This window comes from Orcinus orca, chromosome 3 (assembly GCF_937001465.1).
Source record: "Orcinus orca chromosome 3, mOrcOrc1.1, whole genome shotgun sequence".
Lineage (NCBI taxonomy): Eukaryota > Metazoa > Chordata > Mammalia > Artiodactyla > Delphinidae > Orcinus > Orcinus orca.
Window position 1 is genome coordinate 72,091,993 of NC_064561.1, and position 70,874 is coordinate 72,162,866.

The following is a 70,874-nucleotide window of genomic DNA, read 5'->3' on the forward strand; positions in this document are numbered from 1 at the left end:
CACCTTTTGTTTGGCTTCTCCAGCCAAGCATAATTATTTTGAAGTTCATCCATGTTGATGCAGGTACCAATAATATTTCGTTCCCTTTTATTGCTGAGTAGTATTCTACTGTACGGATATAACAGATTGTTTATCCATTAAACTCTTTGTGAATATTTGAGTTGTTTCCTGTTCTGGGCTATTTCAAATGAAAGTTCCAGGAATATTCCTGTATAAGATTTTGTTTCTATATATGCTTTCTTTTCTCTTGAGTAAATACCTAGTAGTGGAAGGCCTGGATCATATGATTTGTATATGTTTAGCTTTTTTAAGAAACTGCCTCTTTTCCTGCCGGAGTGGCCATACCATTTCACATCCCCATCAGCAGTGCATGAGTGTTCCATTTCCTTCCCATCTTTGTCAACACTTGGAATAGTCAGGCTTTTTCATTCTAGCCATTCTAACAAATGTGTAGTGATAGCTTACTGTGGTTTTGTTTTTGTTTGTTTTTCTTTGCGGTACACGGGCCTCTCACCGCTGTGGCCTCTCCCGTTGCGGAGCACAGGCTCCGGACGCACAGGCTCAGCGGCCATGGCTCACGGGCCCAGCCGCTCCGCGGCATGTGGGATCTTCCCGGACCGGGGAACGAACCCGTGTCCCCTGCATCGGCAGGCGGACTCTCAACCACTGCGCCACCAGGGAAGCCCTTACTGTGGTTTTAATTGCATTTCCCTAAAGGTTAATGATGTTGAGGTTATTTTACCATGTGTTTGTTTGCCATCCACATATCTTCTTTGGTGAGCTGTCCAAATCTTTGGCCTATTTAAAATAAAATGACCTTGTTTTCTTATTACTGAGTTTTAAGGGTTCTTTTATAGTCTGTACACAAGCCCTTTATCGGGTACATGATTAGCAAAGATTTTACTTTCAGTCCATGGTTTTCTTATTCTCTTAACAGCATCTTTCAAAGAGCAGTTTTAAATCTTCATGAAGTTCAATTGATGAGTTTTTTCTTTTATGAAGTATGCTTTTTGCTCTCACATCTAAGAAAACTTTGCCAAACTCAAGGTCAAAAATATTTCCTCCTAAAAGTTTTATGGTTTTTAGATTTTACTATGATCCATCATTAGTTAGCTTTTAAAAATAATTCCATTTTGTATATGGTGAGAGGAATGGCTCAAACTTTTTTTGGGGGGGGGCATATGGATAACCAGTTATTTCAGCTTCATTCATTGAGAAGACTACCACCTTCTCCACTGAACTTTGCAACTTCGTGGAGAATCAGTTGTCTTTATATGCATGGGTCTATTTTTGGAGTCTCTGTCCTGTTCCATTGACCTATTTGTCCATCTTGATGCCCATATCATGCTGTTTTAACTATTGCCATCTTAAAGTCAGGTAGTGTTAGTGCTTTAGTTTTATTCTTCCTTTTTAAAGTTGTTTTGGCTACTCTAGGTCCTGTAATTTTTATATGAATTTTAAAAATCAGATTATCAACAAAAAATCCAGCTGGGATTTTGACTGGGAGAGTATTGACTCTATAGAACAATTTGGAGGGAATTGACAGCAACATTGAATCTTTTGAGCCATGAACAAGGTATGTTTCTCCGTTTAGTTAGGTTTTCTTTAATTTGTCTCAGCACCGTTTTACAGTTTTCTGTCTATGGGTCTTGCACATGTTATATTCATCCCGAAGTATTTCATAAATTTTGTTGCTACTGTAAACGGTATTTTCGAAAATTTCAATTTCAGTCGTTTATTGCTGTAGATGAAAATACAATTGATTTTTGTATGCTGATCTTGTATCCTGTAACCTTGCTAAAATCCCTTATTAGTTCTAGTAGCTTTTTGTATATTCCATTGGATTTTCTACATAGACAATTGTGTCATTGGCCAATAAGAGCAGGTTCACTTCTTTCTGAATTGGATAACTTATTTCTCTTGACTTATTGCATTGAGTAGAACCTTCAGTGTAATATTAAATAAAAATGATAAGACTGGACATTCCCGTTTGGTTCTTCATCTTAGAGGGGGGAAACCATTCAGTCTTTGACATTTAGGTATGATATTGGATATAGGTCTTTTATAGATCCCCATTATCAGGCTGAGGAAGTTCCCTGCTGTTCCTAGGTTACTGAGTATTTTTTAAAAATCAGGAATGGATATTGGATTTTTGAATGCCTTTTCTGTATCCACTGCTATGATTTCATGTGTGTTTATGTATCTGTGTGTGTGCATGTGTATGTGTGTGTATACATATTTTTTTAGTTTGTTAATATAGTGAACTATATGCTAGTTAACCAACTATATGAAGGTTAAGCAAACCTTCCATTTCTGGGATAAACCTTATTTAGTCATGATATTTTATCCCTTTTACAGATTGTTTGATTCTGCTAAGATTTTGTTTAGAATTTTTACATCTATCTATGTTCATGGGGTATGCCGGTCTGTTGTTTTCTAATAATGAGTTTTTCTGGTGTAGTATTAGAGTGATGCTAGCAACATAAAAATAAATTGGCTTCTCTTTGGGTGGGGTCTGTTCTTGGGAGGATATCCTGAGAAAAAGGCCCACATAGACCCTGGAAGACCATCAGGGCCCTTCTGGCAGGTGATTTTGGTATTCCAGTCACCTACAGTATGATCTAGAAGAGTCCTGGGGATGCATTTTCCCTTGGTTCTTCAACAATTCTTTCTTGCCTCGTGGAGAGCTTTGCAGACAAGGCTCTTTAAAGCACCAGGCATAGGGCAGGGGCCACTTTTGCCCAGGTCTAAGGCACACCACCTCCAAGAAGTCTTCTGGAATCCTGACTCGCCATCATCTGGAACCTTTGCCCACTTTGAATCTCACCCCCCTCCCACTGTCCTCTGTGAATCACGCAGGTAAAGACACTCTCTGAGGAGTGTTCAACTTCTCCTTGCTACCACCTCCTCCCCAACAGCCTTGAGACACGCACAAGGCTCTCATCTGAAAGCCCAACAATAAAACAAAGCTCTCCTCACTCCTGAAGGCCCTCACCACCCTTGCTTCCTCTCTCCTTTCACAGCCCAACTTCCAGAAAGAACTTAACACCCTCACTCTGTCCACATAGCCTATTCACCTCTCAATAAACACGACTCTGACTCTCATCCTCGTCACTCCTGCCAAGGTCACCAACGAACTCCTTGTTGCCAGTCACGTGGGAGCCCTTCTCTGCTTGACCCTTCAGGGCCTTTGGTGCTGTTAGCTACCTCTCCATCTTGATTCCTCTTCTGTTGATTTCTCTAACAGCCTGGTCTTCCTCCTGCCTCTCTGGCTTTTGCTTCTTCCACAGACTCCTACATACTGGTGCTCCCCTGAGATCTAGTCTCTCTTCTCAGACTGATCACCTAGTTCCAGATGACTTATCCCATCCCCCTCAGGAGCTACATACATTTGCTCAGGTTGTACACTGCTCAGCTCCAGAGAGCCCCATTCACATTGTGGTCATTCTGAAAGGCAATGCCCAGATTTGAAGTATGCACAACATGGCCATGTGGCTTCCCTGCTTGTCCACGGTCCAAACATAGCACTTGACATCCTACAGAACAATGGTCTATCACATCTCTTGGCTGTGAGGCTTTTGAAGGCTGAATTCACCTCTTAATCATGTCTGAGGGGCCTGGCACACTGTAGATGATTTTAAGGGTGTGTCCACCACCCAATCCCAGCCAGTGTAGATCTCTCCACTGACAAGGGCCACCATGCCATAAGTGTGGGGCTGTACTTCCTTTAGACAATGTGTCCTTTTGGACTAGAGGAAAAGATTGTTTGCTAACCCTCCTCTCACCAGACACTCCCATTCTTCGAGCTGATACCAGCTGTGAATCTTACTCTACCTCTCTGAGTGTCAGTTTGCTCATCCAGAAAGTATGGTCTACCTTGTAGTCTAAGGCAAGGATTATTGAGGCAAAGATGTCAAAACCACCCCTGCCTTTTGGCGCCTTCACTCTACCACACAGCACCCAGGATGATAGCCCTGGCTAAAACTTACCCCAGGAAAATGGTTTCTTATTGATCATAAAGGGCATCTAAAAGAGACACGGAGCCAAAACCCTGGGAAGCGTGTTCTGCCTTAGCCCCTGTTAGCTCTCAATGTCAATTCCATTCCTGCTTGTTAGTATTATTTAGTTATTCATTCATCCACTCATTCAACAAATGTTGAGTGCTTGCTACTGCCAGGTGCTGTTGGCAGGCATTGGGAGATGGGGATCACATGTTAGACAGATATGGTCCCTGCCCTCATAACACTGCACTCTGCCACACTTGGAAACGTCTGGGTTTATTTAGGCGTGAACTTGCTAGTACAGGAAATACACAGGCTGATTAGACAAAGAGTAAGGGGTGGGGAACGGGGATGCGGAGAGTAGAGAGATGGCTCTTAGGCAGCGTGTCTACAGGAGGGCCCTCTGAAGAGGTGGCATATGAGCTGAGTATCAGAGACGAGCTTGTAGGGTGGGGAGATCTCTGAGAAAGAATGAAGGAGGTAGAAAGGGCATGCTTGAGGAACTAGAGGAGGCAATGTGGTTTTGCAACAAAACAAGGGAAGAGGAGAGTGGCACGAGGTACTATGAGACAGGCACAAAGGCACCAGAGCAGCCAGCAAAATGAAGTCTGGGTGGGATTCTAAGAATGAGAGGAGGTCTATCAGGGTTCTGAGCGGGAATGAGTATCATCTGCTTTAGGGTTTTCTTACTGTCCAGGGACATTTGCCCACCAGGGGGAGCGCCTGGAAAGCAGCCGCTGAGTCCTCCCCTTTCTGCTGGCCAGTTCTCATTCCTCAGCCTGGCTCAAGGCACCACAGCCAGGGCTGGCTCAGATCAGGGGCTGGGAATGGATAGAAGTGAACGTTGGCAATTGCTTTGGTAAATGCTTCCCGAGCCTACCGCGTGCCTGGCCTGAATGAAGCCCATTATGACAGTGTATCTTCCCAGGCCTCCATCCGGTAAATACTATTAGTAGGCCATTTTTGGATGGCAACACGGCAATTACAATTTTAAATGTGTATGTTAGCCCAGCAATTCCACTTCTGGGAATTTATCCTCAAGATGTATTTGTCTCTGTTCGTGAGGAGGCTTGGGCAAACATGTTCACTGGAACAGTATTTGTAAACTGGTGCAGAAAACAAAAACAACTTCAATGTCCAGTCCTACAAGGAGAATGGCAAAATAAATCATAGTTCATGTTCTCTTGGGGAACTATTATAAATAATGAGATCTCCCCAGATGCTGTTGTGGGAACATCTCCCAGACACACAGTGAAGTTTCCCACAAAGCTGGTGCAGTACAGTCCTATCATATAAAGCAAAACAGAGTCGTAACTCAAACAAAGCTATGTGTTTTTATTTACTACTATATGTAAGTTTACAGAAAGAGGACTAGAAGGAGGCACAACAAACTTTCTAAAAATAGCTGTCACCTCTGGGGAGGGGTTTGTATTGGTAGCCGGGAATATGTCAAGTATAGCTTTTATTGCCTGTAATGGTTTTAATTTTTCATGTGGTTTTTGTTTCATACAGCATGAATATAAAAAAACAGTGCAGGGACTTCCCTGGTGGCACAGTGGTTAAAAATCCGCCTGCCAATGCAGGGGACACGGGTTCGAGCCCTGGTCCGGGAAGATCCCTCATGCTGCGGAGCAACTAAGCCCCTGAGCCACAACTACTGAGCCTGTGTGCCACAACTACTGAAGCCCATGCGCCTAGACCCCGTGCTCTGCCACAAGAGAAGCCACTGCATTAAGAAGCCCGCACACCACAACAAAGACCCAATGCAGCCAAAAATAAATAAATTTATAAAAAAACTAAAACAAAAGCAAAAAAACAAAACAAAACAGTGCAAAGTGTGAGTTTGAAGTCACATAGCTAGGAAGTAGGGGAAGCTGGGGTTCAACTCAGGTTGGTGGCAGCACGGTTTCTTACATAATGGGTTTCTACTGTCCTCACTCACTCATTCACTCACCACATGTTTACTGAGTGTCTACTGTGGACCTGGCACTCTGCTAGGTACAGGGAAACAGTAAAGAGCAAAATGATAGATCTGTCTAGTGGAGCTTACTAATTATTTGAAATATTTTAAAAGACAGATTCTACAGATAACTCTTCCCCTTTCCTGAGAGTCCAAACTTTGGTTGTGTTCCTGAATAAGTCTGTCACTTTTTGCAACTTCTAATGTTTCAGTTATTTAGCTCTGAGTCTCAGTTTATTCATGTGCAAAATGGGCCATCATTAACACCCTCACCGAGTTTTTCTGGCCATTAAATGAGGAAAATGCTTAAGCCAGAGCCTGGTACCTGGTGTGTGCTCAATAAACTGAGACATTGTTATCCTTGAGGTCTCAGCCCCTGTGTTAGCAATTTATGGTAAGGTCTCCATCTAGCTTCCGAATCCTCCAAAAGAAAAGAAGTGGAGACAAAGGGGTGGGGTGGGGGAAAGGAAAAACAAGTCACGCTACTTTATCCTAGACATGGATTTTCTCCTGAGCTATGGGCCTTTAAACTCTTGGGCCTGTGGGCCCCATCTCGGCTTTCTCCTGGACTTCGAAACCCTGATTAATTCACTCACCTTCCCACGCAAAAAGCACTTGCTGACTACAAATTCTGTGTCCCCAGGGCCCAGCTCAATGCCTGACACGGAGCTAAAACAACCTGGCCTCAGCCCTTGGCAAGCTCAGAGACTGCTCATGGGTCCTCCCGCCACGGATTCCCGGCCCTTTCCGTGGTGCCAATAGAAGGGCGGGTGTGCGGGGCTGAGAGGCCTCCCTACGCCTGGGACAAGCTCTCAGGCACGGAGCTGGGGGCAGGGAAGGACAGGGTGACGCAAACCACTCGGGGGCGTGGCGCAGATGCAGCCCAGCCCCTCCTCGTCACTCCTTAAGCCTTTAGAGGTTAGGATCACTACTAGCTATTCGGGTTGGCTTTAGCTGAAGCGGTTACTCAGTTCCGTTGGACTTTCTGATTCCTATATTGGGGTTTGAGACCCGCGGGTGCTGTCTCACCCTTTTGTCTACTGAATTAAACATCCTTTGATGGCTGGATGGAGTGCATGGAATGGGTCACTCTTGGGTTCCAAGTCAGTTTGGTCCTAGATGACCGACTGACCAACATCTACCGCAAGGTCGGATAGGTGCCGGCAAAAAAAAAAAAAAGAAGAAATGCACGCGACTAGAGGTTTACAGTCAAGGTCAGAGCCCCCGACCTTGAGGCCGCGGTGTGGATTACGGATATCCTACATATACAAGTACAAACAAAACGCCTCTGCAACTTCAATACAATCACTGCCATTTACCTTATCCTTGCCGACTTTTTTTTCTGTGTGTGCTTCGGTCAGTGGACCACATAGTGAGATCTCCCGTTCCTTACACCTCAGCTGGCCCTCCCTTGCAACGCCGTTGTACTCCCATGGAACGATGCCCGTGGAACGATCGGCTGCGCATCTCCCTCCCAATTAAAAGATCTCTGCCCTTATCTTTCCTCCACCTGGTTTCCATCGTGATCTCCAGACATTGTACCTGACTTGGTTTAATGTGCGGTTAAGCCGCACTCAGGACCTTCGACCTTCGTAGTATCTGCCCCATCTAGCACTTTGTAGGCCAGATTGAGCACACAAACGCGCACAAGTATTTTTGAGATGAAACGCCTGGAAGTGGAGTTGCTTTCTTCAGGGCTTTAGACACGTGCTACCTTCTGGAAAGGCCGGTTGGTATGAGGGTCCTTGGTTCTTGGGGAAGGAAATCCCAGCGACCCCGGGGAGGAGGAGACAGCGCGCTGGGGGAAGGGGGCCAGGGGCACGGAGAGGGTCTCCTGGAGGCGCTCTCAAGCTACATTTCCGACTCTCCTCTCGGCTCTGAAGGATGGGGACCGCGCACCAGCCGACCTTGCCTTCCACCCGCCTTGGCGCGCCTTGGATCACGCCACCATGTATCCCGCTTTCAAGTCTTCTCAGGGGCCGCTGCCCCCACCCCCTCGCCTCACACTGCTCAGCCCGCAGGCTTGGTTCAGGCCTGGGGCTCCCAGCACCTCCCTTCAGCCTGTGGGCGACCCAGGCAGAGAGAATTCCTGGAACCGCGTGCCCTCGGGCGATGGGTGACCAAGCCTCGTGTGGTCCCCTGATGCCCCTCAAGCTGGTGGGTACGAAGAAAGCTGAGGCTCGTGCACCCCTTCTTCTCCCCACCAGATCGGCAGCAGGATCCTGAAAGAGGACTGGGAACAGCGGACAGCCCGAAAGCAAACACCCCTCATCTGGGGGAAAATAGTCCTGGCGCAGAAAGAGGAGCTTCCCTCTCTTCTCCCATTCACCCACCCACCAACCACAGGACCTTGAACCATGCAAGGGGGAGAAACTGAGTGAGAGGGGAACTGGTGGCGCTAGGTCCAGCTTGGAAGCTGAGCTATTAGCTGTGACGGGGGAGGGGGGAGGGATTAAACTGGACCTTATTCAATCCTTATTTTCTAATTTTACCTGAAGAACACAAATTACTTAACTAAAACAAAACAAACCAGGAAACCCTTACTGCCGTGCTTCAGAGGACTCACCCCCAACCGTCATCACGAGAGGATCTTGTTAAAACCTCACATTCCTGGGCTGCTCCTTAGGCAGCCGAATCAGGATCATTCAGTGGTGCTCTGGAGTCTGCATTTTTAAAGAACTCTAGGAGAATTATTTCATACCTCCTCCCCAACTGATGGCCCCGTCTTATACTTCATAAAATAAGTTCACGTACACCCAGGAGAATTTCCTCACTTTCCTGCCACCAGAGCCATGTCTCCGTTTCCTAGCATAGTTCTTGGCATGCAACAGGCATCCGATATATATCAATTGGAAGAATGAACGTTCAGAAGGATAATCCCACCCCCTCTTCTCAGGGAGGTGTTAACTTTCCCTATTTCCTCAGGCCAGGGAAATCCCTTTGCTTTCCAAAAGTTGATGTTTAGGCTCCAAAAAACTGATGCATTCGATTGAGAAAACAAACAAGCTCTGTATTGATCTCCCTGGCAGGTGTTGGTGAACCACTACATAGACATCTTGAGAGAGGGCTGAGCCAGATCTCATTAAAATCATAAAGTCAGTGGCTTCCTTTTAAGAATGTTGCTTTTGCATATTTGCATGATGATACCAACACGGCTGGAAACTGAGGGATTCATGCTGGGTTCCAGATGAGGCTGGCAGGACCTTTGTCTGCTTCCTGCTCAACCTAACCTGACCCCCTGGGGAAACAAACCTTTGCCTTTGGAGCCCCAAGCAGAGAAGACAGAGAACCAGACACCACTTCTCTGCCGGCCCTGAGCTGCTGCCCCAGCAGATGTGGCCATTTATCTAACAGTGGTTCTCAAACTCTGCCCTGCATCAAAATCACCTGGGAGGCTTGTTCAAATTGCTGGCTCCATCCCGAGTTTCGAATCCAATAGGTCTGAGGTGGGCACCCCCAGATTTTCATTTCTGACCAGTTCACAGGTGTTGCTGTTGTGACCACACTTCCCAGGACTACGAGTTTAGGAACTTTCGTCTATGGCAGTTCTTCCAAATCTGATGGGACATTTGCCACTCAAAGTGTAACCCCCAGTCAAGTAGCATTAGTGTCACCTGGAAACTTATTTGAAATGCAGAATCTGAGCTTCCATCTTAGAACAATTAAATCAGAGTCCTCATTTTAACAAGTCCGAGAAGAACCGACCTGGGGTGTGTGTTAAATATGCTAATTCCTGGTCTTCTCCAGGACCAGCTGAAACAGAATCTCACAGGGTAGGGTGTGGAAATCTGCATCCGTAACAAGGTCCCTAGGGGGTTCTTAGGCAGGGCAGTGGTAGAGAACCTTCGCTCTGCACATTAAAATCACCAGGGGAGGTCTTGAAACTACTGAGGCCCTGATTCCCTTAAAACTAACTAAAATCAGAATCTCTGACAATGAGGTCTAGCCTTTGGGATTTTAAAAAGTCCCTCAGGATTCTAACAGGCAGCAGAATTGAGAACCACTGGTCTTGGGTCCCTGCTGGATGTATGGGTTCCCCTTGGCTACCCAAAGTAGTGGTTAGAAGAGCTTTGAGTCAGCGTTGGGTCGGAATCCAAGAGAATGTGTCCTAGCGTTCAAATTATTATGGTTGGCATGCGGGGGTGGGGGGGGGGGCGCGGGTTGGAGGAGCTCCAGGGCCCTTTGTGATCCAATTTCCCTCTTACTAGCCGGCTCTGCAGCCACCTGTGGCTACTATAGGCTAGAAACTTGCAGGCTGTTAAGAATGTTAAAATGCAAAGGTGGGCACTTGTTCCGAGAAGCCCCCGTGAACACGCACAGGCCCAGCTGATGGGCATCATAATTTGACAGTCAAGTGTAGTTCCACTGTGTGTGGGTGCCCTTGGGGTGACAGCGAACCCACCAGGGGGGGTGCCCTAGAACATGTGAGGAGGGGGTGTGGCCAACCCAAGGTAGTTCTACACCCCCAGCTCTCAGCAGGTCTCTTGTGGGTCTGGGACAGTTTTAGAGGCAGGGGATCACCCCACTTCCAGAGGAAGGGCCGTGACCTGCCCGGTGGGGCTTCACAGAGCCTGGTCCTGAAGCCCAGCCCCAGAGACCCCCATCTTGGTCCAGGACACAGGCTTTTCACGGAGCGAGGGCAATTCAGAGGCCCCCGCAGATGCTGAAACGAAACTCAGGCTTATCACCAAACATGATTTTTCTAATGTTGAAAATACAGTTAGAAAGTTGATCAAAGCGTTTTTCGTTTTAATCGTTTACCCGTTTAAATGCCTATGTTAGTTTCCATTGCCCTGTAACAAGTTACTGCAAACTTAGTGGCTTAAAACAACACCAACTATTTCACGGTTCTATGAGAATTCCGGGTGGGCATGCCTGGATTCTCTGCTCAGGGTCCCCTGGGCTGAACTGACAGTGTCAGTGGTCTCTTACCTGGAGGCTCTGGAGAAGAATTGGGTTCTATGCTCATTTAGGTAGTGGCTGTTGAGGGTCTGAGGGCCCCATTTCCCTGCTGGCTGTCCGTGAGGCTGCTCCCTGCTCCTAGAGTGGCCTGTGTGCCTTCTCACTTGGTCCCCTCCATCCTCAAAGCAGTAACTCCGCACGGAGTACTCCTCACGCTGCAAACTTCTGACTGCCTCTTCTGCCACCAGCTGGAGAAAGTCTGCTTTTAAATAAGGGGCATGTGATTACATTGGACCCACCTGGATAATCTCCCTTTGGCCATCAAGGAAGTGAGGAGGTCAAGTAGGCCGTCTTATAATTTGGCCTACCACAATGCCTGTTTTATCTTGAAACTTATTAGTAATTTATTTGGACACGATAAAGGAGGATTACAGTATGTGATATATCCTCACATTTTCCTCAAAGACAAAATCTGGAAGAATCTGTGGCAATAACTTAACAAAGACTATCACTGGTTGTTAGAGTTATAAGTCATCTTTACTTTTTCTTTCTGCTTCTCTATATTTTCTGAACCTTTTGCAAGGAGGAAGTGTTAATTTTACAAAAGGGAAAAAGTTATCTTCAAAAGCAAAGACATCTGACTCTATTAGATGTTAAAAGATACTAAATTAACACCAATTTAAGTGGTGTGATACAGGTACAAGCACAGATATGTGGATCAAAGGAACAGAAAAATGTGGTCGAGACATAAGCTGATACCAATAATCAAATGTATCTCCAAGAAGGCAAAACAAAATGTTGGGGAAGGAAGGAACTGCTGGCTTCCTGGGGATGAGATAAAAATTTGGAGGTGAAATTCCCAGTCTTAGACTAAATCAAATTCAAATTGGATTGAAAAGTTAACACGAAAATGATAGACATATTAGGAAATAAAACTAAATGTACAACTAAGACCTAAAGCTAAACATAAGGTTAGAAAGATGAAAAAGGGCTTTTGTTTTTAATCATCCACTGGTGTAAATTCCATCATCTCCAAACATGGTTGATAAATACCTTCAAAGATCTATTTTCTGTAGGGGGTATTCCTCGTAGATGAACGTCTCAAGTATGTAAACTGTAAACCGCAAATAAAGGTGTTTCCACATTACTCAGGTGCCCAGGGGTTCCCACCAGTGTGGATTCTCCCATGTTGCAAACTGTTTAGGTTCTGAGTAAAGGTCTTCCCACACTCCTGGCACCCGCAGGGTTTCTCACCGGTGTGTGTTTGCAGGTTTGCCCAGGTGGGCTGCTCTGTGAAGGCTCTCTGAAGGCCTTTCCACATCACACCGGGTTACGACTCCTCTCCTCTCTTGCTGTCAAGCTGCCACTGTCCCATTGAGGGACAGCCACGATGCCCTGTTGTAGGCTCATAAACGGGTTGCGCTTTGATGGCCTACTGTATCTAATTCTGTATCTATTGACGACCTACTGTGTATCTAAGCTAGGTGCTTTGGGGCAGACTTGCTTGCCGCACCAAGAAGCGTGCAGTGCTGTGGAATTCAGGCCCGTGTGAAAGTGTTCAGAATAGGACTCGAGGGGGAGTGGTCATCGAAACTGTGTTGTAGGTCCCTGTGCATTCCTCTGAGGAAAGGGTCCCCAGTTTTTGTCAGGAGTCCCTGGTTTATGGAAGATTAGGAATCCCTGCTCTAGGCTGGAAGTTACTAGGATCTGAATGAAGGTGTTTCTTCTCCGAGTTGCGCTGGGATTGGAAGCTGCATCTCGGCACTTCAGAGACTGTTCTTCCTTCGTTCTCAGGCACGTGTGGAGGAGCTGCATGACTGAAGAACGGAGGTCACAGGGTGCTTACACATTGGCCCTGTGTTCACTCTCCTCCCCCACCACGGTGGGACTGACCTTCTCCTCCACTTCCGTCATCCTCACGTCTGGGAGCCCGACTGAGAGCTGTCATCAGGGAAAGGGCCCTGCGTACAGATGGCTTCCTTGAACTTGAATTATGTATGAGCTGTTGCCAAGAAGCCACAGGGACTCACTGGCCCCCCTGACAGTGAAGAGAGTAGTTTTCCATCTGTTCATTTAAAAACTCATTTCCACCCAAATAAGGATATTTAAAGGATATTTAATTCTCCTCTCTGTCTCTCTGCTGCTCCCAAATCTCAGACCTTCTTCCTTGTAACAGAACTGGAGGAAGAGGATCCTGGAAAGGGGGAGTAACTCTCTGAGCATGAAACTTCCTCCCCGAAGTTGTTATAAGGTCAGGTCACCTGCTTGAGATGAAGTTACTGGTTCTGTGGTGTGATTTTTTTTTTTTTGGCTGTACCGTGCAGCGTGGGATCTCAGTTCCGTGACTAGGGATCGAACCCGTGCCCCCTGCATTGGGAGCGGGGAGTCTCCTTCGATGTGATTAAGTAGCCATATGTCTGTTCTCTGGACCCAGATGTTCTCCCTGACCTGGGGCCTGGTGACCCATGAGTGTGCTCTCTCAGGGAGTCTTCTTAGCCAAAGTGGACTGAAGCTGCCTCGGGGACAGGGATGTCTGCTTTTCTGGAAGAGACCTGAGAAGGGTGCCGGATGCAGGCTTCCTCCAACCTACATCCATGAGAGCCCCCCAGAAGGATACCCCAACTGTCTAGGAAGCCTCCTCTTCCTTTTCAGAGAGCAACAGGGCCCTGAGCCTGCCATGTTGAAAGAAGGGACCATTTGTGCTCTGGAAACCAGGCTCTGGGGTGACACCATTTGAAAACTTACTGTGTGCCAGGCCCTGTGCTAGGCGCTGGGACCTGGGGGTGGGACAGAGTCCCTCCCTCACAGCAGATCACTCGCTAGCAGGGGAAGCCGAAAAGGAAGTTAGGGAATTACTCCAAATAAGCTATTAGGGCTGTGATAATGGATTCACAGGGAATGGGGGGAGGGGTTTCTGATCCGGGCATAAAGGATGAGGTTGAACAAATAGATTATTTCTGAACAAAGAGATTATTTCCAGTCTTTCATTTACCTACAGGTTTATCAGTCCTTGAAAATGGCATCCCTTCAAGCACTCAAACCAGAAAATGCACCTTCTCACCCCTCTTTCCCTCTCACTCCAGATTCAAGTCCTCTTGCCGAGGTTTCTGACGACATTCATGTGGCCAAATCCAATGGGCACACAAGTGATTTCACATGGTTGTTGCTCCCTCCTTGAAAGGCTGTCCTCTGGTGACTTCCAGGCCTCCTCACATATCTTCTCAACCCCTTTGGCTGCTTTCTCTCCCTCCGCCAAACCTCTAAACGCTGGAGCAGCCCCAGGCTCTGTCTAGGCACTGTCCTCTCTCCATATTCTCTCGCTAGGTGATCTCACCCAGTCAGTGTTTCTGAACAGCACCTACAGCATTTGATGACACCCAAACGCCCCATCTCAGGCCTGACCTCTTCCCTGAGCTCTAAAGGCCTTTCTGACATCCCACTCGGATGTTGAACGACTTCTCCAAAGTAAAATATCCAAAACAGAACCTTCACTTTTCTTCTACTGGCAGCTTCTCCCCCATTCATTTCTGGGTATACACCCCAAAGAATTGAAAGCAGCACTCAGATATCTGTCCACCCACATTCATAGCAGCATTCTTCACAACAGCCAGAAGGTAGAAGCAATCCAACTGTCCACTGATGAGTGAATGCAAAAAGAAAATGTGGTATATACACAATGGAATATTATTCAGCCTTGAAAATGAAGGAAACTCTGACACGTGCTACGATGAGGATAAAGCTTGAAGACATTATGCTAAGTGGAATAAGTCGGTCACAAAAGGAAAAACGCTGTACGATTCTGTTTATATGAAGTACCTGGGGTAGTCAAATTCATAAAGACAAAAGGTCGAACCATGGTTACCAGGGGCCGGGGGAAAGGGAGAATGAGGAATTCGTGTCAACGGATATAGCTTCAGTTTTGAAAGATGAAAAGAATCCTGGAGATGGGTCACACAACAGTGTGAATGTACTTAATGCCATTGGACTGTCCACTTAAAAATGGTTAAAATGGTAAACTCCACGCTATGTCTATTTTACCACAATAAAAGAAATCTGATCATGGCACAGCTCTCCCAGCCATAGCCCACTGTGGCTCCTGTCAGAAAGATAATGTCTAAAATCCTTACCGCAGCCCACGAGGCCAGGCATGGTCTGATTCCAGATATCTATCTCAGCAATTTCCTCTCCTCTCCCCACTCTGGCCGCACAAATCTCTCCAGCACGTGCCTTGGAGACTTTATGCACTTCATGTTCTTTCAGCCCAAATTCTCTTCCCCAGCCCCTCACTTTTCAGGTCTCAGTGTCAACTCTACCGCCCCTGTCACGCAAGGAGCTCCGTGGCCTGGGGTACAGATGGTTCTGTGGAACCCGCCCCCAGCAGGCCAGAGCTGGAAGTTTCCTGTGGGGCAACCAGACCTCAGCTGCTGTCTTCCTCCCCACCCAGAGTCCTCCCCCAACCCAGGAGTAGGTGTGGAGTGCAAGGTGTCTGTGCCTGAGGCTCCGTCTTGGGCCGCTCAGGCCATTGGAGGGGTGTGTGTGTGTAGAGGGTTGTACCAGACTCCCACGGCCACTCTGCTTCTTCTCTGAACTGGTTCAATCTGGGATTTGAACAAAGGATCCCGTGGAGCGGGTGTGTTCCTTTCCTCGCCAGGCAGGGACGGCCAGGGAGGTGGCCCCAGCTGACTTTCCAGGACAGGGCACCGCGCCCAACCCTCATCCTGTGGCCTTCTTTTCTGGCTTTAGAAAGATTTCTGAGCACAATATTCCGGGCAGCTCCTTTCAGACCATGACATTGAATTATGGTTTCAAGCACAGAGGTACTTTCCTCTGCATGGGAAATCCCTCTCCTCTCCCTTCTTTGCTGACATCCATGTGTCTGGGGTGTCCATGGCTGGCGCTGACCCCACTCCTGGCTCCCCAGCAGCACGTAAACAAGCTACAGTCTAGGCTGTGCAAGCAGAGGACTTCTCAGGAGGCCACCCGTGTCCTGCTGGCCCGGGGCTGCCGGGGCTCCTCCTCAATGGACATTGGGGCGGGTGGGACACAAGGGATGGTTAAGAGTGGAGGGTTTGTGCGCCAGCCTCTTCCTATTCTGTGACCTGGCAAACTACCTCACCCCTTTAACCTTCCACTTCGACAGCAGTAAAATAGAGATTCTACGAGTCCTCACCCATTTCACAGGAGGACTGATGTAAGAAATAGAAAAGATAATGCATTCAGGAGCAGAGCCCAACGCAGTGGCCCTGGCGCCATCACTGAGCTGGCCTGTGTGTGGGAAACGCACGCCCTAGCCTGGAAGGCCCCGGGGCCCCAGTGCTGAGGGTCTTTGTGGTCCTCTCTAGCCCAGAGCCCTGGGAGCCCAAGAGTGACAGCAGGGAGCGAAGGGAACCAAGCAGAGCCCCTTTCCCTTCTTCGCCTTCCTTTACCTGGCTGGCGCTCAACAGGCAGTGCTCAGAGAGGCCTGGGCAACCTCCTGGCTTGGGCTGCTCTCTGACCTTCTGATGCAACATAGGGCAGCACACCCCTCCCTCCAGCGATCACCCCTCCCTGGAGACATCCAGTGGCCGACCCCTTGGCCCTGGGCGTCCATCCTCAGATGGCAGCACCTAATGCTTTGACTGAGTCTCCAGGAAAAACAGGGGTGGGGATGCTTAGGACCCCAAAAGGGAATTCAATCCTCTTTGGCTGGGAGGGGGAGGCAGGGCCATGACTGTGCATGCTTCTCAGTCACAAGGAGGGCTCTCCAGCTGAAAGAAGGGATGGAGCCCCCCGTAATGGGGAGGCTGGGGTAGGGACAGGGCTGGGGTCACAGGGACAGGTGGAGGGGCTTTGGCATTGTTAAGGAAATGTGTGGTGATTTTTGTTTTCAGTGAAAGGATCTATAGAAGTTATACTAATCACCTCTTTGGGTTCTGATGGCATCCTGTAGAGTCCAGGTGTGTACAATTCTGGGTGCTCAAAGAGCAGCACCTCTAGGGGGAGCAGGGCATCCCAGGCAGCCCAAGCCTGTACGAGCCCCTGGGGGCGGGGAGCCAGGCAGAGTGGGGGGCAAGTGGCGGGAGCGTGCAGAAGGCTAAACCTCACCTCTTGGGACGTCTCCCGAGCCCCCCGCAGCCTGACCTCCACCCCTCCAGGTCAGCTCCCTTAACTCCTCTTACCTCCTCCCACATCCAGGAGCTCCTGGGTGTCCCTTCCTCCGGCCCCCACGTGCTCAGATTCCTTCCTGTCACAGAACCACGGTGCTGTCCTTCCAAGTCCACGTGTCTGGGCAGGCAGCACTGCCATTAGCTGACGAATGAGTCTCTTCCCCATGAGAACAGGGCCATGTCTGCTCCCCAAGGCCTAACACTCACATCTGAGGAATGGATGGATGAACGATTGTATTGGATGCCGTGTTAACGGCTGTCTTTCCCCAGACCGGAAGCCACACCAGGGAGGGGCTGTCTGCCGCGCCACTGCTCTATTCCCGGCAGCACCATCTTTGGGTATTTGGTCCCCTAAGTGAAATGAGTTCTCAGTCAGCCTTGGCAGTGATGTGGGGGAAGGCGGGGCGTCCCAGTCTCCAGGAAAGGGGGCTGCCTGTGGGAAAGACACTAAAAAAAGGCTCTCAGCTACACTGATCCTGAGCAGCTCCAGACAGCGTGATAAGAATAAGGATACTTAATGCTGTGCCGAGTGCTTTACAAGAATCATGTCCCTTCATCCTCGCGACGGACCTATGAAGCTGATGCTATGGTCGTCCCTATAGACCATCCCTCAGGGCTTCCCGCCTAGCTGCTCCTGGTGGAATTTCCGTGGAAGGCACATCACAGCCCCAAGAAACAGAAACCCAACCCTGTGAAATACCCGAGCCAGCACACAGTTCCCATCCACAGCGGCATACGTTTCTTTGGTTTTATTATTACAGACACACCATGTCTCTACCACAACCGGGGGAAGCCTGAGCTCTGGGTACTCTACCTACCCTCTCTTTTCTACCTGGACAGGTCACACAGAAGGGTCCAAGCCACATGTGGGTGCAAGAAATGTTTGACAGAGCAGTTCAACTCATAGCTTATAAGGATGCCATTTCTACTTCTCCAACTGTGAAAGAGCTCTACAGAAACAGTGCCACGACACCCCCATGATGCTGGATTGCTTGATTCATGTTTTGTGAGCTTCAGAAACTTTGGTTCCTTTTTCCAGAGTAAGTAGCATAGGCAGGAAGTTCCACATGTGGGACAGGTCCTTCCTGGAACTGAATGTCAGGCAGTGACATCCAGGTCTCTGCATGCAATGGGGCTAACAGTGTCGTTTAGGGGGCAAAAATTAAAAGTCTCTCTCTCTCCCTCCTCCCCCCACCCTCCCAAGGCTCAGATCTCATTACGGTGTACATTATGGCCCAGGTACATTGAAGTGTGATATTTGGTTTCTAAGACATTCAGTCTCTTTGGCAAACTGAGAGAAACTGGTGGGGAGCTGCTGAAATGCATTCGTCCTGCGGTCCTTCGCACTAATGCTTCATCCTCTCTAATAACCGCTGGTAGACAGGGGCTGAAAGAGAGAGATGTGAAAGGTGAAAAAGGGGCAGGCTTCCCATGCCTGTCTAGGATACTGTCAGAATCACGAGCACGAGGGCCAAGCAGCCTTCTTCTGCCATCCTCTCCTGCACAGAGCAGGTGCTTTCTGGCTTGTGAAACTTCGTATCTTACTCAGTGATGTTCTGAACCGGGATTTTCTACATCTACCAGCTTGGGGCCACGACCTCATCATGGGCTCCTGCCAAGCCCCTGTGCAATATTCCCAGGTTCTCAAACCTAAAAACTCATATCAACCCTAAAAAGGTTGGCACTCTTATTATCTCCATCTTAGGGAGAAGGAAACCAGGTGTTCTGTGTCTGACCCCAAAAGCCATGTTTTATTGCACCATGATGTTCTTAGCTATAGACAGCAGATGGCAGGTTTGGGCCTGCTTGGGGGTAAGACCCAAACAAGTCTACAAGGACTTCACACCCAGACCACACTTACCTAGTTTCACAGAGCTCTGGGTAGCCTGAAAGAAAACACAAGGTGTCAAGTTTTCTAGTGGATGTAATACCTACACCTGCTCATGGCAGTGGCTCTGCCCATTGCCATCCTTGCTCAGAAAAAATGGTGGGGATGGGGGCTTCCCTGGTGGCGCAGTGGTTGAGAATCTGCCTGCTAATGCAGGGGACACGGGTTCGAGCCCTGGTCTGGGAGGATCCCACATGCCACGGAGCGACTAGGCCCATGAGCCACAACTGCTGAGCCTGTGCGTCTGGAGCCTGTGCTCCGCAACGAGAGAGGCTGCGATAGTGAGAGGCCCGCGCACTGCGATGAAGAGTGGCCCCCGCTCGCCACAACTAGAGAAAGCCCTCGCACAGAAACGAAGACCCAACACGGCAAAAATAAATTAATTAATTAATAAACTCCTACCCCCAACATCTTCTTAAAAAAAAAAAAAAATGGTGGGAATGAGGAAGAGGAAGGGGAATGTGGAACTGCTGGGCCCCGGGGAGCCACTCAGTCAGTCGTGGCAGCCCCAAGTGATGATGTGCTAGCCCCAACCAAGGGGACTCTGAGGCGGACATTCCTGGGATGCCCCGAAGTCAGGCTTCCCCCCAGACTATCCGCTGGAGCTTGCGGAGCTGGGACCGCACAGGGGGTGGCTCTCAGGAATAGGAACTCTGGGCCAAGAACCCTCCTCAAGGGGCGCGAAGGAGAGCCCTATGTCCAAAAGTAAAGGGACGTATTCCAGCTCCATACCTCTGGGTTAAAGACTACCTCCAGCAGGCTCTTCTGTGGGAATGCAAACCTTCTGTAACATGACCCGTATTCCCAAGGGGCTCCACCTGACCTGAAGGTAGCCTGAGTGGGACCCCTGGGCCCTGGGCAAGCTGGGGAACGGGAGGAAAAGCACAGAAAGTCCGAGAGGTTCTGAGAGGGAGGTGGCGCTGAGGCAAGGAAGGGAGGTGCCCCACACAGACAGGGCCCTGGATCCGGCACCCACACCTCTGCCCAGCAGGGCCCCAGCACTGGCCATGGCGGGCTGCATCACAGAAAACAGAAGAGTAACTTGGAGCCCAGGCTCAGGGCAGGCCAGTCTGCTGTAAGGAAAATTCAAGATGGAGTGCCCTTCTCGGTCAGCTGGATTCCAGAGCTGTGTCCATTCTCACCAGCTACGGCTTCCCCATGCACTGAGGCTCAGAGGCCTCGCTTGGAAGGCCTCGGCTGTCGCCCACAAAGGAAGCCGGGGCTGCCTGGGTTCTTTTCTCCAAACTCCACAAGGGCCAGGGCTAAGGATGCCCCATGGGAGTGGAGAGAAATTACGGGAGAGCCCTGGGAGGACAGCCAAGGAAGACAGGAGCCCAAGCACAGGACCCAAGGCTGTTCAGGGCAGGGGTCAGCGTAGGCAGGCATCTTACCCTGGAGAACGCGGATGCCTGTCTGAAGATTTCAAGCGCAGAGTCTGCGAGCTCGTCCCCCCGTTCCTGAGGTCTGTTGGCTGCAGATAAAAAGAAAGGCAGCTTCAATGAGAGAGAAATGATTAGCGTGTCATTCATAACCACCAGGACTGAGGGGGCACTGCTGGGTTTTCTGGCTCACATTCTCAGACGAAGTCTTCCTTTATAACTTTCCATAACTCGTGGTGGAATTTGGCCCGTGGGGAGAGAGCTCAAAGAAAGGTGAATGCACAGGTTGAGGAGAGAGGCTAGGCTCCAGTGCAGCTTTGCTGGAGGTAAAGAGAGCTCACCCAGGGCGGGATGCTGCAGGAGGGGTGCTTTGACCCACGTTCACAGCGTTCACATGTAACAAACAACTGGGCTCTGTTCGAACAGGGCTAGGACAGCCGGGCAATTCAGCAAAGAGAAATCTGTCCTTGAGGTGCTGGGTGTAGTGCCTTTGAACCAAGAGTTCCTAAGTTACTTTTCAACCAGACCCAGCAACGCCGTCCACAGATGCTCAGTCCACACATCCCACATCATTCTCATCTTTGCTTACAGCAGGGTTTCTATCGAGCACCAACGGCTGTGTGTCGAGAAGGGCCAGCAGCAGGATGAGCGGGGACGTGGTTCTCTAGGGCCTTACCCGGAGGCTGCAGGACACTGGAGATGGCGTGGACCACGCCATTGGTGGCCATGATGTCAACTTCAGTAACAGGTTCCTTATTGACATTCACCACGTTGTTTTTCTGGGAGAAAAAGAGACAGCAATTGTTGAACACCAAGCACGTTTCCCTTATCCATTCTTAACCCCAGCAAATGTTTACTGAGCACTTCTGGATGCCAGACCCTGTGCTAAGTGCTGGGTGACTGGAACAGACCCTGTCAGCTACAGACCTTCGGTCTGGGAGACTCAATTTCATCCTTGTGTGGACCCAGCGTGTTGCAATTTACAAAGTGCTCTTTTGTGTGATTCCCTTATCCTCAGAGCAGCGTGTGGTGAGGAGGTCGATATTATGGCCTCCTTTAAGCTGAGCAGGGGGGACAGCTGGGAACAGAAGCCAGGCGTCCAGCTCTGGGTGAAGGGCTCTTTCCACTTTTCCTCCATGCCTGGCTTCAGAGTTTCTCACAGGGTAAATCTGTCTCAGGCTTTCCTGAACGACCCAAGGGGGAAGGGGGAACTGGAGCCTGAGACCGACAGGACCCTGACATCCCAGACTAGGAGCTGGGAGATTCTCAGGTGACCTGCAGAAGTCAAACAAGTCATGCCATCCCTGCCTGCCTTCGTGTGCTCCCGGGAGAAGCTGGTGAGCACAGGGATGGCTGGAGGCCAGGACAGAGGCGCAGGGAGCAGAAGCTGAGCCAGCCACATGCTGCAAGGTGGTCCCTCCACGGGGTGTCAGTGGCCTTGGCTGGTACAGCCAGGGAGGCCACAGGCAGCTTCGCAGAGCTGGGCTGCCTATCTGTTCCCTCTCTTCAAGGTAGGGACCCTCGGAGGGAGCTCCAAAGTGGAATGTGCAGAGTAAGGGAAGGGTCACAGAACAAGCGTCAGAAGAAAAAGCCTCCTGGGTTGATCTGGTTCATGGTACAGCTCAGTGAACCCCTGGACTTGGGGGGGACAGAGTGGGAAGGGGACTGGGAATTGATCTTTCAAGACTTGTAAGTAACTGTCATTTGCTTAAGGAAAGGGAGATTTAATAGCTTCTCCCAGATGCCAATCAGATGCTTTATTCCCTAAAGATCTGGAAGTTCTTATTCCGGTCTAACCACAATCTCCCTTGATTTCCCTGAAGACTCTTTTTCTTTTCCTTTCCTTTTTTTTTTTTTTTTTTTTTTTTTGCAGTACGCGAGCCTCTCACTGTCGTGGCCTCTCCCGTTGCGGAGCACAGGCTCTGGACGCGCAGGCTCAGCAGCCATGGCTCAGCAGCCATGGCTCACGGGCCTAACCGCTCTGCGGCATGTGGGATCCTACCGGACCGGGGCATGAACCCGTGTCCCCTGCATTGGCAGGCGGACTCTCAACCACTGCGCCACCAAGGAAGCCCCTTCTTTTTTCTTTTCTTTCCTTTTTTCTTCTCTTTTCTTTCAAAATACACTCAGAGATTCAAGATGCTTCTTAAACACAGAGTGTGTGTCTAATGCCATCCTAGGGATGAGATGTGCCCTAAATCCCAGTGGTAGGGCACGGCCAGCCTTTTAACTGTTCAACATACTCACCGAGCTGACTTCCAGCTTGTCGCCTTGGAGAGACTTCAGCCGCACCAGGGCCCCAATGCCTCCGCTAACCAGGATTTCATCGCCAACGTGGTATTTCAGGATGTTGGCAAGCTCCTTGGCGTTGCCTGCAGGTTTGTGGGAAAAGAAAGCAGAGTTAATCCTAAGGCTGGTAACTGACGTGGTCAGAGAGGGCCCAAAGGAGAAGATGGAAGCAGTCACCCCCGAGGGGAAGACCCCCTGCCCAGGTAATAAGCACTTATTGAGCACCTACTGTGTGCTCAGCCCTCCGACCCCCCATGTGCATAACGGTCAGGGGAACAAGGCATATGCCCGTGGCCATGACTCTACCTGTGCACTGGATGGGCTGCTAGGTTAAGTACACGCTTCTGTGATGCTGAGAAGGAGTTAATCTATACTCTTCTGTGAGTATGACTCATGTTTCCATGACTAAATATTTGCTTGGAAAGCCAGGGGCCTTTACAGCACTGGCATCTGAGACATTTCATCATCAACGTGGCTCCCAATAGTTATAACACAGTAGTGAAATATTTACACGTTCTGCCCACAAATGCATATTTTGAGACGGCTGTTTCCTGAAGGGAGAACTTAAGAGTCGACAGCTGTGGTCTGGAGGAGCTATGGAGCCGATGAGGTCAGGGCCGAAGGGGAGATCCCTCCGCAGCGTCCCTCCTCGTCACGTCTCAGCATTCCTTCCGGCCCACATCAGCTCCTCCACCCACTGCGGAAAGCAGCCAATTACTCATAAAGGTGCACAGGCAGTCCCCAAATTAAGAGTGGGAGGCAATCTTAAGGCTGCCAGCTGCCCTCTCCTCTGCATCGGGGCTGCCCCTGATACTCATGTTACCAGCCAAATGGCTGGGTATCCCCAGGGCTTATGGACGGCTATTTCCAGCAACCTGAAACTGAGAACAGAGGAAGCTTTAAAGTATTTTGGGGAGTTCACTTGGTTATGGACGAATCCACATGAGTGCCACGGGATGGAGCCACCAGGTACAAAGGGATTTCCAGACGTCCACAGCTTGGAGCTGGCAAGAGTTTCCCTTCCACCAAAATACGGCCTGGAGGTGCTGAGCCCAGCCAGCCCCCAGGAGGGGAGGGGTCTCCTTCTTCTGAGATCTCTAACATCTGGATTGACCTCTAACACGCGGGATGGGCTCCGTGCCCCAGGCGTGCTGGGGTCTAACCCTGCCCGCAGGCCTGAGGGAGGGCGTGTAGGGGGAGCTTTGCCCAAGCCCTCCCTCAGCTCCCGCACAGATGAAAATGAAAGGCAAGCCAAGCAGGCTTGGGACACCTGGGGAATATTCCGTTCCTCCTGAACAGAGAGAGAATGGCAAGTTTATGTCCAGGATCAATGTCTCCCCTCTCCTCAGGAACATACGTCAGCACCACAGACACAGGCATTCACTTAGCAATAAGGAAAATTAAACGGGACACAAATTCAGTTCACAGCCACCTGAGCTTTTTGTTCTGCACTCCAGAGCGGGAAGGGAGGTGCAGACGATTCGGGTCCCAAGGCTCACCCAAGATCCTTCCTCCTCCTCCTCAGACTCACCCTTCCGCACTGGGTGGATGCGTCGTTCACAGGCATGCGTCAGAGTAAACACCGCAGGCCCATCCTACCTCCGCACCATCATAGCCATTATCCCATTATCGATGGGGGACGTGTGCCCAGCATTGTGGGCAATGCTCATTTAATCCTTATTAACACTCTGAGCAAGGTACTCTTACCACCCCCATTTTACTACTGGGAAAACCGAGGCCCAGAGAGGTTAAGCAACCTGCAAGAGGTCACTCAGCTGGTAAACGCCAGAGCCAGGGTTTGGTCTGCTTTCAGGTAATCTGGGAGCCCAAGCTCTTCACCACTAGATTGTCTCTCAAACATACTCAACATAATTGCTCAGGGCCTTGATGAGCTTCTCGGTAAAGCTTACATCCTGAGGTACATGTGATGCACGTAAATGGCTTCACGAGCAGGTTCTCACGGGTCCGCAGGGGAAGCCATGCCTTGTTGATTGGGCTGGTTGTCATCTACCCTCAATTCCCTTCTACTCTCCTCTGGCTTGTTCACTGCCTGGGGAAGCCGACCACCGTCAAGTGCATCATCCAGGCTCCCTCACCCTCCTGCGATCAGCTGGCAGGCGGCCGCTGAAGGAGGCCAAGGCACCCAGTGGCCTCCCTGTCATGGTTCTGACAGCAGCTGCTTGCGGCTCTAGCCACTGTGCTATGCCCCTCCTCCTAGGGTCTCCCTGGACCAGCCCTCCCCCCACCATCCCCTGCCCCCAGCACCCCCAGGCCTGGAGCGGTAAACGCTGGGTACCATCACCCTTTGCTGGTTCCTTTGACCCTGCCCACACCTCTGCAAATAGTCTTGTCATTAAATTCCTTACAGTCAAACCCTTCCTAATGTGCCAACTGTTTCCTGCTGAAACCCTGACCGATACAGTTACTTTAGAGAAGTTGAAAAATGTACTTAGGTTGCTCTTTACCCAAGAGTTTGTTCAGTTCTCCCGGCGGCAAGGCTCGGAAGGCTTCATTGGTGGGGGCGAAGACCGTGTAGACCCCTTCCCGGTTGAGGGTCTCGGTCAGCCCTGCAGACTGGATGGCGGCTACCAGCATGCTGCGGATACATACACGGAAAAGGTCACCTCCCTCCATGTGTGTGAGGGGGGTTGGCATTTGCCCAAATACCGCACCGCTGTGGGGAGGTGGAGCCCAGAGCACTGGCATTCGCACCCCTTGCTGGTTTTCGTACAGACGGGAAACGATTCCGGTCTGCATCTTCTCTCCATAGATGCTAAGCTCAGTTAAAAGCCAGAAGTCAGTGGCCAGAGGCGGAAAGAGGTAGGGAGAGGTCAGTGCCACGGCTGACCCAGAGACTGACTGAGCCCCAGGGCCCGAGGGATGTGATTCCGGGGAGTGGGGGTGGGGAAGAGGGTGGGTGGTCTCCTAGGCTCTTGTGCAGATGGCTGAATCCAGTGACAGGAAATGCTCGATGTCACAGCACCCAGGGGTGAGTGAGCAAACCAGAAATGGAGAGAGCGAGGCGAGAAAACAAAGGGACATCAGGAGCCTGAGAAGGAAGGAAACTTCAGGGGCAGTAAGCAGACAGGACACAGAGCGAGACTCACCACGCGCGCAAAGCCAGGCGTGCTCAGCTTCCCTGGGACTTTAAAAGGAGAGCAGGACATTTCCCTTGCCCTTCAGGAATACAGGTGCAGCCCCCTCCCTGTTCCCACGGGTGTGAGGATTACACTCCCAGAAGCGACCCTTCTTCTCAACCTAAGTTTTCAAGGGGACCCTCGTCCTTTCCGAATCCCCGGCTCGGGAGATCACACGGGCGCACGGCCGGTGTTCGCTGGAGCCCCGAGGAAGTGGGGAGCTCGACAGACAGCTGAGGCCACCGTCCTGCCCCAGCATGGCCACTTGCAGAAGCACCGCCCTGGGATGGGGCCGGTTACCTGAAGCGACTGTCTCCCTTCAGCACGTCCATGACGGTGCCCACTGGGGGGGTCAGCACCCGGTCCATGGTGAACAGGGTCCCGTACCTGCCCCTCTTGTCGTGGGCGGCGATGCAGCTGTTCTCAATGCACAGGCTCTGTACCAAAGAGGGGCAGAGAGAGGCCAGGTTACCCCCAACCCAAAGCAGGGGCCTCCCGATTTGTTCAGGGCATGTCCTGATGGCTTCATCCGCAGAGATCAGTGAATATATACGGGGCTGCAGCGTCAAGACTAGGATAAAAGCATGTGTTTCCTCCAGGAAAGAAGAAAATAAAAATGGCGTTCCTTAAAGAAAGAAGAGCTATAGAGGCCCCGATAAATGTACAGAGAGGGCCCATAATGGGATTATTACGTGACACGAGAGGGCCGTTGACAATGATCAAATAGAGAGATCGAGTCTCTTCATTTATTTAACAAATGACAACTGTCTTTAGCCAAATGGTGCTGGCTGGTCCCGAGCAAGGGCTATGTTGTGTTGTACTTCCTATTTGATATTCCAGGGTAACTACTGGGTTTGAAGAGAGAGAAGAAACAGGAGAAGAGGGAAGAGAAGCTTCTGGACCAAGGAGGGCTGAGTGTAGCTCCTGCTTATTCAACACTTTTTTTTTTTTTTAACACGAATATAGCTTGCATTTCTTGGAGCTGAGACAAAGAAAGAGCACAATTTAGGACCCAGAACTTACATTACGGTAAACAAAAACTCTCAGTTTTTTGCCGCCCAGAGTTTCTAGGATCTGTCCGTGGTACAGATACTTGGAGGCCAGCTGATCTTTAATCATGTGGTTCAGAAGCAAATTCTTCAATCGGGCATCAATTGGAGGGGTTCCATCTGCAAGAGAAGGTGTGGTCAGATCCAGACAATGCAGCAGAAAGCCCATCCCTCCTTCCATTTGGAAATAGAAATTGAGAAATCAAGCAAGGCTGCCAATATTCCTTAACATCTGGCATCTTCTGAGAACTAAAAAAAAAAATGTCTAGATAATCAAGGGTGTTTGGAATTTTGCCCTAAGAGGGAGGGGTAGGCACGGACACAACTTGGCCCTTCTCTGCCTTCCCCATGGCCATGGCTCAGCTGTATCCTCACTCTGACGTCCTGCCTATCACATTGGCAACTGACCCCGCAAATAAAAAGACAAGGGAGTGCTTTGCTCTCCCAACAGATGCACACTCTTGAATTCTGAGGACAAGACTGCCACGTGCATCCTCTGCTCTACCAAATGAAATCGCAGAGCCTCTTCACTTTCTGGTGAAGTCACATCTGCTTCTGGCTGAGCTGGGTGGAAGCATGAATGGTCCACGGGGAGCTGTAAATTGGGGAGGGTGCCGTGGAGGTGACAGCGGTGGGGCAGCTGTCCCCAGAGACAAACGCACAGGGATGCCTTCCCCACGATACCTTTGAAGACAGAATTCATGGGGGCCAGGAGAGTCAATCGCTCAGTTCCAGAGAGATGAGTGCCAAGGCCAGCTTGTCTGAAAAGGTCAACGGCTGTGGAAACATCAGACTCCGCAGCCAACTCAAATAGCGTCTTGGCTATAAGGAAGGAGAACGTGGGTTCAAAAGTTAGAAGTACTGTTTTCATTTATCATTCGTCCATCCCAGAGCATGACATACATCAGCAGGAATGTCATCTCTTGAGTCAACAACCCCTCTAAACACTGCTGGGGCACAGCGGGTTTGTGTCATCAGGGGAATGGTCACCCAGAAAACCTCACCGGTTGGGGAAGTGAGGTGAGGCTCAGTTGGGCAGAGGGCCTCTGTCCCAGCCCTTGGTCAGGGTCCTGTCCAATGCTGGGGAGGAAGAAAGCATTTGTCTGTGTCATGGCTTCTGAAGAGCTGACAATGCCAGTGACCACACCCACAGAAAGTGTTCTTCTGGGTTTGTTTTTTCCTGTGAAATTCCCTCACTCGTTAGCAGTAGAACTGCCTGGAAATCCAGGATGGGGCAAGGATGCTGAAGGGGACCCAAGCCAAAGTCCATTCAGTCCTTTTTCCCTGGGTCAGTGCCCCTGGGATCCTTGCGCATGACTGAGAAGGCAAATGCTCTGAAGTCAGTAGATGCCCTCTGTGCCCAACCAGCGCGGGCAGATCTTCCGAAAGGCTTCCGTGATTGAGTCGCTCCCTCCCCAGACACCTCCAATGGCTCTCCCCTGCCCACAAGGTAACGCCTGGACTCCCAAGCCTGCAGCTCTCCAAAATCTGACTGCAACCTGCCAGGTGCCCAGGCTGTCCCTCCTGGAAGGCTGTGAGCTGGGTGCAGACAGGGAAGCGGCTCCCAAGATCCCCAAATTCCCCCAGCCGCGCCACCGTGGACGGCACAGGGGACAGGAGACCTGGCAGGCCCAAGGCCCCCGAGGCCTGGATCACCTGAGTCTGGAATGAGCAGCTCGTCGATGAAGTGGATCACACCGTTGGTGGCCACGACGTCTTTGTTGGAGATGATGGGCTTCCCGTCGATGGTGAGCATGTCCCCGCTGCAGCCCACCTCCAGCGTGGTGCCCTCCAGGGTCTCCAAGGACAGCCCCGCCACGATGGCTTCGGCACACATGGCCGACTTCAGGATGTGGTTGTTTAGCAGGTCTGGGGGCCAAACAGGACACAGGTCAAGTCAGTGCCAGTCGGGCTGACCTGAGGCGCCAGTTCGCCGCCTGCCCTGGCTAGGATTCCATTCTCTCCGAGGCCAATAAGCAGACGAGCCTGGGGTACCACGTGGCCTGGATCCTCCTCTTTCTCTCCTCCTCCTAGCCTCTAAAACTAGTTGGGCTCCGTGCAGTCTACCTGAGTTTGAATCCCAGCTCGGCCACTTGGCAGCTGGGGGACCCTGGGCGAGTCACTGAGCCTCTTTGAGTCTCAACTTCCTCATCAGTCAAGTGGAGATAAGCACAGCATTCATCTCCTAGGGCTGATGTAAGGAGGACATGAAACTCTGAATGTGCGCACCCAGCACAGCGGCTGACAACAGAGTAAACGCCCAGCAAATGCTCGTGATTAGCTTCTCAGTACCTGAACTTCAGGGTGAATTCTCTTATTTGTATCTGAACTTCCCAGATAGGGGGAAAACTCAAATGAGTTTACCTTGGGATTTTTTTTTTTTATCTACGACCTTTATGAAAATGTAAAGTGTGGTAGAAAAAGATGAAAACTGTAGCAAATGAAAGTTCTGAATTATTTATACATTTTATTTGTTTTTGTTCATTTTACCCCAAGGGTCTACTTAGTTGTCAGAGCCTGTTAGAGGTTGGGGATGGTGATCAGTAAGACATGGTCTCTGCAGCCCCATTCACCCCACCCGTAAATCATAAATAGAATCGTTTAATTACTTGCCCAAGTGCTGCTTTAGGGACAGGGCAGGGGCTGGGGGTGCTGAGGCTGCAGGAGCAGTGGAGGGGACGTGCCCCAGCCCCAGCCAGGCAGAGCCGTTCCGGGACTGTCGCTCACCAGGGTCCCTGGGGCCCTTTGTCTTGCGTGCTCACCACGGAGGCGAGTTCCAATGTGTCCTGAGTGTGGGAACCAAAACCGCACTGTCACAGGCAGGAGGAAGCTCTGAGGCCCTGCAGAAGTGCTGAGGGCCTTGAAGGCCAGTGCTGACCCGATTCAGCCGGTGGGGAAGACAAAGGACGGCAAGACCGCGGTGGGAATGAGGCCTTGGGGATTTAGTTTCTCAGGGAAGGAAGCTGAAGGCCGGGGGTGGGGAGGTGGGTGACCTGCCAGGGCCCCTCGGAGGGTGAGCCAGGCCAGGGCTGGAAGCCAGTCTGCGAACGGGCACTTCTCGTCCATCTGCTGACCCGCTAGCAACCAGGAGGCTGTCAGGTGGACCGTGGCCGCCCGCCCTCCGGCCTGCAGTGGCAGCCCCACACACAGCTCCCTCGCTTTGAGAAAACAGCTTAAAGTGGGAAAAGGCAGATGTGCAAAAGGGATACACTTGGGGTGTTTTTTTCACTTTATAATAAGGTGTTCTGATAGCTACAAAGATAAAAATGTGCTCCGTACAAAACATGTTTTAGGGGGAAAACGGTTCTAACTAAACAGCTAAAATGCTGAGAGGCACCCAAGTCTCATCTCCTCGGAAGCCTTCAGGACCCTCAGGCTGCGGGTGCCCACCTCTGCTCTCATCCCCGTGACCTTGGGAGTATCTCTGAGTACTACGCTCAGCACATCAGATCCCCAGTGACCCGTTTTTAAGCCTGTTACACCAACTAGGTTTAAACTTCCTTGACTGTACCATGCTCACTTTTGCGGCCTGGGTTCCTGGTACCACCATATCTGGACATAAGAGATCCCCATCTGTGCTTTCAGAACTGTGCCCTTTCCCAGCCCTGCATAGCTGCAAGGAGAACGTTTTACATTTATGGGGTGTCTGAAATGCATTAGGCATGTCGAAGGTGGGTTTAAATAGATTCAAAAGAAATGAAGTCATCCCTGGATTACATTTGGGAGGAGGAAGTGTGATTGGAGGGTTGGAGTGCACAGGGGACCTGGGGCCTACTCCCCTTTGAAGGGGACCCAGGGACCCGCAAGCAGCATCTCAGTGGTCCTGGAGTTGGGGAGCTGGGGTGGCAGGGCCTGGCCTCCCCTCCTAATCTCCCTCACATGCCCTCACATGGTCCTTCCCTCTCCTCCAGCAATAATCGATACTCCTCCTAACTTATCAGCTCACTGAGAAGGTTAGGAAGGACTCAGCAATGAAGAGTCAAGAGCTGATGTTTCGGGTTTTTCACTGTAATTTTGGATTATCCCTGAGGCCCCCGGCCAGACACAGGAGGAGTTCAAGGGTCAACATGATGATTCCATTTCGAGGATGCCAACACCTGCCACCCCCTCCCCACACCTCCAAGCTACTGCCCACTCTGGCAGCCTCACTCTAGCTTTGATCATTTGGGCCTTGAACTCTTCCAGACTCTGGCCACAGCTTGCTTTGGACCTCCAGCTCCACCTCCCTCCTCAGCCCAGCTGTGTCCCTAGAAAAAGCCTGCTGGATTCCTCACCCGCCCCTCTGACCAGCGCTCTGCTGTGGCCTCTGCAGAGATACAGCCAGTTGGGCGCAATGGGACAGGACGGCAGGCAGCGTGTCTATCTTGGACAAGAGCAGGCCTTGGCCTTAGTCTGGCCACTCCAATGAGGCGGCAGCAGAAGCCCAGGGGTGCTCACCTCTCAGGGCCTCTGGGTCCCCCAGGATCCGGTTCAAGGTCTCAGCGGGGATTTTCTCGAAGGCCTCGTTGGTGGGGGCCAAGAGTGTGTACTGGCCGTCACCTTCGAGCAGGGTGTTGAGCCCCGATGCAGCCACGGCAGCCTGTGGGGAGGGGAGAAGACGCAGCGTTCCCTGAAGGCTCTGGGCACACATGGTCTCACCAGTGCTCCTCTGGAGGGATCCAGACTTCTGTAGAAGCCCTGGATGAAAAGATAGGCTGAACCAAGGCTGACATCTTCCCACGGCCTCCAGGAGCCTTGCCAGCCTGAGCTCCGCCCACTCTGACCACCTCTTAGCTGCTGCCCTGCCTTTCTCCTTTCCACCCCGGGGCTGTTGTCCTGCTGTTCCCTCTGCCCCTTCCCCCTTCTTTGCTTCTCTGACTCCTATTCATTCCTTGGGCCTTGACGAAAATGTCGTTTCTCTAGGTAGTCAACTTGGCGTTGCCCAGCCCCTGCCCCCGCCCCTAGATGAAAATGAGTCTATTAGACACACTTGCACAGCTTGCTGTCCTTCTCACGTCGTGCGAGTCAATCGTTACTGGCGATAATTATTTGTGTGGGCTCCGTGAGCGTAAGGATGACATAACCCCTTCTCTACAGAGCAGGAAAATGATCTTCTAAAAGCGTCCGGCTGCTCCCAGGATGAGACACACTCCTCGCAGGGTCTGCAAGGCCCCGTAGGATCGGGCCTCACCAGCCTGGCCACTCCCGCCTCGCCTGTCGGCTGCCTAGTACTCTTCACTCATCCCTGCAGGCCTCCTTCCTGCTCATCCTGCTTCGGAGCCTTACTCTCGATCTCCCTTCTGCCAGCTCAGCTCTTGCCCCTGTGTCTTGTATAACTGGCCATTTCCAATATTCAGGCCTCAGCTGAAAGGTCACCTCTTCCAGACAGACCCTTCCTGGACCAGCCGGTCCCTCCTCTGCTCACCACTTACTGCCTGACTTCACAGCACTTAGCATGACCTGTGACTGCCCTGTCTGTTTCTTGCCTGTGTCCCCCAGAAGAATACCAGTGCCAGTGGGGACAGAGCTTTGTCTCGTTCTCCTCTATCCCTCGGGCACACAGAGCACACCTGGGAAGCAGCAGGGGCTTAACGCGTATGTGTTAGCAGAAGGATAGATGGGCATTCGAAAGCGCCAAAGGGAAGAAAAAAGGAAGGAATATGTACCAAACCTGAACAGTAAGAGGACGTTACTCAGTGGGGACCAGCTGCTATTCATCAAAAGCTGTGCCGCCAACTCTGTGGGAACATTGTCCCCCTGCAGACCCCTGACCTTTAAGTGACCCGGAAGGAAAGCATGGGAAGAGCTTAGAGGGCAGGTTCCCTAGGGCCCTCCAGAGCCACTTCCTGAGGACACCTGAGTGCCAGCCCAGCCCGGGGATGTTTGTCTCTCTGTGTTGGCGATCTCCAGGGGAAGAAGCATCCCACGCCCACTTGGTATCCTTTGTGGTCAGGAAGTTCTCCTTGAATCGGGGCAAAACCCCTGACAGAGCAGCCTGTGCTAACTTCCTCTGAGCGGCCGGTGCCAAGAGGAAGGCCCATTTGCCACCCCAGTAGTAAGATAAATGCCTGCTGGGCAGGGGGGCAGGAACAGCGTTCTGGGGCCCCAGAGCAGGCAGAACTCAGGCCAGAAGTCTAATCCCAGACTCCATGCCTGTGTCTATACATGTGTCCTCTCTGATGATCAGGGCTCCAAGGAAACAGGGGTATGGCTACATCAGGGGTCCCACGGTGGGGTCGTGTGATCCAGAAGATCATGCAGGCTGAAAGGCCATTTATCTAGTCCCACACAAGAGAACCAGCAACGGGGAGGAAGGGCCCTCCCACCGCTGGAACCCACAGTGCATGCCCAGGCAGCCCACCTCTGAGCTTCCCGGGGGAGTCAAGGAAGGGAAAGTACATAGGAGACCAGCAGGGGGAAGCTCCCAGCAGGGAATTATGATGTCTCCTTGGGGTCAAGCTGACAGCCTGATTAGTGGACTCGCCATGTTCATGGGCATTTCAAGGAACTTGCTCCATGTCACCTAAGCGCCCACGAACATGGAGACATCCTCCACCCCTCCCGCAGAAGAAGGCCCTCTTGGGAGGTGGTGGGTCCCCAGCTGGGCCTCCCCCGGGGCAGTCCCTCACCCGAAGGGTCTCGAAGGTGTCCTCGATCTCGATGATCTGCTGGATGTTGTTGGAGATGGTGGAGATGACCTTATCGATGAGGTGCACCACACCGTTGGTCGCATGGTGGTCGGCTTTCAGCAGCCGAGCACAGTTGACAGTCACAATCTGCCCAGAGAAGGAGCAAGCGTGAGCAGTTAACACCTCGGAGGCACGGCCTCGAAGGCCCAGGCGGGGAGAACACAGGACAGAACGCGGCTTCCACGCGCGGCGGAGAAGCAGGTGCAGGAGGCAGATGGCTACGCACAGCTGACCTCACCCGCGGGACACCACCCGAGAAGCCAGCCCCACATGTGGACCGGGCGCGGGCTCAGGGGGGCACGGGGCAGAGCTGTGGAAAGCGGGATGCCCTACCCCGTTGGGATAGTGGTGGATTTGGATGTTGGAATTCTGGTACATGGAGGTGAGGGCCATGCCATGTTTCAGCTCGTCCGTCAGGACCCGTCTGTTCACCATGTGGTAGCGGAGGGCGTTGAGCAGCTCGATGTTAACGTTGCTCACCAGTGAGTCCAGTACTTCCTAGGAGGAGGGTCAGCACGGCAGTGAGGGGGCTGCAGGCCCCACGTTCAACAGAGGGGTCCCTGCCACCCTGGGAAAGGTTCCCCGGGGACCCCCATTCTGCCAAGGACCCCCACCCGTGAGCATCAACGTCTGTCTGGACACTTAAGTGGATGGGGCATTGGAAGCCACCCGGGGGGGCTTATTTTAGCTCAAGTGTCATGGCTTTATCTGAGGGCTTAAGGAAGACATTTCCTGAGACGGTGGGAAATCACTACGGAGTCTCAGTAACAGCGTCCCCAGTATGGGTCCCCGGGCAGAGGGAGGTCATCTCACAGCTGGCAAGGAAGCCCAGGCCTCGTTGCTGGGGGCGAAGATGGTGAAGCTGCCGGGCCCTTCCATCTCGGGCCTCAGCTTCTCCGTGCGGTCCGTGTACAGCTGAGAGGTGGTAGCACCAACGACTCCGAGGGTCTCGTACAAGTTGGAGAGCGGCAGGGCTGCAGGGGCGGAGGACAGAGCAGGGATGGCCTGTGGGATGCCCCTCCAACCAGACCACACCCTTGTCTGAGATGGGATGGTACACCCGCTGGAGAAGGCCAGAGAGCCTGCTGTCGGGGAGCCCAAAAGGCTGGTCACGTGCTTCTTAGAACAACTCCACGGGCCAAGTGCCTCCCTACTTGAACTCAACTGATTGGTCATTCTTAATCATTTTTAACTAAAGCAGAGCAAAGCTTTTGTTCATAGACATTTAGATAACACAGGTGGGAACATACGCCGGAAACAGATATCCCAGTTACAAGCTAGCCTTATGGATCTATCTAGCTGTTTTTGAAACTGGTTCCCTAATGGCCTCCACCAGAATGAAACAGATCTTGGAAGTACTTTAGGTATTTATAAGTAATAAAATGTTATTTCCTGAAAGTAGCCGGAAGCTCAGGAGGCCCTTCCCCTCACACAGGGAGCTTCGTGTTCCTTTTAAAGGGCCTGAAACTAAGGCCCAGAGGCTGGGTCCCACCTTCCAGGTCATCTCCTTCCCCATCCCACGTTTCCCACCTGTCCTGCCACTTAAGTCAGGAAGGCCGCGGCTCCAGCCCACGCCGAGCACACTCCCTTCGTGACCACGGCACCAACCAAATCACCCCCTTCCTTTTAAGTCTCAGTCTCACATTCTCAACTAACGAAATAGTGAAGATTTCAAAGTTAAAATAAAACAAAAAATCCTCCTCTGTACAGTCCCCAGGGGTGTGTGGGACTAAAGGAAAGGATCTAGGAAATTCACAGGTACCACGTTGTCTGTGGACCTGCACGGCCATCGTGGGACCCTACGAGCTCCATTGGGATGGCTTCCGACAGAGTGAGGTGGGGTGGCCTGGTGTTCCCAGCCCAGCCGGAGACCAGGCCCACGCCATCCACTCTCCAGCAGGGCTGATGAGAAATGCTGGATGTGTTTAGAATCACTCCCAGCCAGAGACAGCAAGGCCAGAAGCCTGTGCCTGGTGCAGAGGGCATGAGCAGGTCAGGATCGGAGTCTGTTCCCCCAGCGTGTTAAGCAGTCGGCTTGTACAGGAAGGAGCAGCGCAGGAAACCTGCTGTTTCCAGCTTCCATCCTCTGGCCCTGTCATGGAGCCCCATCCCTTGGACCCCCCTTCCGACTCTGCTGCCCTTCACGTGGGTGCTCCTCTCTCCCTCCTTCCTTTCCATCCGTGCCAACAGGCAAGGCTTATTCACCTGCTGGACAGCCCTTCTCTCCCGGGACCTTCTCATATCCGGGACAGCACTCGTAGCTGATGACTCTGTAACGAGACACACAAGTGTGTTAGGCAGGACTTCCCTCCCCCTCCCGTGTCATCAGCCCTCGCTCCGGGAAGGGACACGATGGGGCGCATAGCCTGCTCTCAGAGGAGACCACACGCTCGGTCATCTTTGTGCCTTTAGTTGGCAAGAAGCTTGTCACGCCTCTTCAGCTTTGTACAAGGTGCCCAGCAGGTGCCGTCACCTACAGCAATGCAGCCGGGATACAGTCAGAGGATGGCGGCAGCATATCCGCGGTGGCATTAGAAAACATCCTCACCAAAAGTGCATCTCCAACACAATTCATGGGGAACCCAGTGGGCAGCATTCCCGAGAGGCAGCAGGGAGGAGATAAAGGAGCCCTGGGCCTTTCTGGCTCTGAGTCTGCCACTAACTAAACCAGACCACGCCAGCCAGTCCCGTCTCCTCTCTGGGCCTCAGTTTCCTCATCTGTAAGATGTATGCATGTATTGTGCAATGGTCATTGGATTAAACAGCCCATGCTCTTCTGGTTCTCTGATGTACTAACCAAGAAGGGTAGTGTATTGTATATATGATCAAGTTTTTTCTCAATCTTCACAATCACACTTTAAAATAAAAACAGAGCCCTTCTTTTATCAAGACGCTTGTTCTTCTGTTTCTTTAAATTAAAAACAAAGTTTTTATCAATGAAAACATTATATAGTTTCAAAATCTACAAAGGATTCTATAGTAAAATGCCCCCCATCCACCCTCAGCCCTCAACCATCTCCTTGTCCTTCCAGGAGGCAACTGGTTACCAGTTTGTGAGATTCTTTGTATGTAGATGAACAAGTCTGGCCGTTTATGGTTTTAAACTTTGAAGTCATTTGGCAGAAAAACTTGAAGCCTCCTCTTCTAACTCAGACTGGTCCACTGTGGAACACTCACCACCTCCTGGAGGTCTGAAACGCAAAGCTTCAGCTAAAACATCCTGGTGAGACCCAGAAGACTGAGAATTTCCAAGAACGTCACAAGGAAGGAAGCGTTCTAGGAAAGACTTGCTTCATATCAAACCCCCTGTCCCGTCGAATGCCACCCCTGCACCAGCGGCGTGAGCACAGCCCCTCCTCGGAAGCCCTGGAACAAGAAGCCAACAGTCCTGTCCTGCCCCTTCCTTTCTTTCACATGGATGTGCCCTTCAGGACAGGAGAGAACTCAGCCTTGAATTGCCGCGGCTTTACCACAGAACCGCTCACCGCGGCCACTCACAGGGTGTGTGATGACATCACCAGAAGAGAAGCAGGCAGATCAGACAGAAGTCTGGGCTTTGGAAGGGGGGAGGGTGCTCTCAGTTAGCCCAGGACATTCTGCTCTTACTAATTCCACTGGAGTTGTCTCAGGGAAGCCCGGGTGAGTCATGTGACGATGAAGGCTGGCTCATCTGTTATCCACGCTTCGTCTTCTGTTAACTCATCTTTCAGAGACAGATTCGTTAGGATTCTCAGTCTGCTAGGGAGCTGTGGGTGTCACTGTGCCAGAAATGAGCCCCCAGGACATTTCTGAGGAGTGACACCATGCACATTCTTCTCTGCCCTGCTCTCTCCATCCTCCTGATTTCCTCTTCCCCCTTCTCTCCCAGCCTTTTCCTTTCTAACCTTTCAGCCCTATTTAAAAGGGTTAAACAGGCTGGTGGTCTCAGGACTGATCTTGACTAACCCACGGTTTTCTCTTTGAAAACCAGTCATCTTCTGCAGCAAACGTGAGATTTGACTGACACACAACCTTTCAAAGGCAACAGGATGTAACTAAACAGTATTAGAATCAGGAGACTAGGCTTGTCATCCATCAGTAACTAGCAGGGTGGCCTTGAAAGTCCATTTCTCTCTCTGGGTCTCAGCTTCCTGATCTTTTGTAAAATAAGGTGAAGTTAAAGTAGATGACCTCTAAGGTTACTTCCAATTTCACACCCAGAATTCCAGCCAATGGGATTTTTCTAGGGGGTAGAGAAGCACTTTTTCAAAGTAGGATAGTGTCTGCCAGCTTCTCGTAGCTAAACCTAGGGAGAGCCGCAAGCCTTGGGCCCGTAGGACCAGGAACACGCATGCGTGGAATCTCAGGCTTTCTCTGATAAATGCCAGGGCTCTATGGCTGGGGTTGAGGAAGTGGGATTTGGTCAAGCCCCCCAAAGCTTAGCTTCTTTTCTAAAAGTGCCTGGTGACCTTCCCTGGAGTTGGAGAAGCACAGTTGGAGGGGGGATCTTCTCCTCAAAGCCTTCATCATCTCTGGGATCCCCCATGCACATGGTGCTGACACGCCATGCCTTGCAGCCCCCAGACAAAGACTTTTCTGGCCAAAGACCCTTCTTCCAGGGCGTCAGCGTCTGAGTTCCATCCTACAAAGCCACAAGAGAGCTCAGTAGCTCAGGGGGCCTCACCAGGATTTCCTTGAGGACAACAGAAAGTCAGCCCCCCAGGTGTGAACTTGCTGGTTCCTGTGGCCACGTGTGTGTGGAGGCGGGGAGAGATGGGGAGAGTGACAGGAGAAACGGAGGCTGCCGGGCAGGGGAGCAGGGACAGATGTAAGCAGGGACGTCTCCGCGTGCAGAAGGAAATGCAGAATGGAATCAGAGCTGAAAGGGCTCTGGGGGCAAAGGGGTTTCTTAGGATCACAGCTGGGGAGGGGCAGATCTAGGACTCTCCCCACATTTCAGCAAGTCCAGACCCTTTTCCGTTGCTCTTGACAGTGCACATGTTTGGGGGAAAGTGGACTGATGTGGAAAGTCTGACATCAAAAGGACACAGGTGGTCTCTCCGATGTGATCAGAGCTAACCCTTGTCAGCACTCACTGCCCCTTCTCTCCAGGTGGGCTTTCTGTACCCGTGTCCCACAGGGGCTGGACGTGGGGGACACACCACCCCCTGCAGGGGCTCAGCCCCCTAGCCAAAGGCTTTTTCCTGGTTAGCTTCTCCTAATCCTCTCGCCCTGCTGGCCTCTCCCTCCTCTTCCCTTGTGCTACCCATATTCTGGCATCCCCGGCACTCTCTAGGTGCATGGGGTGAGCCACGCCTCTCACCCTCAGCCTGGTAGCCTTATGGGTTGAAACGCTTCCACAGCTGGCTGTTACCCTGCTCAACTATCCCAACAATACCAGGTCTTTTCAGAACCAGCCTGCCTGGCCCTGGAGAAGCAGAGGGCAGCTGTAAATTGCAGACCAAGAAGACAGCCCACTGAGGTGATCCTGACCAAACCCTTCAGGACTCACACGCCCTTTTCTCAGCCCCGTGTGCCACCTTCCTTGGGCTCTGGCCCTGGGGAGAACACACATGCTGTGGGGAGACGGGCCCCTGGGGCAATCACAGAGTCATGGTTCTGACGGAGAGGTTCATCTCTCCAGGATGAACGCAGGAAAGGATGGACACAGGGAGGCCCCCATCTGTGCCTCCCTGGTTCCCTGGCTTCCCTGCACAGAGAGAACCAATCTGCTGGTCTCTGGATCGGATCTTATCAGCAAAAGCTGCTCTGATTAAAGGCTCCTGGCTTCTCCTTGGCCTGACACAGTCCAATAAGCAAAAACCTCAGAAAAAGTATATCCTCTAGGGTAATGAGACACTAATTTTCTTATTCCAACTTCCAACTTACATTTTTTGGTGACGTCTGTTTGCACGTGGTTTGTGAGGGTATTTGGGTGGGGAGGGCTCCTGGATGCTGGCTGTGTCTCCTCAGTTCCCATGCTCTCCATCTGACTAGGGAGGGAGTCCCCTTGCAACAGGGCTTCTCAATGACCACCAGGCTGCGGGTGAGCAACCAGGAAAAGGTTGGTGGCTCCGGGCCAAAGGGCCTCTGTTGATCCCGAGGAGGCCTTCTCCCTGGGGCTTAGAGTCACAGGTTTTAGGGCTGAAGAGAGAGATCTGGGGCAGTTGACCCAGGCGCTCCAGGGCTGCTCACCTGGGCTCCCCCCATGTCACCAAAACTAGCTGCTGGGCTTGGTTCTCCCCCGGGGGCAGCATGTAGAATAACTGGACCTCTCCCTCTTACCAGCGGATGACTCTGAGCAGGTTGCTAAGGCTTTCTGAGCCTCAGTCTTCCCCTCTGTATATGGGCGAATGATCACACTGATCTTAAGGGATGACTGTGAGAACTGAACGAGCTAACCTAGGAAAAGCACTTACCAGCTACTTGATATTAGTTACTAAGCACTCAGTTGTGGAGCTTCTTCCTAAAAGATTCCAGGTATAAACTTCAAATTGAAGTTAGATCAATAACTTCATTGAAAGCCGTGCCCTGCAGGAGACCACTGATCAAATCCCATGTAATGAATTCCCCATAACACAGCTATGAAAGTTAACAGATAGGGTCCATAGTGGTTAGACACAATCACAAATTTAGGGACTTAAAACCACAAAATTTATCTTACAATTCTGGATGTTAGAGTCAGAATTTGGCCTTACGAGGCTAAAACCAAAGGCTGTATTCCTTCCAGAGGTCCTAGGGGAGAACCTACTCCTTGTCTTCTCCAGTTCTAGAGGCTGCCTGCATTTCTTGGCTTGTGGTCACATCACTCCAACTTCAGTTTTCATTGTCATATCTCCTTCTCTGACTCTAACCCTCCTGCTTTCCTCTTACAAGGACCCTTATGATTATATTAGACTCATCAGATAATTCAGGATAATCATCTCCCCCCCACCCCCTCCAAGATCCTTAACTTAACCATATCCGCAAAGTCTCTTTTCCTTTGTAAGGTAACATATTCACAGGTTCAGGGGTGAGGATGTAGACAGCTTTAGGGGGTCATTATTCTGCCTACCATAGGGTCTTACCCCAAATGGTACATGGGTTCATGTAAATACTCAACAGAACAAGATTCCCTGTCAGCTAAGCTGACTCCTAGGAGTCTACAGAATGGGAGAGAACCTTCAGGAAGCACTGCACAACAGAGGTGTTTGGCATATGTCAAACCTGAGTTATTTCAGAGCAGGTTAGCCATGCGGTCCCAGGGGGCTGCACAGGGAATATGAAACAGGGAAGGAGGTGCTGGTGTGGGTCTGAGGATAGCTTGTCACCCCTAGATGGCTTCTCACCATCCTCTTCTTTTTCCTCTTGGGACCGAGGCTGTGGGATACAGGAGAGGGAGGAAAGGAAGGCTCTTCCTCAGCTTCACTGCAGATGTCCCTGGGTGCCCTGCCCGAATGAGATCTACAGGTAACAGCTCTGCCAAACGATGGAAAATCTCGACCATACACCAGCTGGCTTTGGTAGAAGTGAAATGTCTAAACTTGAAGGCAGTGCTGAAGAAGTATTAATATTTCAGCCCCTGGGCAAAGCAATGCTTGCTACTAGAGAAGGGGGAATGTCCTGCCAGCTCATCTTGGCTACTGTGCCTGTGAATTGCGTTGCTTGTGAAACAACGTTAAGCCTTTTGGAATGGGCAGCTGCCACCCCTACCTGCTAGCTCCTGCGCTGGCCCTCCCTGTGCCACACTGAGGATGCCTGAGCTCCTGCTGTGATTCATTACATCCCCATGATGTCAGCTCTGACTTGGCTGTTAAATGGACCTCCCTCTTGCCGGGGCTTCTATAAAGAAGGCCTGTCAGAGGCAGCCAGGCTTCCCGAGCACAATTTCCTGCACCACTGCTTCAGCTGCTGTATGTAAAAATGTTATGGTTACTGATCATCACCGAGGACTGAAATGACCCTCTTTGCTTGATTAGCTGTTGGATCACACTGGTGCTCTTTAGGATCTGAAGTTAAATGAATTTCTAAGTAATAAAATTCACTCAAGTCCCTAAATAGGGGCCCACTGGTAACTACTTCCTATAATAAAATCCATGCATCAGGCTCGACAAAACAGCACCAAGACTCTTTTCGGTAATACAGAAAAGCTATCGTCTAAAGATGATGGATGCGGTGGCCTGATGGGAGTGCTGAGTGCTAAATGTGGCCATTCCCCTCCCTCCCTCTGTGGAGGTGGAGTCGGGGCCTCACTGCAGCAGACATTTGGCTCCAGGCTCTTGGGTCTCTGCGTGACCTCACCCGGCAAAGCCTTCATCCCTTGGTCCTGTACTTAGTGCCAATTATCTGCTTTCAAGTTCAAATTCTCCTGTGGGTCCTGGGCCCCCTGGTGACCTTTGCTGCCATGCATCCCAGTGCACACCTCTGCTCCAGCCTCTTCCCTGGAGTCACGCTAGGAAGATCCCCACTGCCCAGGCTGACCACATGCTGAGAATGCCCTCTTTGCTCCAACCACAACCATGCTTGCGGTTTCCCAGTCTGGTCATCTCCCAACTAAATGCACCAAGGGACCCATTGTCACCAGGATGACATCAACTCCAGCCAGCACAACCCTCTCCTCTCCTGACCAGCTATGGCACTGAATTCCCGGTGCCCAGATGGCAGCCCCTTCATGGGTCTTAATCCCGGGCACAAGCAAACTACAAGGCTGCCCCTTCTCAGCTCTCTCGGGGACAGTGGAGATGAATCCAACCACTTCCCCTTTCCCTCCCTGAGTTCTCTGGATTTCTCCCCGGTCAGCTTCACCTTCCTGACGCTGCACGCAATGTTCCAGGAAGGGACCTTCTTATCCTGGATCGTGAAGTGTTTTTTTTAATCAACTCATGATTTTCTGTCCCCATTTCCTCTTTTTTTTTTATTATTATTATTATTATTTTTTGCGGTACACGGGCCTCTCACTGCCGTGGCCTCTCCCGTTGCGGAGCACAGGCTCCAGATGCGCAGGCTCAGCGGCCATGGCTCACGGGCCCAGCCGCTCCGCGGCATGTGGGATCCCCCCAGACTGGGGCACGAACCCGTGTCCCCTGCATCGGCAGGCGGACTCTCAACCACTGCGCCACCAGGGAAGCCCCCCATTTCCTCTTTTTTAAGCTGCCCAAAGCAACAGAACATCGCAGAGTTGTAAGTGCAGGTCATCCCCTCTGGCTTTGTAAGACCAGCTCAATGGCTGGGACTGGGCCCTGGGCTCTGCTTGGCCCTGCTCTACACCTCCATTTCCCCACCCACACCTACCTGTCTATTCCTTCCCCCAGTGCCCTGTGCTCACTGGTGCTGCACCATCACATCTTAATGACCCCTTATCAAGAACATTTGGCCAACATGCAGCTGTGCCGCCTGCACCCGTCCTGGCACATCAGTGGAGAAGGGTGCAGGTACCGAGAGCCAGTAAGTCAAGGCGACTCATCACCCACAACAGCGTCAACCTGGGAACTGCTGGGGAATATTCCCAAGCTACTGTTAACTAGTCAGACAAATGCTTCAACACGGGCCACCCTGAAATATCATGGCCAATGCCACCCTGTTGCCAGCTTGACATCCTAAGTGGGTCCCATTTTTAGGGAAACCAGAAAGAACAAAAAGGTGGCATCTTGAAACCCAGGGCTCTGAGATGCTTGATACCAGGGCTTTGGTCATCTTCCAAGAAGCAATTATGTGAGGCCTGGCTCTGTGTTTAATTAAGTAATTAATTGCTTATTTTAGTAGATAATATACACACATGGGAAAAGTCAAAGAGTACTGAAGGTATTCTTTTTTTTTTTTAACTTGGGTTCCAGGTAAGGATGTGTGGTATATTATTTGCATAATCTCTTTTTGTCCACAGCAGCAAGAATTCTAGCTGGGGGTTTGTTTGCTCCCTAAACCTGGGAGGTGGGTCCTCTTAGCTCACTCAACTCTTGCCTTTGTGGCTGGGCTTGGTCAAGTGGGGAACCAATTGTCATGGCCCTGCCCTTGACAGGCTCGCAGGGAGCTACTGGTCTCTCCCCACCTCTGCCCTGATCTACAATTTCCCTGATCCATACTAGAGTTGATAACTGTGTTAGGACACAGTCAGGGTCACAAGTTGGGGTATTTATTTCCAGGTACATCTCAAGGAAAGAGCGTTTTCCCTTCCTTCAGTTAGAGGAGACATCTGCTCAAAAGCAAGTCACAAGCAATACATTTAAAAACCCCTAACATGGGGAAGGCTTCAAGATCATGGCTTAGCATCTCTTAATCCTCTCATTACACAGATGAGAAGAAGGTCCGTTCCTCACAAGTGGCTCAGGGAGTTATGCACGGCACATCTTCCTGTCTATAGGAGAGAGCCAGCTTTGAGATCTTTTGATGGTTGGTGCCAAAATAGATTAGTTTTCCCCAGAATTCTGTTAGAACACGCAGACCGCAGGGCAGTTGGGGTGAATGCCGTCTCCCTCCGTGCTGTGTTGACAGAGGCACCAGCAAGGCCTCCTGTAACCACAGGTGTCCACACCCCCCGTGTCTCACTTCCGTTTGAGGAAGGCTGAGATTTGCAAATAACAGCAGGTGGCATTTACTGAGCACTTACTATGCGCCAGGTACCTAATTTAGCCTCTTCTGTGCATTATTTCATTCAATCCTCATAACAATCACATAAGGTAGTCCTACTGTTATTCCCACTTTACAGATGAGGCAATTGAGGATTCCAAAGGTGAAGCCACCTGCCTAGGTAAGTGGCAGAGCCAGCCCTTGAATCAGGGAGTCTGAGCCTGTGTTTTAATATGCTATGCTGTCTTATTATGCACCTATTTCTAGGCGCTCTAAGTCTTTTGGATTGCAGAGCAGGAAGCGGGTATAAGTTCCCCAATGGGCTTTCTTTCCCAGAGTCAGAGGCTGATGGCTTCTCCACTGAATATTTGTGTTTGTATCACTTAGTGAGGATTAGGAAGCACACACACACACACACACACACACACACACACACGCACACCATGTTTCATGTTTCTTGCAATCCCAAGTCAGCCCTGAAAAATGTATCCAAGTATTGTCAGGAGCCTTAAAAATGAAAAACAAAATTGGTCAGCCTACAAAAAACACCACTCCCAAGCACACAGTCCCCTGACATGTCTGCACACGCATCTTCATGGCTCCAGAAGGCTAGCCCACGCCCAGAGGCGACTGCAGTCCGTGCACATCGAGGGCAGCCTCCCCAGTGGCTGGCGGTCTCGGGTAGTTCCAGATACTCACGTGGATTTGCCGCAGATCTTTCTCTGGTACCACTGCTTGCAGTTGGTGAAGTACTTCTTGTTGGTGCCAATGACCTTCTGCACAGCGCACACGTTGGGGCTGAAAACAAAAGCTGCCGTGTTAGCAAGATGGTCAGCATGTCCACCCACCTCCACATCCTTCCCACCATGTGGGCCCTCCTGGGTCACCAGAATGTTCTAGATATGGAGAAGATACAGTCATTTCGGTCTTGGTTCCAGGGGCTGACTTGGGGGTACATTCTGGCCCTCATGACCTAGATTTCCAGCATCCCCCTGAAAATATCCCCCCCCACGATTTAAAAATTGTCAAAGTATATCTCATACAGTGATGTAATTTCAGTTAAGCATTCTTCTTTGACACAGACATTTGGTAAGTGTAACTACAAACATCTTAAAAATTTTAGACTCCGTGTTATAGATGGAGAATATCAGCTAAGTAAAAGTGGTGTGCTTGCTAAGAACAGCAGCTTAGAGAGGCCCCCCAGCCTTCCTCTGCACCTCTCCTCCACACTGGCTTTAACCTGGCCTCCCTGTGGGCATTTCTGGTCCCGTGGTAATGAGGTCCGGGCCCCAGCACCTCCCAGGCAGCTCCACACACAGACATCCTCTGCGTCCCTAGGCAGTTGCCTGGCTCCCAAACACGGCCTATCTGAAGCGTCCACCCTGGAAACTAGGGGGCATGGCCAGCTGCTGTCAGGACCTTGGAAGGAGATGCTCACTCACTGAACTCAGTCGTTTATTACTTAGGCCCCGGCTTGCACCCCACTCCCCGCAGAAAGCCCTCTTCCAGTGCCCCAGGTGACACACTTCTGTCCACCTCTGACCGGTGATACAGCCCTTGTTTGACGCTGGCTACCAAACAGAACCCAAAACTGATCAGGGCGTGTATGTCTTCTCTTCAATTACCCTCCAAAGAACCCTGAGGGCAGGTGTGCTGCCTTGTTCTTTCTTTCATGTTCTAGATGCGGCTGAGCACCAGATCAGGTGCAGAGGGGCTTGCAATGACCTGCTCCCAGGAGCACCCAGCTCAGAGGCATCCTGAGCGACCCTGTGCAAACACCCAGGCTCTGCTGAGAAGTCTGCTTTCCCAGAGACATGGGCTTTTGTCTGCGTATTTTACCCAGTGTACCAAGTTCTGACCCAAACCATGCTCAGGCCATGTGGTGGCAGGACAGTTACTGGGAGCCCCTGGGGAAGGAGGCAGCTGTGGCTGTGTGGTGACAAGTGGGGGGCAGTCTTCCTGGGCCGGAGGCAGGCAGTTCACCTGGCTGAATCACAAGCCAGAGAAGAGCAAAGCGGAGAGACTACGGGCTTTCACAAAACCTCTACGCCCAGAGAACCTCAGGTGTCGGTTCTGAATATCATTTCCTCTGATACCTTACAAATATAATCAATTGGCCTCATTTGAGATGCATGGTGTTTTTCGGGAAGACACTGATACCGCAGTGAGGGCAGCACCTGCCGTCCCCATCACATGGCTACAGGAACTTGGTCAATTCTCAAATACTCAGAGTCAGGTTATTGGGTGGGAGGGCACACTGACCCTTTACCTCTCTGCCCTGTCTCTTCTACCACCTGGATGTCACCTCCTGTCCAGTTCATGGTTCAGCAGGCAAAGGTGAGTGGGCCAAGGAAGCCCAGTAAATATTAGTGAGTTACTGTTAAGAACCTGAGGGTGAGAGAAGCTGAGGCTAGAGAGGAAACCGCAGGCCAGCAGGGAGAACAGCCCTTATCCCCTTGCTCCTGGCTGGGTCTGACCAAATGCCCACAGCCTCCAGAGGATTTTTTACAGAAGCCAACTTGCTTCTCAGTTTGCTGCTTGGCCTTCAGAGGTTACAGCGGTCCCAGATAACCCTGAGAGCGTCCTCGCTGGCCACACTCCAGCCATAGGTGCTGTTTATTGCTGTACAATTTCAGAAGTTCTTCTATCTGACCAAGCAGGAAACAATTACTGTTGATGAATTCCCTGCAACTTTCCGTAGGCGTTTGGCAAAATCTTCAGTGTCTCTTGTGGATGTGGCTCCAACATTCCTCTGCAGAGCGAGTTTCCACTGCTGCTGCCCTTTGAGACAGGAGCGGAGGCTGGGGGTCTCTGTGACGCACTCCCTCTCACATCGGGGTGGGAGGGGTGGGCTGTGTACACAGGAAATTTATGCTGAAGCTTAATCAAAATGAGCACCCCATTTCTGGGCCTTCTACCTCAAGCACAACAGCTCTGCTGTTCAACTTGGATTTGAAAATCAACTGCTTCAGAAAATTCAGTCCAGTTTTGGTTGTTGATATTTGGAAGTGTGACTGCATTTTTACTTCTCTTTCAGTACTGTTTTTTTCCTTCCCTATAGCAACACAGATAACAGCCGGGAGTCAAGAGACCACATCATAGTCCCTAGTTTCCCAACATATTTCTGTGTTTGGACTAAGTCACTCCACCTCACCAAGCCACAGTTTCTCCATCTGTAAAATGGGAACGCACACTACAGAGCTCACTGTGTTGTGGTAATAGATGAAAGCAAAAGTGGTGACAGTGATAAAGGGTGAGCAAGGCCTGCTTATTATTTCTTCCTTCACGCCACGTGAAGCACACATACATTTCCGTTAAAGGAGAGCTTACCTTTCCCTTCCCACCAGATCTCACTTTAAAAGATGGCGGGAGTTTGAACACGGTTATCCATTTTGCACAGGGTGCCACCCACAAGGGCAAAGTCAGGCAGCCCTGTGAGGTTTTCAGGGACACTTAGATCAGAGTAAACGCAACTGTGTCTGCAACTGTTTGTCACAGTTCACCTGCCTGCGTGTCCAGACTTTACTGGGGGAGGGTGCACACCAGGGACTGCTTAGACCATCCCGTCCATCACAGATCACTATAGGCCTTTCCAACTGCACTGCAAGCAGCTGATCAAGAGGATTAGCCTGCAGGGGTGGGGGGAGGGCGGGGAGGGAGGAAATTGATCTAATGTCTGAACTTTAAAATAAAGAGCATTTGCATTTAAAAAAGAAAAAGAAAACCTATTTTCCAGCTGGTCTGTGGCTTTTCTGGGCTTTGACAGGAAGGAGGCCTGCCGCAGAGGTGGCTCCTGCTGGAACCCTGTCAACACCATTGGGGAAGCTTCACTGCGGAGCGCACAGAGCCACCATTCCGGGTAACAGTGCTGCAGGGCACGCTATTGGGGCTTCTTCTTGACTTAGTGCCTAAGAAGATACAGCAGGAACAGAAACCTCCCAGGAGGACTGCAGCACCCAAACAGGACGTGCTCCATTGGTAAGAAAGGCAGAGGGACAATGGTGAGCTGGGCAGAGACAATGACAATGCCAGGTGCTCACATTCTGACTTTATGCCTCGTCTCCCCCTCGTCTTTCTGCCCTGTCCCCTCACCCTTCTGTACCCGGCCTAAGTCAAAGGGGCATCTTTCACTTCCCGAAAGCCCCCGGGACATCCCCTGTGCTCTCCTCTCTCTTGCAGGGTGCTGAGGCTGCAGCATGGCCTGGATGGTTTTCACTCTGCAGAGGGGTCAGACTCACTCTCATCAGTCCCCTCCCCACAGCCCTGGGCACCTGAACGGCCAAGTAAGGCCACAAGGCCACACACAGGCAGAGGGTACAAGGATGACTGCTCCCAAGGAGGGGGCGCTTTGAAGGGCGGGGAGCCAAGGCTTTGTAAAGCCCTATGGAGACAACACTGATCACTTCCAACGGTGAGTTTTGATCTGAGTACAGATCTGCCCAGTCACTTGGTGGTCTGGGAACCACCTGGGAGCAAATGCCAGACCCAATGGCATTCGGGCTGTGACAGGACTATCCCCATACAGGTCTACCTAGCTGTGAAAAAGGAGGCGGTGCACCCAGATGGGCTGTAAGCTGCAGCACAGCCTGGCTACGTGTGAAGCGGGAGGGCCTAGTTTGGGATGTAGAAACACTGCCCACCCCTGCCTGCGTCTGGGCCAGGGTCTTTACCAGGTCAGACCTTTTGCCTGGGTTTGCCCCCTAAAACCAACACATCTTCAGCGTCTCAAAGGAATATCTGCAATGATAATGTCCCAAATTTACAAACCCAGCCAGTGTTTTAAGAGCGATTCCAATCCCAGCTCCAGTACGTACTGAAGGTCCGTGGGGAAGTGGTGTGTCCCCTCCAGACTGTTTCCCCATCCGTACAATGTGTGCGAGGCTCAGCACACTCTCCTGCTCTTCATCTGCCCGGGGAACAGATGCCACACTGCCCTTGCTGCGCCTGGAGAGCACTGTCTGGTGCCAGGTCGCGGGTATAGGTCTGGACAGGTGAACAGGAGCCTGGGGGCCTCCGTTGCTGCCAGCTTGTGTGGCCCCAGCGACACAGCTGAAGGTGCTGGACAAGGACCTGGCTGGACTGGAATCTGTGCCCTGCTGGGTGGGCTCCCTCTCTGCACTGGCCACCTTCCCACAGTGATTCGGGGCAGAGAGCTGCCAAGCGCTCTCCGCTGGGAGAAGCTCAAAGCCCGGGGTCCCTCTCACGCTCTTGGCCTGAGTTGGGGTGACGGGTCAGCTCTCCCATCCGCTTCCTCTACACAGTGCCTCCTGCTGACTTTCCTCCATCGTCCCCGCCTCCCTCCCTCCACCTCCTGCAGGGCTGGTCCCTCCGAGCGTCCCACACAGCCTGCTTTAGGCTCGGGCTTTGTCTCCGGCGCCCCCAGCCCGCTCCGACGGCCCCGACGCCCAGTCCCTCCGCCCCCCATGGGGGCGCCCTCTTACCCGTGCTGCCGACCCCGGAGGCGGCTGTGTTGCAGCACCAGCTGGTAGGGAGATTTGGCGGGGCTCGCTGGCGTGGCGGCGGGGCCCAGGGCCAGTGCCAGGGCGAGGGGCAGTAGCTGCCCGAGGAGCGCCATGGAGCGAGAGGCGGCGCGGAGCGGGCGGTCGAGCGGTGCGGGAGTGCGAGTACCGTCGCCGCCGGCAGGTTAAGTAAGCGGAGCGCAGGGAGCCGCCCGAGGGGCGGGGAGCGGGCGGAGGGCGGGCTGCGGACGCCCCGCGCCCCGCCCACTCCCCCTCCGCGGCCCAAGATCGTTCACAACTAGCCCCTCTCTCCCGTGCTCCCCAGCGTCCACCAACGGGCCTACGGGGCCTCACTCCTTCACTCCCTCCTCGAGGTTTGCAGGGTCCTGAGCCCGAACATGCCTCAGCGGTCTCAGGCCATGCTGATTCCCACAATATTCTACCCATCACACTTGCCTCTGCATTCCACGCGCACCTCTCTCCTCCCCCAGCTTGCTAACTTTAAGATGGATAGGGAGTAAATCTTTTGATTGACAGAAGACTGTATATATATATGTGTGTGTGTGTGTGTGTGTGTGTGTGTATATATATATATATATATATATATGTATATATATGGCAGGTTTTGTTAGACTCCAAGCTACTCTTGGAAACCGTGGAGAAGGGTGGGGTCCGCCACCTTGGTAAACGCTCATTGTCTTTTTTTTTTTTTTTTACATATTTATTAGAGTATAATTGCTTTACAATGGTGTGTTAGTTTCTGCTTTATAACAAAGTGAATCAGTTATACATATATCCCCATATCTCTTCTCTCTTGCGTCTCCCTCCCTCCCACCCTCCCTATCCCACTCCTCTAGGTGGTCACAAAGCACCGAGCTGATCTCCCTGTGCTATGCGGCTGCTTCCCACTAGCTACCTACCTTATATTTGGTAGTGTCTGTATGTCCATGCCTCTCTCTCGCTTTGTCACAGCTTACCCTTCCCCCTCCCCATATCCTCAAGTCCATTCTCTAGGAGGTCTGTGTCTTTATTCCTGTCTTACCCCTCGGTTCTTCATGACATTTTTTTTTCTTAAATTCCATATATATGTGTTAGCATACGGTATTTGTCTTTCTCTTTCTGACTTACTTCACTCTGTATGACAGACTCTAGGTCTATCCACCTCATTACAAATAGCTCAATTTCCTTTCTTTTTATGTCTGAGTAATATTCCATTGTATACATGTGCCACATCTTCTTTATCCATTCATCCGATGATGGACACTTAGGTTGTTCCCATCTCCGGGCTATTGTAAATAGAGCTGCAATGAACATTGTGGTACATGACTCTTCTTGAATTATGGTTTTCTCAGTGTATATGCCCAGTAGTGGGATTCCTGGGTCATATGGTAGTTCTATTTGTAGTTTTTTAAGGAACCTCCATACTGTTCTCCATAGTGGCTGAACCAATTCACATTCCCACCAGCAGTGCAAGAGGGTTCCCTTTTCTCCACACCCTCTCCAGCATTTATTGTTTCTAGATTTTTTGATGATGGCCATTCTGATTGGTGTGAGATGATATCTCATTGTAGTTTTGATTAGCATTTCTCTAATGATTAATGATGTTGAGCATTCTTTCATGTGTTTGTTGGCAGGCTGTATATCTTCTTTGGAGAAATGTCTCTGTTCATAAACATCTGTATAGCACTAAGTGTGAGAAAGATGCTGCAAAAAGATAGCGAAGACAAGATTTTTGCCCTGGAGGAGCTCAGAGCAAGCAAACAAATAGTCACCTGGCAGGGAGATAAGTATTCACTCAAGCACCTATTAATCACCCACCAATTACCTGGCGCTGCTAGCCTGGGGAGACAAAGATGGATGCGTGAGTGAGATCCAGGCTCTTTCTGAAAAAGTTCACAGGCCGGATACCCGTGGGCCAGAAAACAAGCTGCTATGGGGAGGGGCAGCTGGGGCCTTGCAAGCCTCGAGGAAGCACCGGCCTGACAAGAGGTGGCACCTGCTCTAGGCTGCAAGGGTGAGAAGGAGTTAGCCAGGCAAAGTGAGGGCGTTCTGGGCCCTCAAAGTGTCTGGCTGGCTGAAGCACCGGGAGGCAGAGTCAAGGAGAGAGAGAAGGGAAGACATGTCACAGGACCCAGACCCAAGCTAAGAGTCCTGCAGATGATGGAGAAGCAGGCCAGGGGCAGGAGCAGGCTAGGAGAGGATAACATAAAATAAGCAAGACTGGAGGCAGGAAGGTCAGGTGACCAGGAGGGGACCAAGAGCTTGCTCCGTGGAAGTGGAGGTGGGCGTGAAGAAGGGTGGCACACCAGGGGGTGTCTAGGAGGTAACAGACTCAGCAGAACATGGAGGCTGTACCCAGAGAGTGGCGGGGGGGCGGGGAGGAGCCAGGGATATCTAAGGTGCTATTGGCAGGGGCATGGAGGGAGGTGCAGATTTGCCGCAAGAGGGTCAGTGGTTTTGGACATACTGACTTGAAGTGTTTGCGACTCATCCAGCTGTCTTGTGGGCAGTTGTATGTAAAGATCTGGGGCTCCATCGAGGATCCTGGGTTGGAGATCCAAACATGGGAGTCCGCCTTAGCTGTAGGCAGCTGAAGGCATGGGAGCCGATGGATTCTCTGGCTGGGCGTGTGGAGCAAGAGGTGGGTGACGACAGATGATGGAGAGGAGGCATGGCAGAGAGCAGCCAGCAAGGAGGTGAAGCCGTGCTGACAGAGAGCAGGAGGCAATGGGCAGCCCCAGAAGGAGGGGGCTGTGAGCTGCGAGTACCGCTGCACACAGATCTGAAGCTTATCTGCTTTGTGGGAAACAGACAGGCGCTGGGGACTTGGCTATGGGAGCAGGAGGGCGAAGCCAGATGATGGTGGTTTGATGAAGTGATGGCGCCATAGAGAGTGTGGACGATTCTTCCAAGAAGATTATCTGAGAAAGGAAGGGGAGAGTCAGTGTGGAAGACAGGGGACACAGTCTACAGAGGCCTGGACATGCTAGGACATTGCTGGAAAGGAGGGAGGGAGGAGGGGATCATCAGAGTGAGGGGAAGGGAAGCAAGAAGAGGCTGGAGCAGAGCAGTTTGGGGCTGGAGGAGGGGCAGAGCGCAGAGGGAGTAAAAGCCATTGAGGGCCTGAGCTGGGAGTGTGGCGGAGGGAGAGGAGAGGGCGGTTCAGGTTTCAGGGAGATTTCAGTGGTAGCATGGACTAGACTGGGAAACCTGAGGGCATGGAGGGGAGCGGGGTGGGGAGTCAGGGACAACCTCAAGGTCTCTAGCTGGGATGATCAGATGCAGGACGGGCACGATGGGCACGCTGCGCTGGTGAAGGTGCACATTGGGTTGCCCATGGGGAGGGAGGCATGACTCCAGGTGCGTTCGTATCATGCCTGACAAGACACCCACGTTTCCGGTGGAGATGTGCAGGAGGGAGCTGCCTTTGAAGGTCTGAAGTTCAGGGGAGGTGTGAGCACTGAAGATGCAGATTGGAGTCATCACACTAGCAGGTGGTGGCTAAAGCCCTGGACTTGGGCAGTCTCCCTCTGGCGCGTGTGTTGGAGAACAGGAGGAGGAGATGGCAGGCCCTGGGGAGCACCCATCTGGAGGGACTGAGGGGAAACAGAGCAGGAACCCTGACAGAACCGAGGCCCAGGGAGACCCTGAGAGGCCACAGGAGAGGAGGACTTCAGAGAGCCACCATCACTGCCAGGTGGGGCAGAGGATCCAAGCTGAACCCTATCACTGTGCGGTTCCTAGTCTTTGGTCAGGAGACCAAAGACCACAAGACTACGGAATGTCTTCTGGAACATTCTAAGCCCAGCTTGTACCTTCCTCATTGAAGACTAGGGGATGTTCTGGGGTGGTTTTGACCTTGGGGAGAGCCAGGTCCTTCCCTGATCCCCTTGCTCATTCCTCTCCTCCCATCTCCCCTTGAGGGAGGGTTGGGACAGTCCCTCCCCTGGCTAGCTGTGGGGCGCTGCTTCCTGGGCTGGGACTTCTGCCACTTTGGGGGAGATGATCCCTTTGCCTATCTCTGTTCAGATGGGGCTCATTCTGCTGGCTGGTGAGGACTGTCAAACGCATACTTCAGTCTGGAATGAGTGGACTTTCCTGGAAACAACCTTCTGAGGGAGGAGGATGCCTCTCCCGTGGCTTTAAGTTCAGTATTCAGGCGCCTGGGATTTAGCTCCACTTTATCTATGAGTCCTTTTTCCTCACTGTAGGGTTTATCGTTTTTCTTTTTTTTCTGGAGCCTCAAGAAGAAAAGCCAGGGGATAGGAAGAACTGTTTTGATGATTTCCACATCAAAAATCTTATCTGCTGGCTTTGTTCTCAGACAGTGCTCGTGCAAAGAAAGAGGTGTCTTTGGCAATGACTACTCAGTGAGTCAAGGTGGACGGCTGCTAAGATCATGAGCTGGAAATCTGGGCTGAGGTCTAAGAACACAGCAGCCTCCATGGATTGTCTAGTCTAAGCTGCTGTAAAATAACTCCTTTATAAAATCGAGGTGGTCCCGACCAGAAGGGTAGGGTAAGGAATGAAAGGAAGTTTCTGGGAAGGATACATGCTGAGGAGTGCGGAAGTAGCCTTTAGCAACTTTGCTTGATGGTCTACGTTTAAAGCTTGGGTGCCCAGGCCAGGATCCATCAGGTAGATTGCCAGCCTTGCCGGAGTGATGGCATTGGCAAAACAAAGCTGCTAAGTGCAGGCTCTGGAGGCAGGGGACCTGGGTTCAAATCCCAGTCCTACTACTTACAAACTGTGTGGTCTTGGGCAAGTTGTTCAACCCCTCGGAGCCTCAGTTGCTACTTTGCCCATAGAGTTGATAACAACACCTACCTCAGAGGACTCTAGGGTAGATTACATGGTATAATTAATGTAAAGTGGCCAACAGATACGAGTCACTTACCTCTCCCAGTAATGGCACTATGTAATCGAGATCACTGAAAAGATAGGATAGGTTAGCACGTACAGAAGTGTAATCATCTGAAAATAATCATTTAATTGATGGAAAACAAAACATTTCTCTGTTTCAACAGGACTGCCTGGCATAGGACGCTGGGAAGTGCTCACAGAGATTCAAGCTTGGGCTTGATGTCTCCCCTGGGGATGGAGTATTGGCTGCTTCACAGTTTTAGGGAAGATGCCCCGTGTGTGTAAGAGCCTGGGAGCTGTGCCTTCCCCAGCCCAGCTCTCCCTCTAGCAAGATTTATAGGCTCCGGGACAAGTCAGGTAATCTCGTTGAAAAACTTCCCTGATCTGTAAAACTAACATTCGATGACTTGAGTTTTTCCATGAGCTCAGGAAAGAGATTACAGTAATACTTCATTTACTGTTTAGATGTAAAAAAAATTCCAACTCTGTGTCCCACCACTCGCCTCCCTCCAAAACCAGAAAATGCAGAGCCCTGTGAATGTAAACACGTTCTTCCACCACAGATTGCTGCTTTGTGGGAGGGGTGCTTTTCCATAGGAAAAGATGTTGCTGGGGAAAGGAACAGGGGTCCTCCATCCCAGATGTCCTGCCACCAACTGCGGCTGGCCCCGCTCACTTTCATTTGGGAAAGATTTCCCTCTTCTTTCCGTGTTAGACCAACTAAAGAGAAAGAGAGGCTTGTTTGGAACAATAATTACTAGACTTTTTCAGACACTTTATAAAAGTGACTAGTTTCTCATTTTGCGGCTTTTACGAGATCACCAAGAACAGTTTAGTTTTTGAAAACAACCCTGTTGTGCTTGACAACAGGGCTTCAGCATCAAGATGAGTGAGTAGTTCCAACAAGCTCTCCGCAAAGGAAACACAGAAAGAAACTGGTTCTGGGTCTGTCGGCAGGAGACCTGGCATTTGCCGCTTGACCAACTTCATGCCTCCCTTTTGCCATCCTCCCTGGGTGGTGTTCTGGGTGATGTTAGGCGTCAGTGAAGATAGATGACACGGTCAAAATAATTCCCAGAGGACACTTGGGCTTTCTAACCTGCCACCATGTAGTGAATGAGAGAGCTCTTACAATTCAGTTCCCCACTACTCGCCAGGGAGAGAGAAGGGTGGGTTTTGGCATGAGATATCCGATTTTTAAGAGTACTTGCATCAAATTTGGGAGAAATTTTCCATTCCTTGTACAATACACAGCACTTAGAATGGTACTTTACACACTGCAATTATTCCATCCACCCAACAAACAAAGGCAAGTAACATCCCCACTTACTAAAATTAAGGGGTGATTATAGTGCAATTTAGGGGATTCAGATTTGGTTTTTCAAGGATTTTCCATAACCTGGCCACTCAAAATGTGAGGTGCAAACAGCAGCGTCAACAGCAGCCTGGAACGTATTAGTAACGCAGGATCTTAGATGCTGCCCTCTGCCCCCACCCCCACCCCGCACTGAATCAGACTCTGCATTGTAAATAAGCTTACCAGGTCATCTGTGTGTACCTCCAAGTTTGAGAAGCACAGGCCTACAGGTTTCTGTTAAATAGCTAAAGCTCAGATGAGTTTAAAATAGGATTCAATTTACGTAAAACTTTTCAAGAAACATAGCCATTGACCAAAAAAAAAAAAAAAAACCCCTGAAAATTTGTACCAAGGACCACATGGGAAATCTTTGCTCTCCTGGAAGCCCAGCTCACACTGTGAATGACAGTCAAGATGCCTGGGTGACTGGCAAGTGGCTTTTTCTCTAGGTCCAGCTGTTGGGTATTTGGTGGCTTCCACTCGCTGAACTGGGAAAGGAAATTGTGTTCGGTCCAGGTCATCTTCAATTCGTCTCCCCTTTCAAAGCCTGCAAAGGGGGCGTGGGTGGTCTACAGGTTTGTAACAGCAAGAACTTAAAATAAACCTGTAGTTTCAGGCTCTACAATTGATGGAGACAGAACAGCTGTCACAGCCCTAAAATGGCATCAGGTACCCAGTGTTTACCTTCCTAAAGGACTTGTATTTTCACAACTTCTCTGAACACTGGCTTTCTTACTCAGGGCTTGCCAAATGCTACTTGTTGGCTAGAACCCAACTTTATTTCCAGGGAAACTGATTTTTCACAAGAGAGTTGCATTGATTTGGCTCAGATAAAATATCTTACAAGAGAAGAATCCAGAGGCACTTCTGAGGTTGCTTCAATTGCCTGACCGCAAATACTCTTATGGAGTGATGCCCACTGTAGGGAACTTACCAGACGATTGTTGGCCTGAGAAGCAAAGCTTACTCATGCCTTTCCTCTGCTCCCGTCAAGTTTTCCTGCATGGAGGGCAAACGCCTCAGAGAAACAACGCCTTCCCAAGTCCACTAATCCTCACACCGCCTCTGTCCAGCTCCTCTCCATTTCTGTATTCACTGCCCAAGGCTGGAAAGCCTGCTTCCAGTTTTGCCTCTCCCCCCACCCCTCACCCCCCCCACATGCGATCGGTCACCAAGACCCTACAAGTGTTCTTTCTAAATTGCTCCTAGATGTTTGTTTCCCCATCGACCACTCAAATACCCCAGATCCCCAAGGCCTCACCTCTCACCACCTGCAGCCCACACCCCTCCTCTGATCCACAGCCATCCATCTATCCCACCACTGCTGGTCTTATCTTCCCCAAACACCACTTTCACCAAAGCACTGCTTTCCTAGGACACTACCAATGGCTTTTATTGTTTATGAGAGAAAATCCAGACTTCTCTGCCTATTTTCTTCTTCTTCTTTTTTTTTTTAAATGAACATCTTTTTTAGCCAGTGATTTAAAAAGAAATACATGCACATTGAACAAAGCTTGGAACACACTGAAAAGGCTACATTAGAGCATAAAAGTTATCCACCCTACACCAAATTTGGTTCCTACACCAAAACACTTCCAAGGTGTTGCCCTCCCTCTGTTGCGCCTGGCTTCTAAGTCCTTCGTAGAATTCCTCTTCGTCATCCATCTCGCCTGCTCTCCTATGTGTCCCAGGGTCAGCTCTGGCTCCTGCAGGGCACGTGCTTCCTCTACCCTCCCCACACATGGTTCACACAGCCCACTTCCGCTTCTTCTGTGCAGAGCCCTGGGCTACCTCTTTGCTTCCACTTACCTGTATAATACTCTCCCTTTAAACCCGGCTTTGTTACTGAGAAGCTGTGTGTCCTCAGGCAAATTCCTTAACCTTTCTGGGCTACTGTTCTTTCAGCTGGTCTCCGTGGAGATTCTCCTTTGCCATGTCCACCAGCTCTAGCCTTTAGCCCTTGGGTCTGCCATCACAGTTGGCCCACGTATTTATACCTGTGCTTCTTTTATAACCTCATCATAACTCAGCAAGGAACCCAGTTAACATTTACAGATTCATTAATTGACTGTGTTTTGAAAGGTCTAGCCTAAATCCCTGCTGGTGCAATTCACACCCCTCCCAGTGGATTCTAGACAGAGACTGGCACTGCTTTAGGTGGGTGCTCCACCCTACACCCTGGGCTAGACTGACTTGTGCGGCCTTCCGGGTCAGGCAGAGACTCTGATGGGCCTTAAGGAACATTGGTCCTGGCTCGTCTCCCCACCTTCCCTAGCCGGGTGTTCAGTTCCCTAGCAGGAAGGCGTCAGCGTCTCTGGGGCCGGTGTCCCCCAATTCACGGAAGGTTCCCCCATGTTAGCTGAAAAGAAAGGCTCCACTTCCTCAGCTGCAGAGCTGTGCCAGCATCAGAGAGCAGAAAGGGGAAGCTGCTGGCTCTGTAGCAGCCATTCTGAGAGCCACATTCAAAGTGCTCAAGACAGCTTCCCTGGTGGCGCAGTGGTTAAGAAGCCGCCTGCCGATGCAGGGGACACGGGTTCGAGCCCCGGTCCGGGAAGATCCCACATGCCGCGGAGCAACTAAGCCTGTGTGCCACAACTACTGAGCCTGCGCTCTAGAGCCCGTAAACCACAACTACTGAGCCCGCGTGCCACAACTACTGAAGCCCGCCCACCTAGAGCCTGTGCTCCGCAGCAAGAGAAGCCACCTCAATGAGAAGCCCGCACACCACAACGAAGAGTAGCCCCTGTTCTCTGCAACTAGAGAAAGCCCGCGCGCAGCAACGAAGACCCAACGCAGCCAAATATAAATACATTTATTAAAAAAAAAAAAGTGCCCAAGAAATTGCTTCTAACCTGACACCACCCTGCCTCCACCAAAAAGCTCTGGACATTTGAATCCAGGGTATAGAAGGCAATCTGTGTAGGCTGGGGAGCTTGTGAGATGAGAGCCACAAAATTTAGCCTGTTGGTTTTAACACTGTGGAACAAACTCATTCTCCTTTACCCTGGAACGAAAGGGCAAAATTAAACCCATGCGCGTGCCCCACGATACCCACCCCAACTTCTCTGCACCCTCCACTCCCCCTCACCCAGCAGGCAGGCCCAAGGGCACACCTGTCAGCGTCAGCTAGTGCAACACCCCTTCCCCAGCCTCTTCCTGCATCTTCCTCCTCATTCTTTCCTTCAGAGGCCGCCTCATGTTTGACTGGACGTGAACGGGGTAAATGCTGCAATAAGAGGAGGCACTTAAAGGGACTTGGATGGCTGCTTCTAAGGACAGCCAAAGCAGGGAGGTCTCTGCCTCTGAGGTTCCCCCAGGTGCGGCTGTGTCTAGGGAAGGCTGTGAGCCTGAGAGGGATGCAGGGAAGCAATCAGGGAGGAGAGCGGATGTGTGCCTGCACGCGCACACACACAGTCAGAGCCTAGTATAGCTTACCAACGACAGGTGCTATCCTAAGTACTTTGCATGCATTAAGTCATTCCATCCTTAAAGTCATCCTGTGGGTTGGGTATTGTTATTTTTCCTGTTTTACGGATGAGGAAGGAAAGGCCAGGAGAGGTGAAGCAACTTGCCAGAGTAGTGAGGAAGCCAGAAAGCAGAAAAGTCAGGGTTTGAGTGGAAACAGCCCAGCTCCCAGCGCCTGCCCTACCTGTATCACTGCTCTACGCCCCTCTCCAGGTAGTGTAGCTGCACATTTTTGGAGAGCCCTGGAACTTTCTCTCCCTCGCACAGCAAGGGAGAGCAAAGCCCTGCAAGTCCCCAGGAGCCACTCTGGAGAATGAGGCAGTCTTGGTGAGGAAAGCAGCCGGCACAGTCACTGCCCCCCTACCCTAGACAGGCAGGGGAACTGAGCTGTTGGAACCGCAATTTATTTTCACCAGGAAATCAGTATTCCTTGAACGGATCAGCTAGACTTATTTAGCAATCCTTAACCACCTTGCCATGGTCACTTCCAGCCTGCAAATAGAGTGCTCTGTATCTACTGCTCAGTGAATCCGTGGGGGCCAGTACCTCCCAGGCACCAGGGTCGGGGGTCGGACGATGAGCCCAGGGCCACTGATGCTCCGGCAGCCCCGACTTTCGGCTCCTCCAAATCATCCAGTTGCAGGATCCCCCTCTGATTAAGTCTCTAGAATTTGAGTTAAACAAGTAAAATTGCTCCTCAGCTAGCCTGGGCAAGAGGGGAATTGTTTCCTTGAACGTGTGGGAAGCACAGCCCTGTCTTTTCCCCGGGGTTTGGGTAGATAGCCGAGGGAATCTGCATCACTGACCCTGGGCTCCCTGCAGCCTGGGACCTCCTAAAGGGAACGTCCCCCGAGCCACACCCCATTCAGGTCTCCTCTGGGCTCCAGGGGCCAATTTACGGTCTCAGCTCACGTGGGATTCTTCAACATGCTGCAGCAGGAGCTGGCAAGGCCCCACCATTCCTCCTTAACTATCTAGGAGCCTCTCACAGCCTTCTGTGCTTCCACAGTGACCTCTGTCTGACTCTGGTTGGCAAGATGGGTCACTTTCTTTCCTGATGTATTTCACATTGGTGATGGACTAATCTATACCTGGTGGTCATTGTTTCTCTGAAAGCACCATGAAAGGATGTAAAATAAGTGAAAGGTAATTTTCTCCTGGTAATTGGCACGACCCCACCTGCGACAACACCTTGGCAAGGAGCATTTAAAAAAACGTTCCTTTTATTCCTTTTTAAATTACTGATCAAATATTAAGTATCTGTGCCCAAGATTTCTTCAAACGAATGGCATGGACACTTTTTATTTATTTATTTATTTTTGTGGTACGCGGGCCTCTCACTGTTGTGGCCTCTCCTGTTGCGGAGCACAGGCTCCAGACGCACAGGCTCAGCGGCCATGGCTCACGGGCCCAGCCGCTCCGCGGCATGTGGGATCTTCCCGGACCAGGGCACGAACCCGTGTCCCCTGCATCGGCAGGCAGACTCTCAACCACTGCGCCACCAGGGAAGCCCGGCATGGGCACTTTAATTAACATTTAATACAACAAAACCCCAGGACGACGAAAGAAATTAAAATGACCCCCAGTGTCTGTAGAAAAGATTTGCCTCCATTAACTGGCACATTTCTGAAGTTACAGTTGAATGAGAGTTTGAGTTAGTCCTGCTGGTCTACATCATTTAGAAAAATACTGCCGACAATGTATGGACAACCAAATTGCTCTGCTCCAGAGAGTGGTTCTGGACGGATTCTAATACAAACACTCCTTAAGCTCATGCTATAAGCCCAGCGTGGATGAGTCAGGCGTTCTCTAAACAAGAGGCACTGAGTCTGGTTGGGGAGCCAGGCGCACATACGATGAAGTAAGTGCCGAATACGTGGCTTGATATGAAAGGAACTCCAAAGGGAAGTACCCAACAACTCGGGTGCTGCAGTGGGTGGTGTCGGGGCGGGTAACGGGGAAGAAGAGGGAGGATGGGGGGTGTAGCGGAGGGTGGGAGGGGTGACGGGGGACCGAGATTCTTCCCAGAAAAGGTGATTCATCATCTGGTTGAAACAGAGGCCAAGTCAGCAAGGTAGACTGCAACTCATCAAACCAGAAACCGGAGACAGGGTTAGTACCAGAGACATACTTGCTGGTCTGCATTTCTGGTTCTCGTTAGGGCTTTACAGTTCCCGAGACAGAAGAGCCTGAAAGAATTGCTTTTCTGTGCGTCCACTCTTAATGGCCAAGGAAAACGCCATCTTCCCAAGATCATCCAGGGTTTTTTTCCTCCATTGTTTAGAAATCTACTAAATATCCTAAGGCTTAATTTTTGGTTCCCCTCAAAAATAGACCCAGGTCTTCTACGTGAGCACTTTCCACTCCAAAAGCAACAGGCACTGAAGCAGGCCCCTACGCCTTTGGGGCTCTATTTCATCTTCAGGGCACCATCAGCAACTAATGGCATGTTGTGCTGCTGGCGTGCAAACATGTTCAGGCTCCTTCCAAGCCTTCTACTTGCTTATGTTTTAAAGGGGGCGGGGTAGGCCAAGAAGTGTACGTCTCCGTGTGTGTCTGTATGATGTGCATGCAAACGGTGGACTGTGTGGGTCCAAATCCACGAAGTGCAAATCCTATGGAGCCCTTGAGACGGATGGGGCCGAGTTGTGCTGAGTCGGGGAGGGGTATGAGGCTCATGGCAGAGCTCATAAAGGCGTGGCTCGGTGGTTAAAGTCCAACACAATACGCAACTTCAAAAACATATTTAGATACAAAGTTCATCCAAGACCCCATAAAAAGGCCTTGGTCTGTTTTCAAAGAGTATTGTGACAGTCATGGCCTCTTTTTTAACTTTGGTTCCTATGATTTACACCGGGGACCTGAGCTGATCATTCCAAACCAGTAAATTAACAAATGGAGGAGCAGAAAGGAAGACTGCAGGGTCATAACTGTTTCCAGATGTGGGGTCTGGTACAGTGTCAGCCTGGTGACAGTAACCAACGAAAGTCCCTCCTCTCCAGCTAACAGCAGGCGGCTAATGGTCCCGGCAAAATGGCCTCCTCTCTGTGTTTTCATTTCAGGGCACTTGCTCGGCTGGAAGCATGGCCCTTGCTGAGTGTTCAGTGGGCACAGGCCATGGAACTGATTCCAGTCAAACGCAAGAACCTCAGTGCAAGGCGTCTCCTGAAAGAATCATATCCTTATAACAGTAGCCCTAAATGACGGAGAAAGATGGGGGCTGAATTGGGGGCAAACATCACGTCACTAGGGAAATGGTACATGTGTAGTCGTTAGCCCAGGACCCGGTCCTTACCATTGATGAAATGTCTCCTCTACAGTTCCCGAGAGGAGAGGTGAGAAGGCAGGCTTGCTTCTGACTTCAGGGCACTTACAACCTGAGGCAGGGCACATACCCATGAAACAAAGCCAGGAGTGCATGGGGCCAGATGAGATTTGTCAGGAAAGACATCCTATAGAACATGCCCATGAAAGGACTCATAAAGGACAGCTGGGCCTGCTTTCAGTAGCAAAAAGAGGTGCTCTTAGGAAATGGCAGGTTCTGGCATAGACCAAGTGGCCAGTGTCCACACATGGGGAACTTGACCATGGACCTCCGACCATGGTCAAGGTATCAGTCAGGTTCCAAGAGGTCCAAGGCCGTGAGGCCAGGCCAACGGAGCCCAGGCTTCTCACATTCTGCTTCCGTCCTCCTCTGCCTTTTGGGAAAGCCTGCTTCTGTTGATTTTTATTTGCCAACCTGCTCATCCAACCACAGGGAAAATCAGCTCTGAATATTTAAAACTAGAAGCATATAAACTGGTTTGACATACATGTGGCCTTGTCCCGCAGACAGATAGGGAGTAAGCTGGTCTGTGCGGTCATTGACCAGCTTGGAGCCAACCATAAGAATGAATTTCACGGCTTTCTAGACCACAAGCAGCGCTTAGTTGTGGATTTCCAGGAAAATACCATGCCGAAAGATCACAGACAATTCCCGCTTTTGTGCCTCAAAAGATATATCTGATCTCAGTTGGTTTTGTCAGGGACCAGAGCTTGTTCCCGAGTCATCTGCAGGAGTAAACTGTGTACACTTGAACAGGAAGCCCTGAAGGGTTGAGGGAGAAGGGGCAGAATGTGGCTCGCCAGGGCCACTGTGGGGTAGCAAGCAAGGCTGAATCTGTCTGCTGGTGATGGGACCTGATGGGCCAGTGACAGAGCCAGAGAGTAAATGAATGATCCTACACTCCCGTCCCTGCTGCTGTCTCTCTGCCCTTCTCTGGTCTCGGACATGAAAGGCAGGCTGACACAAGCCACACATTTCATCCATCCCCCAGGCCCCTGGCCTCAGCCCCAGGGCCACTGGGGTGCACACCCCTTGGAGATGAAATGCTCCTCCATAATCCCGATTTTGGAATAACGCATGAAAAGATATTTCAGAGCATGGCTTCCCAGGGATTCATGTCTTAGGGGCCAGCAGATGGGGTTCTGTTAGCCCTTTCCCTGGCTAGACTGGTTTCCATGCACTGCTGTCCAGAGCCAGGGAGGTATGAGAAGAGCTCCAGAGAAGCTCTAGGAGGCCTCCTTTGCTAGTAAGTTCAATGCCCAGTGAGCATTTATTAAAGTGTCAGTAGTGGGTTTTGCATAGTGGAGCAAATATGGGGATAAACATAAAAGATGTAGAAGATCCTTTGTGTTTTCCAGAGCATACCATCATCTGGGAGGGCCAACAAAAGGGAAGAAAAACACTGGGAAACCTTCATCTCCATGGCCAAATTTACTAAGCCTTTTCTGTTCTCAGAGACAAGCATGCTGTTTCTTACCTCCAGGCCCTTGAACCCACTGGTCAGAGGCAAGCCTGCTGCTTGACTTCCAGTTGCCCATTTGATTTTAGTTTAGACAAGGCTTCCTCCTGGAAGCCTTCCCTTCCTTCATGCCCTTTCACTGGGCTTGCATCGGCCTCTTTTCTTTTCTTTTCTTTTTTTTTTTTTACTACTGTGGTGTCTGTCAGTGTTTTAACTGTCTGGTAACATCTAGACCGCAAGTTTGGAAAGGGCGGGGGAAATGCCTGCCTCATTCACTACCCTATTCCCGGCATTCATTCACTGATGCATCAACTCATTTACGTCATACCCAGAGTGAGCCAGTGAAATGATCAGAGAAGAGAAAAGTCACGCGTCATGAGGCTTCATTACTCAGGGAAGGCCAGTTGGAGGAGGTGCATTGGAAGGTCTTCCTCAAGAAAGTTGGAGAAGGGAAGACGAGAGAGGCACAGAACCTCACTGCATCACACTCCACCTTCCACGAGAGGTCTGGGCTTCCATGGGAATAAAATCTGGGACCCATTAATAAGGGGGAAGGGCATTCACATTCAAGGAGCTCATGCACATGCCAAGACGGTTTTCCGTTATTAACATCTGCCATTCACCCAGAGCTGGCTGCAGGCCAGGCTACTTCTGGGGCTCCCTCATTTGATCTTTCAACAACCCTGCTGAGTGGAGCTGGTTGGCCCCGTTTTTACAGAGGAGGCGCTGAATCTCAGAAGGGGTGGGATTGGGCCAAGACCGCATAATCACGGAGCCAAATTTTAAACTTGATATATAAATTTTTTCTATCATACGTTTAAGTAACCGCCAAAGATGCAGAATACTGTATTTTGAGTACGTGCGGGACAGTGGGAGCGAGGAGGCGGCATGGGTGCATCGGTATGGAGGAGGGGTCGCTCAGGCAGGTCTGCTGTAGAAGAGCTTAGGCGTGGAAGCTGAGAAGACTGATTCTGCTAAAAACTCTGTTTGTCCACACACCCCCTGCAGGGCTTCCTAGAGCCCCAGGGGTATGTGTGTTTCAGTTTAAAGTCTCCATTTGCCTTGAAGGTCTGCGACCACTAGTGAACAAGGCTGCCCTCCCTCAGCAGGGGCCCAGCATCCCAGAGCAAACCAGATGAAAGAGGCCAAAGGTTTTCTCACTTTTTCCTCGCAGAAGGGTTAAGTTGCAGGCAGGTGCTCTGCTGGCGTGGCATGGCCAAGTCCTACAGACCTTTGCCACTCGAAGACTGTGATTCAGCCCCACCCTACTGAACCAGACTCTGCCACAAACCAGAGGTTCTCAACGTTGGCAGCATCTTAGAATCACTGCTCACAGGGAGCTTTTCACAAATCCTGTTGCCCGGGGCCACACCTCAGACCATTTAAACCAGAGCTCCGGTCCTGTGGTCCCAGCATCAGTTTCTCAGCTCCCAGGGTGATCCCGTGTGCAGCCAATGCTGAGAGCCGCTGTCGCGGACGCATCGGCACGCCTTCAGCACCCCCTTCACAGCTGCACTCTCACTTCCTCTCCCTGGGGCTACTCTGGCAGCCCCCAGCCCTTTCCCTAAGCCAGATCCTCCCAACCTAGCCCTACATACTCTTCCCAACCTTGGCTCCAAAGGCTCCCCCACTTGCCAATCAAACTGGAGGACTTGCTCTTCCCCAAGCACCCCTCAAAGTTTCCCACACGCTCACCCCCTTCGATCTATCTTCTGTACTATTTCTCGCCCCAATCCTACCCATCTGTTGAGGCATATGTGAAATATGATCCCCTCCGCCCGGTGGTGACCTCCCCGCCATGTTTTATCTGACTTTCTCATGGCCCTTCCTGTTTTCTGCTTTGGACTCACACTGGGCATCTTCTTTCCCCTTTCCAAGCCGCCCCCTGAGGCTGAAGGCTTCAAGGGCAGACTAGGGTCCCACGTATCCTTGTTTATCCTGGCTCTCGGCTTGGCACACGAGAGCTACTCATACACAACTGCGTCCCCTGCCCTGTTCCTTCCCCAGGCAGAGGGCAGGCCCAGGACAACTCCAGAGCCTGGAAAATTCAGGCAGGGCCTGAGAGCCCCTGTAGTGCTGCAGACCATCTCCACCACCGCTGGGGATTATCTGACTTGCCAATTTGTTCCATTAAATTCAAGCTCTTTTAAAATTACTACTCTAAGGGGAGTGGGCAAAACCCACATTAGGCAAGTTGCATTGGCCTCTGCAACATAAAAGTTGCCCAGAAATAAAAAGGTTTCTATCATTGGTGGCAATGTTAATGCAGAACTTCAAATATTATTTAGAAGGGCCCTCTCCCTTCTAAATAATAGCCTTACTCTTTGGTGGGACAAGATAGGTTCACTACCACAGCCAGCAGAAACCTGACCACCAAACCTCAAAGGAAACATTCTCCATCTCCCCCTCTGGCTTACCCTGGCTGCCTGGGCCTGGCCTCGATTCAAGCCCCTAATAAACGCTCTTTTGATGCAGAAACTGGCATATTAGCATTTGGGCTTGGACTGCTCTCCTGTTTTCCCTTCATGTTATGGGAATCATTTAGTGATTTGCTCTTATAAAATTCAGGCAGGGAACCAGATATTCAATGTCTAGAAACAGGATGCAGGGAAGACTTCACCTCACATCACTGTCGTCCCTGTGCTTCTGAGCAGGGCTGACCATGCACTTTCCTCCCCAGGGAATCTGGGATCCAAGCTGCTGCTCCTTTAGTGTTGGTGGCCTTCTTCCTTTCATCTCCTGCCCGTTGCTAGGCACCCACTTTTTTTTGTTGTTTTGAGCTATACTTGACATATGACAATGTATAAGCTTTAGGTGTACAACATGATTTGATATATATTGTGAAACGATCACCACAAGTCTATTTAATACCCATCACCACTCATAGTTACAATTTCTTTTCTTGAGACAAGAACTTTTCAGATCTACTCTCTCAGCAACTTTCAAATATACAATATAGTATTGTTAACTATAGTCACCGTGCTGTACATTAGATCTCCAGGACTTATTTATTTTACAACTGGAAGATTGTACCTTTTGACCCCTTTTTACCTCTACCTCTACTCCCCTGTTTGGCAACCACCAATCTATTCTGTTTCTAGGAATTGTTTTTTTTTTTTTAAAGATTCTACATATAAGCAAGATCATACAGCATTTGTCTTTCTCTGTCTCATTTCACTTAGCATAATGCCCTTGAGGTCCACGCACATTTTCACAAATGGCAGGATTTCGTTCTTTTTTATGGTTGAATAATAACCCATTTTATTATATAAATGTATACACCACATCTTCTTTACCCATTCTTCCAGCACTAGACACTTAGGTTGTTTCCATATCTTGGCTACTTTAATAATGCTGCAGTGAACATGGGGGTGCATATATATTTTTGTGTTAGTGCTTTGGTCCCCACTCTTCCTATGTCTCTGCCAGCCCCTTTTTTTTTTTTTTTTTTTTTTTTGCGGTACGCGGGCCTCTCACTGTTGTGGCCTCTCCCGTTGCGGAGCACAGGCTCCGGACGCACAGGCTCAGCGGCCATGGCTCACGGGCCCAGCCGCTCCACGGCATGTGGGATCTTCCCGGACCGGGGCACGAACCCGTGTCCCCTGCATCGGCAGGCGGACTCTCAACCACTGCGCCACCAGGGAAGCCCGCCAGCCCATGTTTTAGACAGGGTCCTGAAACGTATCAGTGTGGGTCACATTCAAAGTTCACTTTGTCTCTGAGATGCAAATTTGTACTGACAAGGTTGCAACTGTACAGTAGGATTTACTAGAGAGCCAGCAATTTTTCGCATTCTTATCTTCTTAGCACCAAACCAGAGGTCTCAAGAGATATTTTAGAAAGTGTTGGTTCCTTAGTGCATGTTACTTAAGAGGAAGACTTCTGACAGAGACTGAAATGAGTCAGTCTTTCCCTGCGCCTCACCTAGACATGTGGTATTAAGGCAGCACCCCCCAGGGCCCCAGGCTAGAGCTGGGCAAATTGGGATTACATGTTTAAAAGATTATCTTCCGTGTTAGGCTTGGAATGGGTTGCAGAAGCTGCTGGGAGGTGTCCTGAGGAGATCTTTAGGAACATACAGCCGCCTATTACCCTTGGCTGAGGACAAGCACAGAGAGCAGAGGGGTGGGGAAAGGGACCTTTGAAAGCTGCTTCTAGCCAGGGACTTTGTGAAATGTGCTGCTGGCCTCATCCAGAGCCAGATGAGGCTGCTGTTCTTCTCCAACTTTTGCTTCAGTGCCTGTATCTCAACAAGGGTTTTCAGCACACTGTATAACTTCCACTCTACACAGAAACTTCAGCCCAGAGGGGGAAAAATTTGAGCTTTTTTCTCTGGGCCAAACACTGAGAAACTTTTGTTTGCATGTGCCTGTTACATTCAGCTCTTCGCAGCTAACAGAATCACCAAAGATCTAAATTCTGAACTCCCCCTTGTTTCCAAAAATTTTTAAAGAAAATGCCACCTCGAAGTTCACTAGGCACTTAGAGATTTCTATTTTGAGTTCAAGGTTTCTGATGAGAACTGCAATTTTGCTATTTATCCGGAAAAGCATGAATTAGACCCTTATAGTAAGAAGAGGAAATGGCTTACCAAATACCAGCGTTAATTCCCGAGATTCCGTTTAATTACACAATACTCTACTTCCTCTCTTCTTCAACTAATGTGAACAAGCAGTTGTCTGAAATATTAAATACACAAAACCACAGCAAACGCTAAATGATAAATCCTAAAATTATATACGTATGCTCTTTATGGGCAAAGAAAAGCATACGGCATTATAGGAAGAAAAGACAAGGGAGAGACTCCTCACCTTCCCCGAGTTCCTTGGAGATTCTAGAAAACCATTTTCCAAGTTCATTTCTGATTTTCAAAACCAAAGGATGATAACAATAGTTAGCTTTTAAATCTTTGGCTACAACCACCCAGAGTAAACGTCTCCTTTATTAACCTAGAGAGAATAATTATCAAATAAAAGATCCTCTGTTATTTCTCAGCCATGATTTGTTTCAAATGCATCTATTCAGTTCCACATTCAACTTTTTACACATGTGAATACTTAGACATTGGATAAGTTTCCTGTTAGCTGTCACTGTGCACTGCTTTTCAATTTTAAAAAAGAGATTTAAAAGATTAACAAATAAAAAAAAACCTTCAAAGCTTAAAACAAATCCTCTTATTATATTCCCAACTACTTTATATCTCTTATCACAAGGTAAGATTAAACAATCCTTTTGGCCGTTTTCCCAAACACCCAGACATATTTTATGTGAAGTGTGAGTCATAGCGGCATTGCTTTCAACAGTTTGGGACAGTCTCCTTGGAGTGAAGAATAAATGGCAGTCTTAAGTTATTGGTGATGATGAATTGGGAACTAGACATTTATCCAAGTGAAGAAAAACGAAATAGGAAAATGTTGCCTGCTAATTTTAAATCAAAAGAACTAACTGTCTTATATTAGTTGTGTCAACTAAGAAGTATGGGATGGTGGCAGAGCCTGGAGAGAACAGAAGTTGGAGAGGAGCACTCTTATGAATGAAAGAATTTAAACTCTAGAGCAAAATGTGGACTGGTAAGAGTTGTTTTTTTTTTCCGCGGTACGCGGGCCTCTCACTGTTGTGGCCTCTCCCGTTGTGGAGCACAGGCTCCAGACGCGCAGGCTCAGCGGCCACGGCTCACGAGCCCAGCCGCTCCGCGGCATGTGGGATCTTCCCAGATCAGGGCTTGAACCCGCGTCCCCTGCATCGGCAGGTGGACTCTCAACCCTGCGCCACCAGGGAAGCCCTGGTAAGAGTTTTAGGGGAAAAAAAAATTTAGTGCCTTTCCTCCATCCAATGTTGTTTTCCGTGTGGTAAAGTTTTATGACGGCAAGTTCAATAAACAGTGAAGTCAGTTACTTCCTAAAATGTCTATTTTGATCCTAACGTTATTTAACCCACGTGTGATGAGGCAAAGATGATTAATGTATTTGCGTCTCTTAGAACCTTTGCCCTTTGACAGCTCCATCTGAGGAGAGTTTCATTTCTGTCCCACCACTTACTGGAACTTTTGTGTTTTTAAATCAAAATATCAGAGCAAGGAAAAAAAGAACCACAGAAGCAGAAGGAAAAGGAGAAAACTAGGAAGTCTTCATTGATCTGACTCAGTGTGTCCAAAAGAAATATAATACGAGCTATATTTATAAATATGTAATAAACATATATAAACATGAAATTAAAATTTTTCTAGTAGCCATATCAAAAAAGCAAAAAGAGACAAGCAAAATTAATTTCAAATATATAATTTATAAAGCAATATTTTAAAAATATTATCATTTCAACATGTACTCAATATAAAAAATTATTAATCAGATATTTTACATATCTTTTTCTTTTAATAACAAGTCTTCAAAATCCTCTGTGGATAAAGTACATATCAATTCATAGTAGTTTCATTTCAAGTGCTTACTAGCCACACGTGGTCAGTGGCTGCCGTACTGGACAGTACAAATCAAGATAATAAATTATTGGGAGAGGGGAGTAGAAATGAAGAAAAAAAAGCCCTGCAGGCTGTGGGTTTAGGACTTTATTGCCAGGGAAATGTAGAGAACAGCTTTGGAGCATACACTGAGACCCCTTTTAAATTCTTAAAAGAGTAACAATAAAATATTTGAGTTATTTTGAAATTAATTTGGGTAGATGGACTGTGTTTCTTCAAACTGGACCACCTGGTCCTGGCTTTACAAGGATGAAATCTCCAATCATGGGTGGAGGAGAGGTAAATGAAAATGTAGGGTAGAAAGATGTTGGAGGTTGTGGGCAGAGGCGAGCTATATTATTACCTAGATCTGCAGAAGCAATGCCTGTCCCGTGTCTGGCGTGGGTCACAACCAACCCAGGAGGGCACAAAGTCAGCACATCAAGCAGATGCAAGAGAGGATATCAACTGTCATGACCCAGTAGTGCTATAGAGCAATGCTCTTGAAACCCTTGGAAGAGACAGGCATGGCCACGTGGCATAGACCCTGAC

The 70,874-nt window shown here is 50.5% G+C and overlaps 1 protein-coding gene across 1 annotated transcript; it reads right to left on the reverse strand.

Moving 5' to 3' along the window:
- Window positions 1–17,733: 17,733 nt before the first annotated feature.
- TGFBI (transforming growth factor beta induced) lies at window positions 17,734–49,587 on the reverse strand. Its single transcript, XM_004282095.4, has 17 exons — window positions 49,382–49,587; window positions 44,640–44,738; window positions 35,625–35,689; window positions 34,233–34,393; window positions 33,753–33,917; window positions 33,360–33,506; window positions 31,189–31,330; window positions 28,408–28,620; window positions 27,436–27,573; window positions 26,726–26,871; window positions 26,003–26,139; window positions 25,031–25,161; window positions 22,524–22,648; window positions 20,953–21,055; window positions 20,289–20,368; window positions 18,871–18,895; window positions 17,734–18,396 (listed from the first exon to the last, which is right to left on the reverse strand). Exons 1-17 carry the CDS (start codon window positions 49,513–49,515, stop codon window positions 18,356–18,358), a joined length of 2,052 nt encoding a protein of 683 aa, XP_004282143.1. The 5' UTR covers window positions 49,516–49,587; the 3' UTR covers window positions 17,734–18,355.
- Between the last annotated feature and the right edge of the window lie 21,287 nt (window positions 49,588–70,874).

Excerpts from the sequence above, each read along its gene's own strand:
- TGFBI (XM_004282095.4), bottom strand. The coding sequence starts at position 49,515 with ATGGCGCTCCTCGGGCAGCTACTGCCCCTCGCCCTGGCACTGGCCCTG. Across the intron at positions 21,056-22,523 it reads ACAAGCTGGAAGTCAGCTCG|AAAAACAACGTGGTGAATGT; the intron begins GTGAGTATGTTG and ends TTTTTCTCCCAG. Across the intron at positions 20,369-20,952 it reads CAGTGTCCTGCAGCCTCCGG|CCAACAGACCTCAGGAACGG; the intron begins GTAAGGCCCTAG and ends TTTTATCTGCAG.